At 37.9% G+C, this 72,089-nt stretch overlaps 1 long non-coding RNA gene across 1 annotated transcript; it reads right to left on the bottom strand.

The window, feature by feature from the left end:
- Nucleotides 1-36,481: 36,481 nt before the first annotated feature.
- LOC139034668 (uncharacterized) lies at nt 36,482-71,517 on the bottom strand. The gene is made up of 4 exons (XR_011487160.1): nt 70,938-71,517; nt 70,314-70,461; nt 70,171-70,236; nt 36,482-36,938 (listed from the first exon to the last, which is right to left on the bottom strand). It is a non-coding gene; the product is annotated as an uncharacterized lncRNA (long non-coding RNA).
- Between the last annotated feature and the right edge of the window lie 572 nt (nt 71,518-72,089).

Raw genomic sequence — 72,089 nt, 5'->3', positions numbered from 1 at the left:
GCTACAGTCCATAGGGTCACAAAGCCAGACATGACTGGGCAACTGAGCACCCACGCATGTGAGTGACGAGGGAATGCAGACTGTGTATAGCGGCATAATTCTTTGCGTGTAGTGGCGTATCACTGAGAGACTGGATACATAAGAAAAACCAATAAAATAAAATGTATTAGAATAATGAGAGCCTAGTTTCTCAATGTTACACAAAAGCATTATAAATAGGAAAAGGAAGAAAACTAGAATGAAATTTGTGGTGTTACGTATGAGGTGGAGATATTGATGTGAACCATTAATATTTCAGATAGTAGATATGCTATTTATGGATGTGAATGTAAATCAATACATAAATATATATTCTTACTTACCTACTATAAATATGTATATTTTTACCTACTCTGGATATATCCCCTATCTCTCTCCACTGAGAAGCTTGATTTCAGCCATCTCCAGTAGTAATGAGCATACCTTGCACTCAGATTTTGGTTTCTAAATACCACTGTCCACTTAAGGGAAATAAACTCCTTGGACAAGCAGTTCGATCTGTGACTGGGCAGGGAAATTAGGAGATGAGCCTGGGAAATCTTGTTGCATCAGAAAAAAATGAAAGTCTCAGAGTGGAGAAATATCAGGACAAAGATGGAACTTCAAAGGGGAACCAATAAAGAAATGTGGGACAATTTTAGCATTAAAATAAATATGAGAATACCGAACTTCAACGTATTAAATAAAACAAAAATCTATCAATCCATAGTGAATGAATAAATGAATAAATTAAAACTTTGGTGAGAAGTGGAATCTTTACCTAGTCTCAAAGTACCTCCCCGGCAAAATAATTAAAAAGGGGGAGAAAAGTAACTTCATGTTAAGAAGCCTGGCAGATACCACCAGTTTAAATCAAATGATGAGAAGTAGCATCACCAGTAATGGAACAAATCAAACCTATGTATCACCTGATATAATGAAAGGACAGAAGAATCAGGGTCACTTATGTGATGTGCTGCCCAAGTTGCATAACTTCAATTTAATCATAAGGAAGCATAACAACCCAATTTGAAGGACATTCTACCAAATAACAAGCTCATAATATTCAAAAATGTCATTGTTGTGAAAATCAAGGAAAGACCAAAGAACTATTGGAGACTCAAGATGTTTAAAGGATCATGACAACTAAACACCATGCATGATTCTGGAATGGATTGTTTTCTTATAAAGGACTTTACAGAGACAACTGAGAGAACTTGAATAGAAACTGAGGTGGTACAAATGTGTGGATATCAGCTTCCTGAATGGCTGTGCTGCGGATATGTGGGGGAATGTCTTTGTCCTACACTAATGTATCCAGGAGTGATGGACTTCCTGTTGGACTCTCATTCTCTAAGGGCTCAAGAAAGTGTTATTTAGATTATCCCTACAATTTTTACAAGCTTCAAGTTCTTTCAAAATAAATACATTTTTTAAAAAATCAAGTGAAAGCTATAAAGTCATATCCAATGATAACAAAATAAAACTAAGAATTATAATTAGTAATTAGAGCTGGGCAGCATCAAGAACAGAGAAGGCAATGGCACCCCACTCCAGTGCTCTTGCCTGGAAAACCCCACGGATGGAGGAGCCTGGTGGGCTGCAGTCCATGGGGTCGCTAAGAGTTGGACACAACTGAGTGACTTCCCTTTCACTTTTCACTTTCATGCATTGGGGAAGGAAATGGCAATCCACTCCAGTGTTCTTGCCTGGAGAACCCCAGGGACGGGGGAGCCTGGTGGGCTGCTGTCTCTGAGGTCGCACAGAGTCGGACACAACTGAAGCGACTCAGCAGCAGCAGCAGCAGCAAGACACTATCTCAAACCACAGAGGTCTAATACAAAGATCATCAAGGATCCAAAGTAGAAGAGCCCACAATGATAGGCTCACTCTATTATCTAGACTGGTTTAGGTTGTCCCCAGCAAGCCTTTAATCCCCAATGTGGAGAAACGAATTAATATCAGATCCTACCATGCAGATTTTGGACTTTATTATACACTGTACATTGTTCTCTAAAATATGTGGTACAGTGATTCTAAACTAAATTTATGTCTTTAAAATTCCTGAGTCCTCCATGAAACCACTCAGTATACATATTATCAGATTACATGGAAATATATATTTCAGTTGATGCTTTTGAATTGTGATGCTGAGGAAGACTCAAGAGTCCTTTGGACTGCAAAGACATCAAACCAGTCAATCCAAAAGGAAATCCACCCTGAATATTCATTGGAAGGACTGATGCTGAAACTGAAGTTCCAATACTTTGGCCACCTGATGTGAAGAGCCAACGCATTGGATAAGACCTTGATGCTGGGAAAGATTGGGGGTAGGAGGAGAAGAGGGAAACAGAGGATGACATGGTTGAATGGCATCATTGACACAATGGACATGAGTTTGAGCAAACTTCGGGTGATAGTGAAGGACAGGGAGGCCTGGTGTGCTGCAGTCCATGGGGTCACAATGAGTCAGACACAACTTAGCAACTGAACAACAACAAATATATTTCAATATAAATTCCTGGACCAGAAGTTCATACATAAACTCCAAGAGAGCAAAATTAGGAAAATGTTTTCCCATGTAAAACTCTGTATTAACACATAATAGTTCTAATTTTGCTATCTATGATATTATATTGAAAATACTTGGTTAAATTGAATGTGCTATACATACTTATACAATAAAAGTCCCAAATTAGGTCTACAAAACTTAATTATAAATGGAGATCTATTTTAAACATTCTCTGGATTTATGGCAGGAGTAATGCTTCGATGTATACTTAAGGATAAGAGGAACGTAATTAATAAATCACTCCACCCTCAAGAGTTGTAAATCTGTTTCCATTTGAAAATTGTTATTCTTCTAAAATACATCTTAATATTTCTTTTGAAAGTGGCAAACTTTACACAAAATCAGAGGATTAAGTCTCTTTGACTCAACTTTGCTCTTGTGGAAAATGGGAGTTATCAGTTTATTTGGAGGACGGACTAATTAAGGGATTAATTCTTGATTGTCTAGTCCTTTGAAAATAAAGCAACATCCAAATACAAAATTATTAAGCTTTATTCATCACTCTTAAAAGTCAAACTTATCATAAATGTAAACTACCCATAATCAACCATTCATTTACAAGTAGACATATATTCACTCTATGAACATAGATTGAAATAAAATGTGAGAGTCCAGTAACCCCCAGAAGATAGCAGCAGTTAGAATCAATGATCACGACAAACATACATAGGGACAAACTACAGTCCCCAGTAAACTGTTTTAGCTAGAAATACTGTATATACTGCAGAATATACCAAAATCTATCAGCTTAGCAGCATCCTCGTTGTATACTTATATAATATTATATTACTATTCCATAAATATAGATTGATACTTAATCTAAACCTAGCTTATTCAAGCTCCCAAAGCTTATACCAATTAATAGGATATTCCTTTTAAATTGAATTTGTGCTTTAGTTTAATTTTTTACATTTATTTGGAGACATGGGGGGAAATTATGTCTACATACTGGAATATCCAAAAATAATCTTTAAATATTGCTCCTAGGTAGTATTTTTCTTGGTCTACCATGACAATGGATAAAATTCCACATTGAATCATGAACCGTGGTTGCTCTTGGACTAGTGTTAAACACATTTGTCAAAGAAGCAGGCCAATACTATTTAAAGTAGCCATGTGATACCTCTTATTTTATTTTAGATGTTCAGAGGACTGTGTAAACTAAATGACAATTTGTTTTATTTAAGACCAAACTGAATTCTTGGCTTCTTTCAGTGGAATTACATATGATATTTGAATATATCAGCTGACTCACAAACCAGTCATACAAATGTTTATTGAATGTCTTTCATAATCTCAACTCACTGATAGATGTTGGGCTGGAGAGAAGAGAATTTTAAGCACACCATCATTTTCCAAAAAAGATTCAAAATGCTTTACACAGATAAATAAAAAGGAAGCATATTAAGATGAAATAAAAATGAATAAAAATAAGAAATATTAACAAGGTTAGAAACATAAGATGTCATATAATCAAGTGGCAAAACGTAAACTTCCTCCCCAACCTCATCCCATGGACGCATTCTCTAATTTACTCACTCCAGTCACACCAACCTCATTTCAGACTTGTCAACTTACCAACTCTTGGAACTTGCTCTTCTCTCTACTATGTTCCTCCCTCATGGAATGTTGACTGTCTCAACTACAACAGTGCTCTGCATTTATCCTATTTATTATCCTCCATTACTCTCTTCAAAGCACCTATCACTTTAGAAAATTAACAATTTGATAGCTTGTGTGTTTACTGTCTGGGGAACCCATTAAAATGTTAACTCCATAATTACAGAAACCCCACTTACTGTATGCTTAGCACGATGTCTAATACATCAAAGGTTCTTGGTAAATTTTGTTGAATGAATGCACTAAATATCCTGTCCTGTCATTCTTCTATTCAACAACCCTTAATATAAACAGCAACAAGTTCAAATCTCTTCAAAATTGCCGCCAACAATGCCTCCATAATATGATTCCATTCCACCCTCTGTATTTACCATTTGATGTTTCTTTGCCATCATTTTTCATATTTGATCAACACCACCTTTCCCCAGGTAGGGTCGGTCAACAGTTTAGTCAACACACCTTCCCAGGTAGTGCTAGTGGTAAAGAACCCTCCTGCCAATGCTAGAGACATAAGAGATGTGAGTTCGATCCCTAGGCTGGGATTGATCCCTGGAGAAGGGAATGGCTACCCACTCCAGTATTCTTGCCTGGAGAATTCCATGTGCAGAGGAACTGAACCTGGGAGGCTATAGTTCCATAGTGTCCCAGAGTCGGACATGACTGAAGTGACTTAGCATGCATGCACACACTTTTCCCCAGGAATATCCCACACACCCTGTATTTTCCCACAACAAAACGCTAGCCCACAGTTTTCCTCTTTCCATCTCTACTCACTAATATCACAGCCATTCTTCCAGGCAGGGTGACAATATGATTTTTATGAGCCTAGGTCACTTTGTCTTCAGGGGTCCCTTCCACCATAAAATATTGAAGACTATTGTGTTGGTATAAAGACATCTATAATCCTGGTTAAGTTCATTCTATGTATCTGTTACTATTACATTCAATTTTCAAATTTTAAAAGAAATTAGAATTAAACATTTTGTTTCTAGGCCCATGAAAATATCGTGGGTGTTAGGCACTATGTGTTATTGTGCCTTTCGTGTTAGTTGACCCTTCTTCCAAGCACAACTTAAATATCAACTCATCCTAGAAATCTTCTCCAAGGGCACTCACCAAGACACACACACACACACACACAATGTGTATTACTCTTTTCTCTCCTCCATCTTCATAGTACTTTCTGTGGGTAACAGGCTGAAAGTAACAGGCGGAAAGTAAAATTGTGACTAATTCATCTTTATGTGCCTCAAAGTTTCCATCATAAAGCTTGACACCTTCTAAGCAACGGAAAGTGTGTTTGATTTGATATTCATTTCATACACTAATAATGCAGATTCTAATCGTTAAGGCAGTTTTCAGTCAAAAAGATGGCTTTAGATATCCCCAGACACACGGATGTGTCAGATCCTAGGCCACACGCTATTAAATGTGTATGATAGAAGGACTTTTTGGATCACATCTGCTAGTAGTAGTAGGTGATGAAGTTGGCTAGATAAGTTGGACCCAGATTACAGACGACTGAATTTCAGGCAGAGAATCAGGGTCTTGATACTATAGGATATGTAGATCCTAAATCAGGAAGTAACATGATAACAACGGTATTTTTGGAAGGCTTATCTCTGAGTTGGTCATTAAAGGGATCAAAGCAGTTGAAGTCTGGAGATCAAGAAACCAGAATGATTATAGAAATGGACCAGTGCAGATGGACTTTATGCCAAGTTCTAGTTTTATTCTCTTTTCACTTGGTTTTACTCTTGACTCTTTCACAGTAAATACAGGCATTCTACTCAGGATATTCATTCTTCTAAGCTATTTCTAAGTTTAAAAAAAAAAAAAAAAACATGATTCTAAATATGATGATCTGTATGTTTCATCAGAAATGTTAAATATTTTTTTCTCACATGAAACAATTCTTTTTATATTTGCTTTATACTAGTCAATAAACAAGCAATTTTTGAACAGTGTACATAACATCCGTTTAGGTTTAGGTCATAGCAGATTCAAATGTAAAAGCATAATAAAAGGAAGTATTTCAGTAAAAGAATTTTTAATTGCCTTGTTTTATTTAATTATATCAACAACCTTTTGGTATTACACTAACCCCATTTTATAGAAAGGGAAACGGAAAAGTTATGACTCTAAGAATGGAATCTGGGCATCTGACTCAGCCCTTCTGCCTTCCATCACTCTCATCAAGGAAAGCAAAACCCAGCTGAACTGTAAACAAGTATCCCTAGAGTAATCTGTTACCAAAGAGAATACAGGCATCAGGGAAGCCTAGGGAAATATAGTCTTTCTTCAGAAAATGGACATTAAAGAAAGCAATCAGTTCTATAGGGAATTTGTATGTTCAAGTATATAAGATCATAAAACGACTAAAGGTTAAAACAGGGATAAGTTGCAATCATGTAAAGATATGATGCTCAGGTTTTCTTCTCCATTCGTCTTGCATAGAAAAAACAGGGCAAGATTTTAAATTTTCCTCTCAGTACTATTTATCAATATGTAACGAGAGCTGGACCATAAAGAAGGCTGACCACTGAAGAACTGACACTTTAAAATTGTGGTGCTGGTGAAGACTCTTGAGAGTCCCTTGGACTGCAAGGAGATCCAACCAGTCCATCCTAAAGGAGATCAGTCCTAAGGACTGATGTTGAAGCTGAAACTCCAATACCTTGGCCACCTGATGCAAAAAGCTGACTCATTTGTAAAGAACCTGATACTGGGAAAGAATGAAGGCAGAAGGAGAAGGGGACAACAGAGGATGAGATGGTTGTGTTAGGTAGTTAGAATAGGGAAAAAGAATCCAAAATGGCAGTGGCTAAAAGACCTGGAAGGGAAAGCCCGAGAAAATAGAACAAAGGAAGGTCCGAGGACCGGAGTGAGAACCTCAGGTAAAACAAACAACGCTCCCGCCTAAGCCTATTTACATAAGGCGGGCCCAGGGACAGAGACATATAAAAAGGGGAGACAAAGCCCTCTTCCCTCCCTTTTTGCTCCCTCCCTCTCCCCCGCGCGGTGGGGCGATCGTCTCTTCCGGTCTTTGGATCGACATGTCCTCATGCCTCAAAGATGGGTTTTCCTGCTATTATCTAAATAAACAGAGCTGTAACACTGAGCTGTAACACTGGTTTATTTAAGAGCTGTAACACGGTCTCTCCTCCGAGAGCTGTGACCCGCCAAGGGGCTTCAGTGTCCGTCACTCCAAATTTTTGTTGTGAGGAGACAAAGAACCGAGGAGCATGCACTCACGTGACAGTTGGATGGCATCACCGACTCGATGGACATGAGTTTGAGTAAACTTCGGGAGTTGGCGATGGACAGGGAGGCCTGGCGTGCTGGTCCATGGGGTCGCAAAGAGTTGGACATGACTGAGGAACAGAACTGATTGAATTTAATGCCCTCAAAAAATCATGAGGTAGGTATTGTTATTATCTTCAAATTAAACATGAGTTCATACTACTTGTTCGCTGGGTTGGAGAGCCAGGGCTCAAGACCAGATTTGCCTGACTCTAGAACATGCGCTCTTTCTTACTTCACTAAACTTCACTAAAGTGAAGTTTATTGCAAACTTCACTAAAATGAATGGCCTGTAGGAAAGCCTTGATGCTGGAGTCCAAAATGGTGACCAAACATGTTCCAAATTATAGTTTATACGTCACCACAAGGCAATAAGGGTGAGTTCCTTTCCAACTCTACCATTGCTCAGTAACAAGGAATTAGAAGTATTTAGCATATATTAAAATAATTAAATAAACCTACCCTAATATTCAGGCTTCCCTGGTGACTCAGTGGTAAAGAATCCACCTAACCTGCAAGAGATGCAGGAGCTGTGGGTTTGATCTCTGGTTTGGGAAGATCCCCTGGAGGAGGAAAGGGCAACCCACTCCAGGGTACTTGTCTGGAGAATCCCATGTACAAAGGAGCCTGGCAGGCTACGGTCCCTGAGGTAGCAAAGAGATGGACAGGACTGAATGACTGAACTCGCATGCATTCATGCACTCTAATACCATTTCTCTTTTTCTCCAAACCTTTTAGAGTATCTACACCATGCAAGGCTATGTGCCTCATGCCTAGTTCTTTTCATAAACAAGTTGAAGTGAGAAGTAAGAAATAAGTAGTAAATAAGGGACTTTATTTTTCTCTGGTTTTTCTCAGCTTCTGGTGAAACCCCATTTAAATACTTTGTGGTACACTCATTCCTTTCCTAGCTTTCAGATGGTCAGCTGTTTAGTCATCATTTTAAAAGGTCAACACATTTGTTAACTGGAGCAGTCACAGAGGGGCCAAGAGCCATAACTCTTATCATTTTATTCTGAGGGAGTGAATCTATTTTATACCATCTATGGATGCAATGTAAATCTCAGAAAGAATCAGAAGCTGGTGTATGTTTCAGTGAATTAATTTCATACTGAAGTCACCATGATAACGAGCCATTAATTAAGCTGATTTAAAAGAATTTAATAGATCATTCCAAAAGAGATTATGGAACCAAAGAAGAAACTGGGATCTTTTACTCTGAAAGGAAGTTATTTCTAATAGCATAAGCTAATAAAGTTCATAGCTTTTATTATTGGTATAGTATACTTTAGAGCTCCTGCAGTGAAAGAAAATTATATGACCATTATTAGCAAGCATACTGTAGTAATCCTCCTAAGTGAATATTATGAACTTTTTTCCCTCTTCAAAATTTCTGTGAAGAGAACTAAGTATGATCTTTTTCCCTGAAATAATAAATAGGGAAATAATATTTTTATATTAGAAAAAAGCTAGAATAATAGCACACATACTGACTTTAGGTGTTTCATCAAGGTACTGTCTCATAATTGGAATTGTATTACTCAAGTCTAATAAGTAAAAATTTTCTTATTACCTCTAACTTGGCTATACAAATATAGAAGAAATATTGATTCACAGACCTCTTAGTATGTACTTCACATACATTAACATATTTTCTTAATACAAAACCTGGGATAAATAATACCGCTAAATCTACCTGATAAAGAAACTGAGATTCAGAGGGGTCACCACTTGCTCCAGGTCATTCAGCCTGTAAGGAGCCTAGCAAGCATTTAAACCTCTTTAACTGCTCGGCAAAGTTACTGTGTTCTATGTTTTAAATTCACCTTACTTAAATATAATTTACATATGATGAATAATAGGCACTTCAAGTGCATATATGCACTTTATATATGCACTCTAAGTTCAGTATAATTTTGCTTATTTATTTGTTTCTGGCTATGGTGGGTCTTAGTTGCTGCTTGGGCTTTTCTCTATCTGGGGAGAGCGGGGGCGACTCTGGTTGCGGTGGTGGGCTTCTCATTGCAGGGGCTTCTCTTGTTGCAGAGCACAGGTTCGAGAGCCTCAGTAGTTGTGGCTGGAGGACTCATTATTTACAGCTCCCAGGCTCTGGGGCACAGGCTCAGTAGTTGTGGCGTGTGGGCTGAGTCACTCCTCAGCATGTGTGATCTCAGATCAGGAATCAAACTCCTGATCAGGGATCATGCCTCCTACACTGAAGGCAGATTCTTTACCATTAACCCACCAGGGAAGCCCGTTCAATGAGTTTTGACAAGTGGACGCATCATGACAAAAAAGATGTAGAACATTTCTACTACTCCCAAGAGTTCCATTCGGTGCTAGTATTCCACCTTTCTTCTCTGACAATCACTTGTCGGCTCTCAATCTCTAGAAGTACTTTTTTGTTTTATTGCACATGTGTTCTGTTTAACAAGAAAGTTTTACACAAAATACCAAATGTGCATTTCTTCATGTTTTATGATAGTCTGAAATGATATGATCCTTCTTTTTTTATCCTTCTTTTCATATCTGTTAATATTACCAAATCTAAGTTTCAAACAGATGTATGGCAATTGTTTAGTCACTAAGTCAGACCCAACTCTTCGCAGCCCTACAGGCTCCTCTGTCCATGGGATTTCTCAGGCAAGAATACTGGACTGGGTTAGCATTTCCTTCTCCAGGGAATTTTCCAGATGCTGGGACTGACCCACGTCTCCTACATTGGGAGGCGGATTCTTTACCACTGAGCCACCATGGGGTGTGGCAATTAAGGCTTAATAGCAACAAGGAGGGGAAGAAAAGAGCCTATACATTTATTTTGCAAGATTGACTAAATGAAACATTAATTCAAGAAATAGTAAATAAATTGAATGTGGTTTTATGTGTACCAAAGTGGTGGTACCTGACTTTAAGGAGTGATAACTAGGTCCAGATTACCTGGACTTCAGAGTTGTGAAGTCACCAGTCTTCTTTCTACCAGACATAGCATTTCCCATCTCCTTTACTCTCCTCCCTTTCTATCACATTCTCTACTGCCTTCCTCATGGGGTACCTGAGACTCAATGGACACCATTTATCTTAGGCCATGAATCACTAATTCTGACCTGTGATCCAGGCAGCAAGTGAGAAAACCAAATTGCTACAAAGCTCAATAATCCAACATGAGATTGTTTTAATCTTTTATTATATGATTGGTGTGATTTAATTGAAAGAAATACAATAATAATATAAGTGGATAAAGCACTTTAAGCAGTAAATAGAAAATTACAACATTCAGGTATTCAAAGCAAATGTTTTATTTGCTATGCTTGATCTGATTTTCCTTTGAGAACCTAATCTCTGAGCAGAAAACCAAACACTCTCTAAATTCCTGAAATAATATTTCATCACTTCTCCATTAAACTGCCTCTTCTGGTTGATTCTTTCTTAGGTAAGTCATTTAGAAACCCTTTCTTTTTCCATGCATTCTGGAGATGGTTCTGTCTCTTAGCTAGGTGGAGAGAAGGAAGCCCAAAGCCACAATGTTTTCAGGAAAGTGCCTCTCCGCAATAGATATTCTTTTCTCTTTGGATCAGGTTTTGTCTCCTCTTCCCACAGTCTAATGGAGCACTTAGATCTGGCTCTAACTCCCTCTTCTTTTCTGCATCACATCTTGCTTCTTCCCAGAGAACTTAGCCTCAAAACAGAATGTATTGCATACTGGAAAAGGAGTGCTAAGATTTAATCAGACCACTGGCTCCAGATCCTTGTGGAAGCTATAGAAATTTAGAAATTCCTTTTGTATTGCAGCAATGCTAAAATTTTAAGGCTATTGTCTTGCTAAGAACACAAAAACACAATTTTGCAATTCAAAACTTTGTACTGCTGTTCTCTCTCTCACCCTTTTGTTGTCTTATTCTCTGATGTAGCAATACTAATCTTCCTTGAGGCAGAGAGAAGCAATCAGAGGCAATATGAAGGATTAGGGTCAGGAAACATTAAAAAGAAAAAAATAATATCAATAAACATTTAAATTTATTACCGTTATTGCATCTATAAATGTCATGGAAAAAGGAGAAGAAATATTATATCTATGGTTAATATCATTTCATAGTGCCCCTTTCTTCAGGGTTGAAACTTCCCAGCCAGGCATTCAGAATTTTCCATAAAATTACCTATCTTATAACACATGTTGCTGGTGTTAGTTGCCCAGCTGTGTCTGACTCTTTGTGACCCCATGGACTAACCAGGGTCCTCTGTCCATAGGATTCTCTGGGCAAGAATACTGGAGTGGGTCACCATTCCCTTCTCCAGTGGATCTTCCCAACCCATGGATCAAACCTGGGTCTCCTGCATTGCAGGCAGATTCTTTACCATCTGAATCATCAGGGCAACCCATAACACATATTAAACACATATTGAACACATCCAAAACACATAAACATGCCCAAAACACAGCAGATTAATCATTGCTTCTCTAAACAATGTCTGTTTTTCTGTTTCTATGTCTTTGCTCAAGCCATCTTCACTGCTCAGAAAGCCCTTTTTTGATAAAAATATTTGGAAGTCTATCATTCATTTGGGTCCAACTCAAATCTCATCTGTGCCATGAAGTCAGGCAATATTGATAAATCTCTGTCTTATACTCCTGGGTAATTCTATCGTATATTATACCTTCATTATAACTATTTCTCTTTTTCTGATAAGTAATAGAAATTATTAATTGGCTGTCTCCCATACTAGAGTGGCTACAGAGAAGGAACTGTAAATTCACCCTGGCTTCACTCAGAATACCAGCAAGGCGCTTTATACCTTGTACATGATATGTGGTATGCAATCATACATATCTGTGATGTTGGTTGAATGCAACAAAGGGGGGAAAGTCTTCTAATTATTTACTTCTTATAAATTCAAATAAAGTATGTCTGGCCTTTTGAAATTAAAAAGAACTTAATATAGATGGGGCTTCCCTGGTGACTCTGAGGTTAAAGCATCTGCCTGCAATGCGGGAGACCTGGGTTTGATCCCTGGATTGGGAAGATCCCCTGGAGAAGGAAATGGCAACCCACTCCAGTATTCTTGCCTGGAAAATCCCATGGACAGAGGAGCCTGGTGAGCTATACTCCACGGGATAGCAAAGAGTCGCCCACGACTGAGCGACTTCACTTTCTTTCTTAATGTAGAAATTATACCTACAGTCTATATGACACAGAGAGCTTCAAAAAAAGACAGAGAACTTCTTATTAAAAAGATACTTTCCAAAAATAATTGGGAAAAAAAAAAGATACTTTCCACATGTACACTCATGGCGGATTCAAGTCAGTGTATGGCAAAACCAATACAATATTGTAAAGTAAAATAAATAAATAAAAATAAATTAAAAAATAAAAAGATACTTTCCTAGCAACTAATAGATTGAATGTACATCCAGAAATTTTCATTTAAAGTCTCTATATTTTTGAAGGCAGGATCAAGACGGTGGAGCAGGAAGACTCTAAGCCCACCTCCCCACATGAACACATCAAAGCTACAACTACATATAGAGCAGCTTTGGATGAGAATGACCTAAAGACTCACTGAACAACTGTTCTACAACCAAGGCTACAAGGAAAACCACATGGAGTCTGGTAGGAGGGGAAGAAGAGCAATCTAGGTGGTACCCGCCCCCAGAGTGGGTGGCCCAAAGGAGGGTGAGAGCTCACAGGCTCCAGGATCCTCCCTCAGAGTGAGGGGTTTGAGCCACATACTAGGCACTCTATCCCTGGGGTCTGATACCAGAAGACAAGCCCCTTTAGCTGATTTGAAAACCAGTGGGGCTTCCCAGATGGCTGTGGGAAACCAAGACCCCGCTCTTGAAAGCACACACGGACTTGATTGCTCCCAGTCCCAGCATAGAGGCGGCCGCAGATTGAAAGCTGCCTGGTGCTCTGCCCGGGCTGGGTAGCCTAGTGGTAAAGAACCCGCCTGCCAATGCAGGAGACGTAAGAGACACCAGTTTGATCCCTGGGTCAGGAAGATCCCTGGAGGAGGGGATGGCAACCCATTCCAGTATTCTTGCCTAGAGAATCCATGGAGAGAGGAGCCCGGAGGGCTATGGTCCAGGGGGTCGCACAGAGTCAGACACGACTGAGGGATAACACTTTCACCTAGCGACTAAAGAACAACAGGGCAATAAAAGATGCATGTAGACTAGCTTTTTGTTCCAGAAAGTAAGGAAGCGCTCAAAGAATAAAGAAGAAGTGTTAAAAAGGGCACAGTAGGGGGACTTCCCTGGTTTCCAGTGGCCACACTCCCAGTGCAGGGGCCTGGGTTCAATCCCAGATCAGGGAAGTAAGATCTCACATGCCACAACTGAGTCTGCAGGCCACTACTAAGACACGGGTGCAGGCAAATTAAAAAAAAAACCACAATGGGAACCTTGAAGGGTAATTACTGACCAAACTAAGAAAAAGTCATGCTCTTGACATAAAATTAGATATGGGTCGATGGAACAAATAGAGAGTCCAAAGCTACATTCACACGGTGAATTGTTTCTTGTGACAATGATACAAGATAATTCAGTGTGAAAAGTATAACCTGCTCAATCATGACACCAGAACAGTTTTATAAATGCAAAAAAAAAAAAAAAAAAATGAACTCAACCCTCACTTCACACACTGCATTAAAAAGAAACCAATGCAAATGTACATAGACTTAAACATAGGATCAAAACCTATCAAACTTACAGAAGAAAATATAGGACAAACTCTTAGTGAACTTTAGTGTGATGATTTTTAAAAATGAACTGCAAAGCACAGTAATCATTTAAAATTTTTGAAAAAGTTGGACTTCATAAAACATTTCTTCAACATTTTGAATAGAACTTATATCTAGAATGTATAAAGCATTCCTACAACTTAATAAGAAGTCAACCAAATGGGAAAAAAATGTGAACAAACTTTTCACCAGTGAAGATACATGGATGGGGAATGAACCATAAATAAAAAACACTATGAGATAACACTACATACTCACCAGAATAGCTAAAAATTTTAAATTTTAACTACTGACCATAAGATTGGTATATTTTTAAAAGCTAATGGGATTCAGCCATTTTACTCCTAGGTATTTACTCCCCCTACATAAAAGCATGTGTCCATACAAAGACTTATATACAGATTTTTTTTTTTCACAGCAGCTTTATTTGTAATTGCCTAAAACTGGGATAAACTCAAATATCCATCAGAAATGGAATGGATAAACAAATGGGGTACAGCCATCTAACAGAGCCCTGCTCAGCAGTAAAAAGAAGTGAATTAGCACAGTGTCTACATAGGTTCTTTCACTTGTACCATTCCATTAAATAATTTGGTACTCCCCTCCCAAAAAAGTGATGAATTACTGATATAGGCAACAAAATGGATAAACCTCAAAATTATTATGGTGAGTGAAAAAGAAAAGAATGCATAATGCATAAATTCATTCATATAAAATCCTAGAAAATACAAATGTATCAAAGAATGCAATGAGAACACAATACTATTTCAATGATATTCTTACCAAAAAATGCACAATAAAATCCAATCATGAGAAACTATCAGACAAACCCAGAAAGATTTATTCTATTAAAAAAAAAAAAAAGAAGAGCAGCCTATAGTCTCAAAAACGCCTTGAAAGGCAAAGGGAGACTTAACTGGGTATATTTTCTATAAAGGCATTTTTGAGACAATTTGTATATTTGATTGGGGTGTGAGGATTAGATTAGACTCAAGCATCTTGAAGTCTTTTAGAAGTTGAATGAAATCTGATTAGATGTAATATATCAAAAAATATTTCTTGACTTTAATCATATATTAAAAAATGTCCTGGTTGATAAGAAATGTTAAAATATTAGAGGTGATGGAGCCTTCAAATTGGCCACTTACTCTCAAATGATTCAGGGAAAATGAAATTGTTCCTTGTAACATACTTGCAGTTTTTCTATAAATTTCAACAGATGGATAGATAGATATAGATATACAATAATTGTTGGTTATTTCTATCCATTCTATTCATTTTAATTATATTCAGCAATTTTAAAAGTCCTTTCATATAAGTTTCAGATTCTCCTGGTAGAAATTTTCAGATTTCTACCACATTGCTCCTACTTGGTTTTTTTTTGTAAATTAATTTATTTTAATTGGAGACTAATTACTTTACAATATTGTAGTAGTTTCTGCCACACATTGACATGAATCAGCCATGGGTGTACATGTGTCCCCCATCCTAAGCCCCCCCACTGCTTTCCAAGACTGTACCTTGGTCTGTCAAAGAAAGAAGACTCAGGTAGTATAACCACCAAATTAAACTGTGCCCAAAAAATAAAAAATAAAAAAAAAAATAAACAGTGCCCAGACAACAAGCGTTCTGAGTCATCCTGAGAAAACAAGGGAAGATGGTCAGTTTAGGCTTGTGATGTTGGGGATTAGATATTCTCAGTTTCATTTCAGGTCCTGTCTATCTTTTGTTCTCAAAGGTAGTGACACTCTTTAGCTTGCTGTTTTGCTGGCAGTGACAACAACACCATCTACTCTCTCTGAATTCTTTGAGGGCCACGTGGTCTCTCCTTTATTTGGACCTGGCCCACTTTGGCTTTCACAAGTGTTACAGAAACTTCTGAGATCTGCTTGGCTATGACTCCCATTTGGACCAGTCTCATGAGGTTCTTCCTGCAACTACTCAGCTCTGACATTCCCCAGACAACTACCCCCCAGGGGTTATGCCCATACCACAAGAGAACATGGAGTGATCCAGAAAGCTAAATATTGAATCCTTCTCTGTTTTCTTCCTCTCACAAAATCTCTGGACTTCGCTTACATCAGTGAAGACATAGTCTCTTTGTTTTGGACTTTAGCCTCTTGGCTAAACTTTAATAACACACATGGGTACTTTCTCAGTGTTAAAGGAGATCTAAGATTTGATTTTTAGACATGGCCTTTGATGTTGTTACATATGAACTAAAGGAATTTGGAAATTACTTCTCTCTCTTAAGAAGCCTCCTTTTGTGATACTTCAAAATCCTATTTTAAATACCAGATGTTGAATATTAACCTTTGCCTTCTCATTGAAATCTTTCTGTGACAATCTTAATATAACTCTTTTCTTAAGCTAGTCTGAGTAAAGCTCATTGAAGAAAGAAAAAATAAAACACAGTAATATATTTTCTAGTGTTTCTTTCATGATACATTTAAGTTAAATAACTTGTCTTGTTTCGTGTAACTACTGGAAGTCCATTAACCTCTTTTAACTTTCCAAGGATTCCTGCTATGTGTGAGGGATGGATATGTAGTTTTGATATTTATCTCGTTTCTGAATAAAAATTTCTGTTATTGATTCAATTATCAAACTTCTCTTACCATCTTGTCTTCTAAACATTGGCTTTCTTCATACTTCAACCCAGACATTGGTCCTGAATCATTATGCAAAATATCTAATATGATTGTTGTAAAAGAGACACTTTCTGGCATCTATCTGTAGTTCCACAGTTGCTCTCCTTCTAGCTTTCCGATACTTGTTGGGAAGTCCTTAGCTCTTCTAGCCCCTTTCCCAATATATCCAAGAATTCAAAACTTTTGGGGCTCTTGTTACTTTGTTATTCAAAGAAACTCTCCTTCTTTTAGCTTAAAAAATCTTTCAATCAGGCAAGTTCTCGAACTTTCCCTTCCTAATATGTCTTAATAAGATCTCCACTCCCTGCACCATCCAATGTACAAATTTCCCCCTGGAAGAATTTTGTCACCCTCCAACAAAGATCTACAATCAGGTAGTCCAAGACTTTAATCTGACTGAGAAACATATTTTATTCATCTGCAGAGTTTTTAATCCTTATTTTCTTTTATACCTGTTTCACCATTGTATTTTGGAAGCAGATAGTTTATATAGTTTTATAGGTCCAGACACAGAAAAAAGCTTTGCTCCATGATGCATCATACCCAGAGTCATACTCATATCTGATTTTGATGATTTAGATGATGATATCTGTGATTTAAGGACTGATGAAATTTAGATGAGATCTTTGGGGCATGTTGGGATGGCATAAATGTCCATGTGGGATGCATGTGAGACTTTCAGGCCAGAAGGCAGGCTGTGGTGGTCTGAAAAATGACCTTTCCTCCTTCAAAAATAAAAATACTTACATAACAGCCGTGGGAACTATGAATGTTAACTTATTTGGAAAAAGGGTCTTGTCAGATATAATTAAATTAAGGATCTTGAAAATGAGAAGATAATCCTGAATTTTCTTGGTGGATCCCAAATCCAGTGATAAGTTTCCTTTTAAGGGAGAGGCAGAGAGATGTTTGAGACAGTCAGAAAGGAGGAGCTACCAACAGAGAGTGCAGAACGCAATGTAAAGACAGAGGCAGAGACTGGAGTGATGTGGCCACAGCCCATGGATTTCAGGATAGCCAATAGAAGCCAGAAGAGAAAGAGACAAGTTGTCCCTTAGAGCTCCCAGAGAAACTACAGCCCGAGAGATTTCAGACTTCTAGACTCCAGAGCTATGAGAGGATATAAAAATAAAAAGCAAAAAGCAAATCCTTGTTATTCCAGTTGTAAGAATATTTCTGGAGAAAGACTTTGTATTAACAAGAGAATTAGTATATGGAGTTTTAGACTCTCTTACTAGGCTACTTGAAAATATTCCCACAAAAAGAAAAAAAGCCAATTTTATCATAATATGGTTGAAATATAAGTAGAATTTATTATTGGAACTGACTCTATTACTGACCAAACTAATTCTCTAAAATTTTAGCAGTCTGCTTTTTGCTTTTCATTCAGTTTATTCTATAATACCTTTATAAGAGGTGGTTTGACCAAAATATTATCATATGTAGCTAAAATTAACCATTTTAAATCTTTGGCAGTATAAGTAGTTAAGAGGACTTCTTTTTTCCTTTTTTGGTTTGTAACATCTGGTTTTAAATCCTTACTGAATACTTACTAGCTGTGTGACCTCGGAAAAATTGCCTAATCACTATATGTCTGTATAAAATATTTGATAAATAAGCAACAAAGAAAATTTGAGGCCATTGCTAGACTTCTTGGATGTATAAAAGTGAGCATCAGAGGGAGAGCCAAACTAGTCACCTGTAACAAATATCCTCCAGGCTCTACCCAGAAGCCATGTGTGATGTCACTCTGTACTGCAGGGCAGTGATTGGCTTGCTTAATAAGGGTGTAAGGTATAATTTAATAGTTTCACTGGTCTTTTTTCTTGGGTAATTTTCACATCCTCTTGGGTTATTCTCACATTTCTTAGAACACTCAGCTACAAATAAAATTGAGGGAGTTTTTTTTTTTTTTCTTTTTTTTACAAAATAGAGGAGAATCAGGTTCTAGGAAGCTAGTTTTTAAAGAAACACTAGGCAAAGAGATTATGCCAACAGTTAAGAATGGTGCCACTTGAAATAAAAAATGGAGAATAAACTTGACATTTCCAGAAGATTCTCCAAGAAACATAAAGCTATGGAAAAGCAAGGAAGTTTTTATTGTGACTATGCATATAGAATGCAGAGTCCTAGATATAAGACATCAGAGAAGAAAACAATGTGTACTTCACACAGCAATGAAAGCTCTTAGTGAACCATCATGGATGACAGAATACACTGAAGGAAGAAGAAAGTGAATGCTTATGCCTCAAATTTTTGCATTTAAAATTTGAGGAGGTACTTTTATTTAATCCCCGTAATACCTCTTTAAATAATTAATATTACCTCTGAAGTCATGCTGATTTATCTCACTTCCAAATCTGTGATCTTTCCAGGCAATTTAAAAGGAGGGGAGGTGTCCTCCAGTCCCTAAGTATAATCTGTGAACTACACCCAGAATGTTAGGAACAAACTCCGGAAGAATTTTCAAAAGAGCATCAAGATAAAGAAAACCTTCTAACCCTACGGTTACTAGCTCTGGTCATGTCAGTTATTTGAACGCAAGGAAGGAAATATCAATTGCCTTAAGTCTCTAAAATTATCTTCCTGATTAGGATAAAACTTCATGCATGTTTGTGTGCTAAGTCGCTTCAGTCATGTCTGATTCTGTGCAACGCTATGGACTGCAGCCTGCAAGACTCCTCTGTCCATGGGATTCTCCAGGCAAGAACACTGGAGTGGACTGCCAAGCCCTCCTCCAGGGGATCTCACTGACCCAGAGACTGAACCTGTGTCTCTTGCATCTCCTGCACTGACAGATGGGTTCTTTACCACTAGCGCACCTGGTAAGCCCATAAAACTTTATAGTGTTCCACACAAAAAAGAAAATGACGTCTTACCGGATGGCTAAGTCAGTTTCGGATTCTAGAAACTGTATTAGAGAGGTCTTCTGAGTGACCATGGTAGAACCCAGGTTCTCAGCAAAGGCGAGGTGGTGAAAACTTTGAAGCCAGAGGGAGTTTCAGAGGAAATAATGATCATGAAAATACGCTCCACTTTGGTTTGGTTCTGTTTTGAAGTAAAAATACTTCAGTAGAGAATCTAGTGTAAACCACAGAAGAAACCTTAATTTTTGAATTTAGGTAGACAGTTTGCATAATATAGATAAGCATCTTGGTTTTTTGCTTGGCTTGTTTGGCTTTTACTTTTTAGTCAAAGGTATACTGCTGACATTTACAAATAATAGGTCTCTGGGATGTTTGATTGTTTAGAAATTTTAAAGTGACTATGTACTGTTATTGCTGGTTTTTTGTTTTCTGGATTTTTGTTTGTTTATTTATTTTTATTTTTTTACTATTTTTCATCACTGATAAATGCATACAGGCATATGAGTAAGATCAAGGTCTACAGCTCCTTTGGAAAAATTTCTTCCCCTGTGTCCAGTAACAGTATATTAATATCACAACTGTCATAAGTTTTATAAAAGAGAACTGAATGGTCCTAGAGAGGGGTGGGTAAGAGTACTCTGTGGCAATCAAGGAAAGGGAAAGCTTTTTTTTTTTTTTTTGAAAATGAGAACAGAGCTGAAGTCTGAAAGTAAACACTAATAAATCAGGTGAGACTTTGATGGAAAGCATTCCAAGCAAAGGAAAATCCATGCCCGATATTTTGCAAGAGTATGACACTTTGGGGGAACAGGTAGTGAGGCTGAGGTGTCAAACTTCTGCAGGTGAGAAGTGGTGACTGGATCACAGGGGGTCTGTTCAGCCACGCGCATTTGTGCACGCTCAGTCAAATCCAACCCTTTGTGACCCCGTGGGCGATAGTCCACCAGGCCCCTCTGTCCATGGGATTTTCCAGGCAAGAATACTGGAGTGAGTTGCTATTTCCTCTTCCAGGGAATCTTCCTGACCCAAGGTTCTACCCTGCATCTCCTGCATTTCCTGCATTACAGGTGGGTTCTTTACCACTGAGCCACCCGGGGAAGCCTTTGTAATCTATAGGAAGCAATTATGTCAAACAATTATAACAAGATGAGGAAGAACAATACCTGAGCTTACCTAAAGCCTTATGAAGGTTACTTAGCAGTTTCTTTTGCTATTTCTGCTGCACTTGATCTCTAGAGAGTTATTTCACTGCAACTACGTATTATACAAGTTTCATCAGTTATATATTAACCAAAGTTGTAAGAAACTACAAGAAACTTTTTCCTTAAACTCTTTTTCTGTTTCTATAGTGTGTATATGATTTTTATTACTTCTTATATATAGGAACTAGGAGAGTCGAAGCTATATAAATGCCAGAATTCTAGTATAATATTTTTGTCAATAACTCTGTCAAAGTCTTTTATATAAGGACTTGATGAATTAGTCCTTGTTTTTAAAATTTTAAGAAATTTGGGGGAGAGAGGATGGATTATAAGTACCCAAATATGCATTCTTGTATGTTGGTAATATCTACAGGTTTTTTTTTTTTCCCCATTTATTTTTATTAGTTGGAGGCTAATTACTTTACATCATTACAGTAGTTTTTGTCATACATTGAAATGAATTAGCCATGGATTTACATGTATTCCCCATCCCGGTCCCCCTTCCCACCTCCCTCTCCACCCGGTCCCTCTGGGTCTTCCCAGTGCACCAGGCCCGAGCACTTGTCTCATGCACCCAACCTGGGCTGGTGATCTGTTTCACCCTAGATAATATACATGTTTCAATGCTGTTCTCTTGAAACATCCCACCCTCGCCTTCTCCCAGAGTCCACAAGTAAGTTCTATACATCTGAGTCTCTTTTCCTGTTTTGCATATAGGGTTATCGTTACCATCTTTCTAAATTCCATATATATGTGTCAGTATACTGTAATGGTCTTTATCTTTCTGGCTTACTTCGCTCTGTATAATGGGCTCCAGTTTCATCCATCTCATTAGAACTGATTCAAATGAATTCTTTTTAATGGCTGAGTAATATTCCATGGTGTATATGTACCACAGCTTCCTCATCCATTCGTCTGCTGATGGGCATCTGGGTAGATTCCATGTCCTGGCTATATCTACAGTTTTTATGGTCCCTTCTTTTCTTCCAACAATCTTTCATTCCCCCACTCAAGAAATTTTAATTGGACTCTGATGATGTCCCTAACACCATGATAGGTATTGGACATCACACTGTGACTAGAAAGCAATGCCAGATAAAATGCAGGATTCCCAGTAAAATTTGTATATTAGATAAACAACATGTGCATGCACAGGTGCTAGGTTGCTTCAGTCATGTCTGACTCTTTGTGACCCTGTGGACGATAGACCACAGGAGAATCCCTCCGTGGGATTCTCCCAGCAAGACTATTGGAGTGGGTTGCCATTTCCTTCTCCAGGGGATTTTCCCTACCCAGGGATGGAACCCAGGTCTCCTGTCCTGCAGGCAGATTCTTTATCGCTGAGCCACCAGGGAATTCCAGATAAACAACATACACTAAAAATTATCATTCATCTGAAATTCAAATAAACGAGGATCCTGTAATCTCTTTAAAGTTTATTTGTTTATGCTTGCGTGTTAAATATGACAGCCCTAGTAAAACTAAAGACTGTTCCTCATATGTTATAATTGAAAGTCCATTGAGCGAGGCAGATACTAATCAAATAATCTTGCAGGTAAACAAAAGTGATAACTGAGATAAGTGTTCCCAAGGATAGGTCTAGGGGTATAGAAGGAGAAAGTAACCGAGAGGGCTGGCCGGGAAGGGGACACCCGGGGAGACTTCACTGTGTAAGGACAGTGGACCAGAGACGCCAGGGAAAGTGAAACAGATGCTCTAATCCTGTTGCTTTCTTAACAGTTTTGTGTTAAAGGGGAAGTGTGTCTAACTTTTACGTACAAGTAGTAGCAAGCCTGACTGCACACTGATGAAAAAACAAATCCTTGTATTTTAGGGATGACCCAGCATCTTTCCTTTTTGGCATATGACCGACGATGAAGCCAGAGGCTCCCAGTGTTAGCCCTATAAATAAAGGTGGAACAGGAGACTTTGGTTTCTAGATCCACCTCCTGAAACTCTGGGCATTTTCTGAGATCACAGAAGAGAGGTTGCGTGTCCCATCAGGCCTCTGACTCTTGCTCCTGCCAGAAGGAGGGGAAACATGCTTGGTTTGCAGTAGGAGGGGAAACTCTTCGGCACAGGCTGGTGGGAAAGAAAAACCTGTGATGCACTCACAGGGGAGCTGCCAGACCGGAGGGTTGCAAGTGACCACACCCAGCAGTGCCTCAGGCGGAATTTAGGCTCTCAGACTTTCCCAAAGGCCCAGCTTGTGACTCCTCCCTGCTTTCCAAGTTTCTCTTTGCATGCAGTGTTAAAAAAAAAATGATCTTGTATAGTTTGAATTAATGAATCTGCTTTTGAATATGATCATTGTTCATCATCATAATGAGAACAATCCTGCCTCAGGTTTATATATTTACTCCCATATGTTCAGGCACCTTTAATTATCTTATTTATCTTTATGATGTCTGCTAAATAAAAGGAGGAGTGATGCTTATTACGCCAATTTTTACAGATACGGGAACCTAGGCCTAGTCTCTCTAGGTGAGTTGCCTGATCCACAGCCGCCTCCACTGTTGACCTCTTTTCCTCACTTTGTTTGGAGCTGGATCAAGCTAGTTAGAAGTGCAAAGCACAAGTTGGCTGAAAAATAATTATCTTGAAAAAATATTAATAAATATAAATAATGTTAAATCACAATGCACCTAGTTGACTAGTTAAAACATCAATAATAAACTAGCATAAATAACAATGTCAAAAATGCTACCTGTTAAATTATAGAATGATTTGATTTCATGATTTTATTATCATCTGGAACAGCATTTTTAGTGACTGCAACATTTGAAATTTCCAAAGTAGCATATGCTCTAAATTTCTCTATTATGTGTATTAGAAAGCTGTAAATGTGGGAATATTTAAGGTTTTTCCCTAAAATCACAAAGTATTTTTGAATTATAATAGAATAGTGTATCCTTTCATAAAAACCAATGTTTATGGGGGATGGGGATTGAAGAAATCTGTGCTTTTAATATCTCAACCTCTGTATAGCAGTTCATTTTCTGAATAACAGTATTTTTCAAAATTAATCTATATCTTACCTTAATTTAATGTACATCTGACTCTAAATGGGTATAAATATCAAACATAAAGGATCTACAGGTTTTGTAGTTCTATAAAGCTTTATTTTTTAAGGCACTATTTTCCCAGGAAAATTTTAGAAATTAGAATACATGTGTTTTTTGAAAGAGCCAGCTTTTGTTTACTCAACTTTACAAAAGCTAGAAACGGCCTGCCTATAACTAGAATCTCTACTGTTGAGATCCTGGCTTTGTGTCTTGTTTTCCATCTTGTTTCTGTGAAAAATGGACAGGTAAATTTCAAAAAAGAATGATTATTTCCAGATCAGACCACAAAATGATTTTTTTCATTTTTTTTTCAAACTGCATATGTTCTATGGCACTGCCTTGGATATTGTTGAACAGAAAGGGCTCCAGATTCTCCTTCATTCCTTTCTCGGCAATCAAAGCAGTCATAGGGTTGCAAAGAGTCAGACATGACAAAAAACTTAGCAGGCACGCATACATGTGACTGATAAGAATGTGGTGTTTTATGGACCGGGGTTTTTAAAAGGAAGGAAGGAAAGAAAGAAGAGAGGAAGGGAAGAAGGAAGGAAAGAAGGGTGGAAGGAAGTATATTTATCTGCATGTGTGATATGCCCAACAGAGTTTGAAATTAATTACCTGAACTTTGAGGAAGAAATGGCAATCCACTCCGGTATTCTCACCTGGGAAATCCCATGGACAGAGGAGCCTGGCCGGCTCTAGTTCATAGGATCCCAAAGAGTCAGACACGACTGAAGCAACTTAACCCAGCCCACACACCATCTTTGCAGACAACAGAATTCCCTCCTCAGTAGTCCTGTGTGGAAGATGAAGGGCACTTCTGCCCAAATGCTGTGCCAAGCTCCAGGATGCCAGAGACTATTTCCAGTGAAACCTTACCACAGTCCTATGACAGTGGCATATTAGTTCTACTTTGCTGATGAGAAATCTAATACTCAGAGAGACACTGAAAGAAAGGGATCTTCCAACTAAACCAAAATAAAGGCTTTATAATGCTTTCCCATTGCCCACATGGGTCTGTCAGACAGATTTCACACTGAGAAACATGGAGGGGTCTTTAGAAGAACTGTGAAACGTCTTTGGAAGCAAAAATTGACCTGATGTCAGCCTTCTGGGTTGAGGTGCATGGAATGAACTTTTTTTTCCATTTATTTTTATTTAGATGAATGGTGGTGGCTAAGGAAAGTGCCAAAGGCATAAAATTTTAAAGGAATTTGAGAAATTGCTGTAAGCTTCTTCTTTTACCCAATTCAAGCCTACCCCAGTCCCCACCCACCAAATGTAGGCTTGAAAAACTATTGGTCAGTGCCTAAGCCAAAATATACCTACTTCCCAATTTCATGCAAAGCTGGTGCTGGGATGCTCTTGAACTCTGGTTTATATGGACTGAACGTCTGCACCAGTACTTGATTTCCAAACTCTGCCTAATTTCATTACTTTCATTTTTCATTTCCCAAACTTCTAAGGACTCAAAAAGTCCTTTTGTGATTTGTCCTGTTGCTATGTGTTTTCTTACTGTTGTTATTGCTTCACTTGAATATTTTCTAGGTCTTAGCAAAGTTAAACTTCCTGTTGTTCATTTGCTCAGTCATACCTGACTCTTTGCAACCCCATGGTCTGCAGCACACCAGGCTTCCCTGTCCTTCACCATCTCCCGGAGTTTGAATTTCTATTATGCTCCTTTTTGCATTGCAAGAAGGAAAGATCATTTAAATCGTATTTTAGTGCAGACTCACTGTTGACTCTTTATAATAATTACATTCTCAGCAATCAGCTGTGGTGTCACATTTCAAAAGCTTTGGAATTATTTTGCTTGTTATGATTCAGATTCACTTTTTTGGAACCTTATCTAAAGTTAAACCACTTCCATTATAGTGCAGTCTTGGAATCTGGCATAGTTAACACTATCTTCTTTCTTTTATCATTTAAACTTACTATAAAAAAACTAACAAAGAAAGTGATTAGATTCTGAATAATTTGTTTCTTATAAGACATCATTGTGGCTCAGTGGTAAAAAGAAATTTCACCTGCCAAAGCAGGAGATGTGAGTTAGATCTCTTGGTCTTGAAGATCCCCTGGAGGAAGGCATGGCAACCCACTCCAGTATTCTTATCTAGAGAATCCCGTAGACAGAGGAGTCTGGCAGGCTACAGTCTATAGGGTCATAAAAAGTCAGACACCACTGAGTGACTGAGCGCTGAACACTGAAGACATCATTACCTGTGAAGAATAATATTTTAGATGTTCTTACTAGTCCCTAATGTATTATTTCCGAATGGAAGTACTGGAGTAATAATGCTTACCAAATCCCAATTTTGTTTTACCTGAAGAAAGTAATTTTTTCTTTTAATTTTTTAATCATCCATGATTGATGTCTCTTTTTTTCCTAATGACTGTCATTATAGCACTTACATTCAGGACATTTTAATCATGCTAGGAACCATTAGAATCTAGAGGGGGGAAATTGGCTTTTAACAGAGCATCACCTGACATTCCATAAAGATGTCTTGAAACATTAATTCCTGCAATGGAACAGAACTGCTTGCAGCACTGGTGTCTGCAATAATTCTTTCCACCAGACCTGCAGGTCACTAACAGTAGAGGCCTCTCTCACACACAAGCATCTCTTTAGCTGGCTTAGTTTTTTACCTCCTTTTTTCAACTCAAACAAATTTTGTAGAAATTTGTTGTGTGTCACACTTTATCTCATAAACAAAGTGCTGTGTTTTTGGACCAAGAGCAAACAGACTATTTATTAAAACATTTGAGACAGACTCTACCAAGACATGTGCTTTGTAATTATGAGTTTTTCTGATGTATCATATGCTATAGACATCTGAACACATTCTGAAGTTGTAAGATATGCATATCTTGTCGAGTATTTGATGCTACTCTACCATATATACACACTCTAAAAACGACCCTGTAAATCTTAATACTTTTTCTCTATTGCATTGACTTTTATCATGAGTGTCTTTTCCATCTGAGAACAAAACAAATTAATGAAATAGATTTCACATTAAAAATCACAGTGTTGGGGGAGTTCTGTTTTGTCTTGTCGCAACAAAAGTTTGAAGCAACAGACGGAACAGCATTACAGCCCTCGGCTGGACCAGTGTTACAGCTCTTGGACCGGCCAGTGTTAAACTCCACGTCGCAGCTCAGTTTTATTTAAAAAGTAAAGGAAAATATATACTTGAGGCAGGAGGGAATTTCCACCCAAAAGACGGAAGAGAAGAGAGGCCCCCCAGCCCAATTTTGGCTCCACTTTTTATGTTTTCTCACCTCCCCCTGAGCCTGCCCTATGTAAATTGGGTTATCCAGGAGTGCTGTTTGTTTTACCTGAGGTCCTCACTCTGGTCCTGGGACCTTCCTTTTTTCTGTTTTTGTGGGCTTTTTCCTTCCTTATCTTTTAGCCACTGCCATTCTGGACTCCTTTTTCCAATTCTAACTACCTAACAATAGTGGTAAAGTGAATCATCATACAAAGATATTATTTATAAGACTTCTGATTTGTTCAGATGAATGGATTCCAAATAATAAGAGCAGTCATGAAAATAATTAATATTAATTAATATTCTGAAGCCCAAAGAGAATTTACTTGGGTGTTTAAAAAATTAAAACAATGTTCTGTGTTATACTTCTGTATCTGTTGGGTTTAGTTTTGGACAAAAGCATCTACCACAGTCAACTCCTGTATCTTAGTTTAGTGACTTGGAATAGGAAGAAGGTGAGAATAGTAGGAGATGAGAACAACACTGGCAAGACATTTTTAAATCTAATAGATAGAAACATTAATTTTGAAAATCATGCTCAAGATCAGAATGTTTTCATTGTGAAAGAAAAAAGCAATTTTGGTCAAGCTTTGTATAGCATTCAATATATTTCCATGATGCAGTTTGTTTCATGGCAACTTTATTGTTTGTTTTTATTTTAGTTTTTGGTTCCTGATACTTAAATTTTTGAACCTAGGGTTGTATATTGAATCTCAACAGTGGTAAACCATAAGATTTGGAGAAACCGTCAAGAGTAATCCAGTTCAGGTAGTTACTAAGATGGTTGCCTCTTTGCTGACAGACTATCCAGATGCTGAAGTTTAACGTAATTCCAATTGTGCAATTGCAGAAGGAACTGGCAACCCTCTCCAGTATTCTTGCCTGGAGATTCCCACAGACAGAGAGGAGGCTGGCAGACCACAGTCCACGGGGTTGCAAAGAGCTGGACACAACTGAGCAACTGAGCGCAGGCGTGCAATTGTGCAACTAGAAATCATTCCTCGCCTAACAATTACATCCTGATGTCATGTCATAGCAAAGGTAAGCATACAAACTACAAATTGTCAAAGAGATTGAAAAACTTTAGCTAAAAATCACCATTATACATCCCAGTGTAGAAAGATAAACTTGGACATTGAAATATTCAATAGTGGAAGAGCATCAAAAACACGTTTAATAGCCCCCTAACACAGACCATTATTTTCCATTTCTCCATTGCCCTGTCTTTGCTGCCAATATTCCACCAGTTAGCCAAGGTCATAAAATGAAGGGTTAACTCCACCCTTTGCTCAGTCTCCTAAGCAAGCAGGCACCTTTCTTTTTCATCTGTTTCCAAATTAGTCTGATCTTTAGCACTTCTTTCTAAGGGCATTTGAATAGGTTAGTTGTGTTTCTTGTGTATATTCCTTTTCACCACGGAAAAATATTACTTGCTGATGCTGCATTGATATTTCTAATGGATAGATAAGTAGATAGGTAAGTAGGTAGATAGATAGATAAACGATAGTGATGAAATTCAGAGAAGACTGCCCCAAGACATGCTGCTCTAACTTGTGAATTATTTTGAGCTGAAACAATCAAAGCCCATAAGACTCTGGAAGAAACTTTGAACTTCCTCCTTATTGCCTAAAAGAATTTAAGATAGGAGGCCTTCACCAGAAGGAGCTATCACTGGAGATAACTAAGTATGAATTAGGTGTGGTTTCAGGGAGGAACCTAGCAAAGCCCATCTGATCAAAGTTCTCTCTGTGTCCCATTGTCTTTAAATAGCCCTGAAAACATTTATTTACCAAACATTAACTTTTTATCTTCCTGTGAATTACCTTACTTCCCTTTGAAGTCTCAGAACCCTATCTTCCTTCTTGGTCCAGAATAACAAATATACCTCATTTTGCCTCATTAATAATTCATATTAATGTAGATTCCATGTGTCCATGAAATACATTTGATTTTCTCCTGTTAACCTGCATTATGTCATTTTAATTGTCAGCCAGAAGAACTACAAAGAAGAAAAGGGGAAATTTCCCTTTCACCACAATAGTTAAGAGTGAGAGAGATGATGGAGAAGTGATAAACTGATAGATAGGGAGATAGACATAGCATTTTGCACACCAATGTAAAATGTATTTTTACTATGAGGGTCATAAATATTTTTTTTAATTTACCAAAATTGCATTTATACTCATACATATGTACAGTTATTCATTTATCCAATGTGTTAAGTACAATGATGATAATTGAAAAAATAATAAAATGGTCTCTATCTTAGAGGACCTAGCATTCTCTGAAGAGAAATTGATATGTATACAATTTTAGTATGACATACATAAATTCTGGAATGTAGATTACAGATAATTTCTGGGAATGTGGAAAAGGAAGTAATAGCAGTTTTTTAAGAGTCACATTCTTTTGTTCATTTGTTGACTCACATTCTTCATTCTTCTTGTGAGAAATCATATGTTAACATTCAATTAAAATATTTTTGAGATGCTAGTCCCCTGTCTGTTTTTTCTCTTCTTTTAATAGTGCATAATTATTGGCAAATAATGGAGCTATAATATGAAATACTGTGTGGTGAGGCTGTGAAAATAGTAAATTCTTTCAAGAAGCTTGAACTATTTTCAAATGATATTTAGCCTCATACTTCAGAAAAATTGTATTTATTTTGAGGAAGAAATGGCTAGAAAAAAGTTTACCTTCATAAAGTTCTCCTTTATATGAAATGAGAAAACCTGGTCACAGTAAATCATCTGTCCTAGTCTTTTCTCATATTATTAAAATAATATGCAAACATACTGCAGCATAATATAAAACTTTAACAGTAATGTGCATAAGAAATTTCATATGGATAAATATTGATGCCTTAAAAAATGTCAATGAGTCAAAAGTATTTGGTAAATATAGCAGATTTAAAATAATAGGGACTAGAATTATATTTCAGAGAAGGCAATGACATCCCACTCCAGTACTCTTGCCTGGAGAAATCCCATGGATGGAGAAGCCTGGTAGGCTGCAGTCCATGGGGTCACTGAGAGTCGGACATGACTGAGCGACTTCACTTTCACTTTTCACTTTCATGCACTGGAGAAGGAAGTGGCAACCCACTCCAGTACTCTTGCCTGGAGAATCCCAGGGACGGGGGAGCCTGGTGGGCTGCCGCCTATGGGGTCGCACAGAGTCGGACACGACTGAAGCGACTTAGCAGCAGCAGCAGCACACAGAATTATATTTTAATTTTTCTTTCCCTGAAATGCAATGTACTTTGGGTTGATTGGATCTACATTAAGTGCCAAATAGAGAAATAGTTTTATAAGAGGATTTAAAAAACACTTGAGAGTCTCTTTGACATAGCAAAAATTAGAATTCCAGTCAGAGTAAAAAAGAAAACAGCAGAGTGTCCTGCAAATGTAGCCAAAACATGCTACCAATCTTTAAATAGAGTGCTTTCTTGAAACCTCATTAAACATATCCTGAATGAGTAACCTATCTGTTCCCTTGGATTCTTAGTGCATGCTTTTTGGAGAAGTAGTATTTATTCTTTCTCCAGCTCTAATTAATTTCTGTCATTATTCTTCATTTGGAGTCCATTAGAAGTTTCTATGTGGTCTGGCTCCAATGCACGATTGTAAAGTTAAGGAGCCCTTCTGGACAGTTAAATGCACACGCACACTCTGCTTTCCTGCACTATTGCGTCAGCTGGAGCATGTTTGCTGTATTGTGCTGCGTGAAGTTTTTGTGAAACCTATTTCCAATGGGTGAATAATGTTATAAAGTCATGGGAAACGGTTTGCTTTATTTTCGAAGTCCAAAGTCCAATCCTCTAAAGTTTATGCCCATATTAGGAGGCTGACTGAATGACCTAAAAAAAAAAAAAAAAAAAAATGGAAGAACCTTCTATTTTATTTAACTTTCTGAAACAGCTTAAAATTTTATTGCTTAACAATTTCAATGCATTACATTTATATTAATAACAATCATAAACCATGGTAATAAAATCTCCAGGTCACTAGTTTTACTAGTAAAAAGTCTAGATTTTTCTGTTGAGAAGTCTTGGGTTTCTCATTATAAATACTGTGTGTCTGTGTATGTGTGTGTATGTGAGTACATGATAAACTATAAGAATTTCTATGTGATCAACATAAACTGGCTTTATATATTGAAAATATCTTTTTCTTTCCTTGAGAATTTTTTCTTTGAAGATTATGTGGCATTTTAAAATACAATCAATTTGTCTTTACTCTTATATCTCCTCTGGTATATGATATATGGTTAATTCATTCAGACCAAGAAATGTATATAAGGATTTATACTTTCTAAGACTTATCTCATACACTAATTACATTTGATTCTCTCAATAACCATTTGAATTAAACATAGCATGAAATATTTCTGTTGTCAATTTACAGATAAGAAAAATGAAGCCTAAATCCGTGAAGATAATTTGCTTAAGAATGCTGACCTTAAAAACAAAATAGTAAATTATTTTATTAATATCAGCAAAATTATTTTGTTTAAGAATAGCAGAGAATCACAATTCATTACAAGCAAGCTATGGCAAAAACCACAGGCAAGTCCAAGAAACAAAGAGGAGGAACATTATTTTATAGAAAAAAAGGAGGAAGTTGAGAGGGGTTGTTTCAAACAGAAGCTCAGTGGAGAAAAGCAAGAATGCAGCATAATGACAGTTTCTCACTGGCCAAGTTGCTGGGGTGATTGATTTCTTATAGGAGATGCAATGTGCATCTGTTCCTCTTGAGCCCTAAAATCGATGATTCTTTCCTGATGATTCTTCTCTTGGGTCTGTAATTAACAATTCTTCCTATAATTGACTTCAAGTGGTAGTACATGAGAGCTCCCCCTTCTGGCATCCCAACTCTAATTAATGAGGTTTCCTTATTATAAATTTTCACAAGAGCATGGTAGTAACAGGCAGGGCGTAAATGCATATATCATGACTCTAAATTCTATATTTTTCGAATTACCTGAACATGAGAAAAAGCAAAATTTCAACTGTGTTAGGATTCTGCAGAGACAGAATCAGTAAGAGATGTATATATATATATATGTATATACACATATGTATAAGAAGATTTATTATAAAAAATTTCACATAATTATAGAGGCTTAGAAATCCCAAGATCTGCCATTTGCAAGCTGGAGAACCAGGAGAGATGGTGATGATGTAATTCAGTTCTTTTTGAAAGGCCTGACAATGGGTAGCTGAGGTACAAGACCAGGTCTGAGTCAGAAGACCCAAGAACAAGGAGCACCAATGTTTGAGAGCGAGAGAGGATGGTTGTTTCAGTTCAGAGAGAGAGAGAATTCACCCTTCTTTCACTTTGTTCTACCCAAGCCTTGAATGGATTGTAAGATGCCCATTTACATCGGTGAAGGCCATCTTTTTTATTCAATCTTTTGATTCAAATGCTTATCTCATCCTGAAATCTGTTCACAAGCACACCCAGGAAATCCTAACCCAGTCAAGTTGACACATAAAATTAACCATCACACCAGTATCCTTAGCATAGTCCATAACTGCTGACAATATGCTAAAATTCATTTTCTAAAAGCTTCGTAACACCATATTTCTGCCCCGATAACTTAACCCTTCCTACCCATCTACTTCTTCCCTACGCAGGCCACCTGCCCTGGTGTTTCTCTGTCCTGAGTCCAATTTCAGTAGAGTGTGGGAACACACAGGAGTGAAAAACTCTTCAAAACTCAGTGGCAAGTTAAAACCTAGGGAGAATAATTTGATCAGGGAATGTTTATCTAGAAGGGCCCACTGTTGCTAGCAGTGTGCCGGCTGCTTTCTATATTGTAATTCTCCTGTTACACATAACAGTCTATGACTTGGGCATTTGCAAGCCAACTCTAGAAACAGCTAAGATATGGAAGAGTTAAATTAGTTGCTGCTAAAATTCTCTTAGGCAGGTAGGAGCCTGGGTTCAATCCAACATCCATGTGGCCTGAAGTCTAAGATTTTTGTCTATAACAGTCTCTAAGAATATGCTTGCAAGAGTGTTTTTTTCTGAGATGTGTTTTCAGAGGAAAGTTTTTGAGTTGTTGTTATCTCATTGACCTTTGTTCAAAGATATAGGAACAGCTACTGCTTTTTAAACAAGGAGTTTGCATCAGCTATTATTTTCACTTACCTAAGAAGAAGACCTGACATATACAATGAACCTAGAACTTCCCCACTCAGATCATAGGAAAGGATTTTTTCTGAGAAGCAATGCAAAGTGTGGTTATCAAACAGGACTGGATTGAAATCAAACACAATTTTTATGAGAACTGTCAAAGAAAGTCAAGGTTAAGCTCCATAACATGATGTTGGTTTCTAGATTAGCTATACTCCATAGACAACATATTTAATTCATGACAGTTTTTGCAACCCAAGCAATAAGAAGAGAGCTTGCAAATCATGTACCGCTGGATAACGACAATCAGGAAAACAAAACAACAGCGTGAGAAATGCTTGTTAAAATTTTAAATAGATATCTGTCCCTTGAAAGAATTTGTTCAGAATTTCACACACAGCCACCAAAATAATATAGTCCAATGTCCACACTAACAGTTCATAAATCATTTTTTAAGAATGTAAATTATCTCTTCACTTCAGTAAAACTCGTTAATTCTTATACTTATTTTTATTTGTAGCACATGATACTTCAGTTAGATACACTGAATCTAAAACAATGCAGTTATTTTAGAAATAGACTAGTGAGAAGTCAGGGAGATGGACTGGTCTGTCAACCAATAGTGTTCACAAAGTAAATCAATATTCCCAAGTTTATAGGGAAATATACACAAGTTAATCTCATCGTATATATTCAATTTATAAAATAGATCAATTATGCTTTGTTTTCAGTGTAGATGGACCTATTGCAGTCTTTCTAATATAGCTGAGACAGATTTCAGTTTATCAAGACAGCAAGAATATTTATAGTCAAATTTTCTGGGTTATAGTAAGTGAAGAACATTTATATTAGACTATTAATTTCATTTTACTAATTGCTATAAAAGAATCCCCTTTCACCCCTCTCTCCCAAAATGTCATTCTCCTGTCTAAATTTCTAAGTAAATTTGAAATATGTTTCTATATATGCAGTATTAAATTGTATACTGATAAAACTAAGTATCAGAGAAAATGTTTTCTTCCACAGTGAACTGGCTCAAAAAAAACAGGCTAGGTTGAGTACCAGTCTTCAGAATGCTTGGAACTTTTATAGGACCCTGGAGGAGTTGCCCTGGGTCAGATAATTCCCCCTGTTTAGTTAATTCCCTGGGAATTATGAACCTTCTTTTTCTATAGAAGGAAATATTAACCTTCAATGGGATGCTCTTAAGTCAAGGAATAAAACTGTGTGTTTTGTGATTAACCTTCATTTTCAAATGGCTAAAGGATTGAATAAATCTTTGAGATAAAGTAGTTTCCATCAAACATCTTAATCCACTGACAGATGGAAACTAAAAATAACTCTGGCATAAAAGTTTTAGTGGAAAAGCCAAATAGAGATGCATGTTCACCAACCACTTGAGAATCCCCCAAAGGCAATATTTACCTCCCATAGGGGAGCAACCCTAATGTTAAAACCACTGGTAAAACAGAATTTTTCCATAAACTAAAGAAAGAGTACAAATATTTTAACAATAAACCATCAAAACATGTTTTCCAACCTAAGTTTTATAATAAATGAAGTATGATTGTAATGTTTTGGTGTAAAAAATCCTGTAATAAAAGACTATAAAAAGTGCTTTATGTAAACAAAAAAGTTATTCTTATATATTTTTTAAAAAGGCATGGACTTGACAATTTCAAAAATGCTGGAAAAAAAAACACTTAAAAGTTTGTAAAAATTTAAATTTCTACCTCACACAATACATATAAGAAAAATTGCAGATTTTAAAAGACAAAATCTTTTATAGGGGGAATAAAAGAGCTAAGTATTAAACTTACCTAAGAACCACATACTGGCAACCATAAAAGCAAAATGAACTAACAGGTATACATATCTACAACTTGGGGAAGATTTTTCTAAGATAACATAAATGCACGTATTTATCATAAAAAATTAAATATTTTTTAAGAAATGATTCCTTAAACAAACTTAAGAGAAATTATAAGTTGGACAGCAAAAGTAAAGCAAATATAAGGATTAATACAAGGATTAGTACTCAGAATATATAAAGAGCTCTTATAATCAATATGAAAAGTCACCAAAATAGAAAAATGAATGAAAGAACAAAAAATACATATGATAAATGAATGTATAGAAAGATTCTTTACTTCCTGGATGATAAGGGAGATAAATATTTTAAAAGATATGTGTATTTTTAATCCATTAGATTAGCAAAATATAATTTATAAGATTGTTAACATCCAGCATTGGAGAGAAAATGGATACATAAACTGTTTGTGGGAGTATTATTTGGGAATGCCTTTTTAGAAGGCAATTTAACTAGAATATTCTTATTTTAAACATTAATATGAACATAGATTCCAGTGGTGATGATCAGAGGAATCTATTCTGAAAACCCACTTACTCATATGCATAGAAGTATATGTGCTAAGAATTCAATTATGGTATTATGCATGTATGTGTGTGTGTGTTAGTCACTCAGTCATATCTGACTCTTTGCGACCCCACAGACTGCAGCCTGCCAGGCTCCTGTGTCCATGGAATTCTCCAGGCAAGAATACTGGAGTGGACTGCCATTCCCTTCTTCAGGTATTATGCATAATAGCAAGCAAAATGTTGAGATATTTTAGACTCCTAGGTTCTACAGTCAGACAGTCTGTGATCCAATCAGGGTGCTTTGTGCAGTAATATATGGCCTTTTATTTGACTCCTTGATTTAGACAATATTTCAGAGTTGTTATAAAGATTAAATAAGATTATTTAAGTAAAGGGTTTAGAATTCAGTAACAGAGACTATCCATGACCTATTATATCTTCTTCATTTATTAATAGCATCAGAATCCTGGTTTTTATAGGGACAGCAATATATTCAACTATAAAATGTATATATGTATGTATATATATTTCCTAGTCTTCCTTACATCTAAGGATATTCAAGTGACATACTTCTAATCAGTGTGATGTAAGCAAAAACATCATGGAGTACATGTGTTCATTTCCTAGGGTGTCGTAGCAAATTACAAACTGGGCGGCTTACAACAATGCAAATTTATTTTCTCACAATTTCTAGAGGATAAAAGTCCACAATCGAGCTGTTGGCAGAGTCAGTTTCTTCTGAGGCCTCTTTCTTGGGCTGGTAGATGGTTACTTTCTCTTTGTATCTTCACATGGTCTTTTTCTGCGTGTGTGTGTGTCCTAATCTGCTCTTTGTATAAAGATACCAGTCACATCAGGTTAGAGTCCATTAAAATAACCTTATTTTGATCTAATTACCTCTTCAAAGACCTGATCTCCAACTACTGTCACATTCTGAGATACTAGGAATTAGGAATACAAAATACAAATTAGGAGGGCGTAACACAATTCAGCGCATAACAGTTTGCAAGAAAGCACTTTAACAGGGGCATAAGCTTTATTTGCATGTTGTATTTTTTTCCTTCCTTTGACCAGGAATGTGGATGAGAAGCTGAGCTGGTAGCCATTTTGTGATCTGGAAGGGAAAACCAGGAGAATCTCAGAATCCTTGACCCTGATCTACTAAGAATTCAGTAACATCATCAACTCACCCCACCTCTGAGCATCTTGATAAGTGTATGGTAAAGAGGAAAGTTAAAGCTTATTATTTAGAATTTCTGTTACATGTAACTGAACCCAAATCCACTTTGGTGAGTAATGTTCAATGAATTCCAATTCCAAATAATTATAATTAAAATTCAAGAAAAAGGAAACCTAAATGTTCACCAATAGGGGAGTGTTTTGATAAAATAAAGTGATCCACATTATGAAATATTTTGCAATCACTGAAGAAACATATGAAGAAGATAGATACCAACTAACAAGTAAAACTTTCTAAGAGCTGCTATGAAGTGAAAAAATGAAGTTGCAGAAAATAGATGCATTTGTTTTTAAATTATATATAAGCATGTATGTATACAAATGCATTAAACTTCTATGGGATATAGAACTGTTTATTTAAACCTTTCATAAGAAATACATTGATACATTATTGATACATTATAAATAAAATAGAAAGGAAAATATGCTTTGTGAAAGGAGTCAGATTACTACCTTTCCTTGCAAATGTGTACAGTTTACACACAATGCTTCAATCAAATTTTTTGAATTACAAAAATCAAACCATATCTTAAGTCACTAATTGATCCAAAAAAGACATAAAATTTACTAGAAATATCCAAAACTTTGACACTGTTGGGGAAGATGCCACACACCAATTTATAACAAGTATTTTGTGAATAAATTTATAATTCAAATTGGTTTTCTGTGAAGGACAAATCCGCTTTCTGAAGAGTTTAACAAGTTATAAATTTTGTATTAAATTATGTTGAGAATTCCACTAATAGCATGACAGTATTAGGAGCATTGCTGACACATTCACCGAAGAACCTGGTAAAAAAACTTTTTAAAGAAACAACTATTTAAAGTCTTTGGAAATGACCCTAAAGGTATATAGCAAATGAAGAAACACTCATTCAAGAGCATCTACTACTAAACTCACTAAGAACAGTGAGAATCTATAGCATTTGAAACAAGATGGGTTTCCTCTTCCCATCTCAGGTCAGTGAAAGAGAAACACCCTTGAGAACAGAAGGTTTCCCTCTCTTCCCAACTTCTAGGTAGAATTTATATTCCTAACGGGGCAAGGTGTCAGCATTTCACATCCTGCCTCCAGTTACCTGTTGATGAGGCAATCCCTATCAAAACCCCAATGCCTTTTTTTTTGTTGCAGAAATGGACAAATGCTAATATTCACATGGACTTTCAAGGGAACCCTGAATAGCAATAATATCTTTGAAAAAGAACAAAGCTGAAGGACTCACACTTCCTGATTTCAAAATGCATTAAAAAGCTAAGGTAATCAAAATTTGTGGTTCTGACATAAGAATAGACAAACAGAAGAATAGAATAGAATTGAGAACATAAAAAGAAACTCAACTCTGTGCTCAACTGATTTTTGACAAGGATGAGGAAACTATTCACAATAGGGAAAAAACGGTCCTTGAAGAAAGTTTCCCAGAAAACTTGTAAGTTTTCCAGAAAACATCAACATGCAAAAGAATGAAATTGGACCTTTACCATGCACATATACAAAAAAAATTTTTAAGAGAAAACAGAAATTAGGCTTGATTAGAAGTTCATCAAAGAACATCAAAGGAGCACTATCAAGAGAGTGAAAAGACAGTAAGTTCAACAAATGGTGCTGGAATAACTGGACAGCCACATGCAAAAAAAAATGAATCTAGACAAAGGCCTTACACCCTTCACAAAACCTAACTCAGAATGGATCACAAGCCTAAATGTAAAATGCAGAACTATATAAAACTGCTAGAAGATAATGTGGAAGAAAATCTAGATGACTTTTATTATGGCAATGTTTAAGTACAGCACCAATGGTACAATCCATGAAAAAAAAAATTGACAAGCCAAACTTCATTAAAACTAAAAATTTCTGCTCTTCAGAAGACGATGTCAAGTGAATGAGAAGACAAGATAAAATGGGAGAGACTATTTGCGAAAATGCAGCTGATAAAGGACTGTTATCAAAAATATACAAAACTCTTAAAACTCAGCAATAATCAAATTCAATAATAAGCAAGCAAACAACTTGATTTAAAAATGGACCTTAACAGACCCAAGAAGAAATGCAGATTTCATATAAGCTTGTGAAAAGATGGTCCACATTGTATGCCAATAGGGAAATGCAAATTAAAACAGTGATATATCACTACACATCTATTAGGATGGTCAAAATCCAGAACACTCACTATAACAAATGCTAGCAAGCATGTAGAGCATAGGAATGCTCATTCATTACTCTTGTGAATGCAAAAATAGTACAGCCACTTGGGAAGACTATTTGGTTGTTTCTCACGGAATGAAACATACTCTTACCAAATTACCCAACAATCCACTCCTAGGCACTATCCAAAGAAGTTGAAAACTTCTGTCTGCACAGAACCTGCACACAGATGCTTACAGTAGCCTTATTCATAACTGACAAAATTTCAAAGCAACTGTAAGTCCTCCAGTAGGTGAGTGTATAGACAAACAGTGGTCCATCCAGACAGTGCGACATTCTTCAGCACTGCAAATAAGTGGGCCATTAAGTCAGGAAAAACATGGAGGAAACTTGAAGTCAATCTGAAAAGGCTACATACTACATGATTCCAACTATATGACACCCTGGGAAAGGCAAGACTATGGGCACAATAAAAAGATCAGTGGTTGCCAAAGGTTGTGGGGAGGGTGGGAGGAATCCGTAGAGCACATGGAAGTTTTAGGACAGTGAAAATACTTCGTATGATACCAAAGTGGCAGATATGTGTTGGTACAGACTTGTCCATATACATAGAATGCACAAGGAGAACAGTGAATTGCAGAAAAAGCTGTGATGTTTATGTGATGATGATGTAATAGTAATGTAGATTTATCCATTGTCACTAATGTACCACTCTCATGGGGGATACTGATGATGAGGGAGACTGTGCCATGTGGGGGCAGGAAATATATGGAAAATCTCTGTATCTTCCCCTCAGTTTTACTGTCAATCTAAAACTGCTCTAAAAAAATTAAGTCTAAATTTAAAAAAAGAGACAGAGAGAGCCCACAGAATGGGAGAAAATATTTGTAAGTCATACATCTAATACACAATTGGGGGTACAGAATCCGCTTGCCAATGCAAAAGACACGGGTTCGATTCCTGATCGGGGAAGATCCCACATGCCTCAGAGCCATAAGCCTGTGCATCACAGCTGCTGAGCATGGGCTCCAGAGCCCCAGAGCCGCAACTGCCAAGCCCAGGAGCCACAGCTCCTGAGACCCATGCACCCTAGAGCTTCTGCTTTGCACAAGAGAAACCACCACAAAGAGAAGCCTGCACACGCAGCTAGAGAATAGCCCCCCACTAACTGCACTAGAGAAAAGCCTGAGCAGCAGCAAAGACCCAGCACAGCCATAAATAAATAAATAAGCAATATGGAGTGAATATCCAAGAGATGTGACAGCTGTGACAACACAAAGACCCAAAGAAGTAAAAGTAGTTTGAGGGTTTGAATAAGATGGTTTCCAAAGAGATATACCAACGCATTAGTGACTAATAACCACATGAAAACAGGTTCAACATAGTCTTAAGAAAAGCATGAGTCAAAACTACAATGAGATATATCTCACACACATTTAAATGGCTACTATTCTTAAAAAGCTAACAGAAAATAGCAAGTGTTGTGAGAATGTGGGGAAACTGGAACCATCAAGTGCTGCTGGGAGGAATAAATAATGAATGGTAAGTCATTGTGGAAAAGTTTGGTTTCTTCTCAAAAAGCTAAACATAGAATCGCCCTTGTTCTTTAGTCACTAAGTTGTTTGGGACTTTCTGTGACCCCAGGATGGAGAAGGCGATGGCGCCCCGCTCAGTGCTCTTACCTGGAAAACCCCACGGACGGAGGAGCCTGGTGGGCTGCAGTCCATGGGGTCGCTGAGAGTCAGACATGACTGAGCGACTTCACTCTCACTCTTCACTTTCATGCATTGGAGAAGGAAGTGGCAGCCCACTCCAGTTTTCTTGCCTGGAGAATCCCAGGGACGGGGAGCCTGGTGGGCTGCTGTCTGTGGGGTCGCACAGAGTCAGACACGACTGAAGCGACTTAGCAGCAGTAGCAGTGACCCCATGAACTCAGAATTACCATGAAAGTGAAAGTGTTAGTCGTTCAGTGGTGTCCCATGGACTGTAGCCCACCAGGCTCCTCTGTTCATGGAATTCTCCAAGCAGGAACACTGGAGTAGGTTGCCATTCCCTTCTCTAGGGGATCTTCCTGACCCAGGGATTGAACCTGGGTCTCCTGAATTTCAGGTAGATTCATCACTGTCTGAGCCACCAGGATATTCCCCAGAATTATTATATGACCTAGTAATTGCACCTCCAGGTATATATCCAAAAGAATTGAAAAAAAGGTACTCAAAAAACTTTTAGGCCAGTACTCATAGCAATACTATTCACAAAAGCCAAAAGATGAAAACTACATGGTGCCCATCAACCAATGAATGGATAAACAAAATATAATATGTAGGTATATCAGAATATTCAGTTCAATTCAGTTCAGTCACTCAGCCGTGTCTGACTCTTTGCAACCCCATGAACTGTAGCATGCCAGGCCTCCCTGTCCATCACCAACTCCAGGAGTTCATCCAAACTATGTCCATTGAGTCGGTGATGCCATCCAACCATCTCATCCTCTGTCATCCCTTTCTCCTCCTGCCCTCAGTCTTTCCCAGCATCAGGGTCTTTTCAAATGAGTCAGCTCTTTGCATCAGCTGGCCAAAGTATTGGAGTCTCAGCTTCCACATCAGTCAAATATTCAGTTCAGTTCAGTTCAGTTCAGTCGCTCAGTCAAATATTACTCACCCATTAAAAGAAATTATGTTCTGATACATGCAATAAAAGGGATGACCCTTGGAAACATGCTAAATTAAATAAGATAGACACAAAAGGACAAATATTTCATTTGTATGATCCCACTTATAAGAAATATCTCAAATAGACAAATTTAGAGAGACAGAAAAGGTATTAGGAGTTCGGGTTAGGCCAGTTGGGAGGTCTTACTTAATGTGTACAACATTGCTGTTTGCAGTGATGAAAATTTTGGAAATTAAGTGGAGATGGTTACACTATGTTGAGGATGTAATTCATGCCACTGACTTGCACCTCAAAAGTGGCTAAAACGGAAAATTTTGTTATAGATATTTTAGCATAATAAAAGTAGTTTAAAAAATCAAAAGCTATGTTATAGAAAACACTATTTAAAGAATGGAAAGACAACCCACAGGCTGGGAAAAATTATTTGCAAAACATATATCTGATAATTAATGGATATATATCCAAAATGCATAAGTAACACTTAAAACTCAACCAAATGAAAGTAAATAGCCCAATTTAAAAAATAGACAAAATATCTGAACAGGTTCTTCAACAAAGAAAATATGCAAATGGAAAATAAGTATGTAAAAAGATGCTCAGCATTTATTTATCACTAAAGAATTACAAATTAAAGCAATAATTAAATATCACTACACACTTCTTGGGCTTCCCAGGGAGCTCTAGTGGTAAAGAACCCACCTGCCAATGCAAGAGACATAGAAGATGCAGGTTCGATCCCTGGGTTGGGAAGACCCGCTGGAGGAGGGCATCTCAACCCACTCTAGGATTTTTGCCGGGAGAATCCCAGGGACAGAAGAGCCTGGCGGACTACAGTCCTTAGGGTCTCCAAAGAGTCAGACACGCCTGAAACAACTTGGCATGCACGCACACACACACTTATTAAAATGGAGAAAGTCCAAGACACCGACAACATGGAATGTTTGTCATGATGTGGAGCAACAGAAACTCAGTCATTGCTAGAACTGTACAGCCAGTTCAAAAGATACTTTGACAGTTTCTTGCAAAGCTAAACATAGGTTTACCATAAGATCCAGCATTACTCTCCTAGGTATTTCCTTAAATAAGTTGAAAACTTATATTCATATAAAAATATACACACAAACATTTAAAAGGAATTTATGATCATCAAAAATTGAGCACAACCAAGATTTCCTTCGATTGGTGACAGAATAAACACACTTGGCACATCATTAAATAGGATATTATCTAGCTATGAAATGAAATGATCTAATAAACCCTGGAAGACATGGAGGAACCTTAAATGAAAGAAGCCAGTTTGAAAAAGCTTCATACTTTATGCCTCCATAAGAATATGATATTTGGAAAATGCAAAACTATCATGACTATAAGCAGATCATTATGTTGCCAGGAGTTCTGGGGGTGGCAGAGGAAAGCTGGTTGATAGGCCAAACAAAGGAATTTTCAGGGCAGTAAAACTGTTTTATATGATACGGCAGTGGAGAACACAAGATGTTCAGCATCTGTCCAAATTCACAGAGTCATATAGCACGAAGAATATATCTTAATGTATACAAATGTTAAAACTAATTTAGGAGTTTAGGGGACTCCCCCATGGAATGCAGAAACTGACAAAAGAATTTAAATGTATGACAATTCCAACTGTGGGACATTCTGCAAAATGTCTGACCAACAGTATGCAAAACTATCAAGGTCATTGAAAACAAGAGAAGTCTGAGAAAGTGTTAAAACCAAGAGAAACAGAAGGAGACATGACTATTAAATTTGATGTGACATCACTAATGAGACCCTAGAACAGAAGAAGGAAATTAGAACACAGTCAAGAGAAAGAGAAACAGACCATGAATTGGGAGAAAATATCTGCAAAATATTTCTGATATAGAACTTCTATCTAAAATTATACAAATAACTCTTAAAATTCAACAACAACAAGCAAGAACTGAACTTAAAAACTTGGCAGGTATATGTTAAAACTCTCTGTACTATATTTGTAATAAATGTATAAATCTAAAACTGGTGGGATACATGTACACCCAATGGCTGATTCATGTCAATGTACAGCAAAAACCACCACAATATTGTAAAGTTATTAGCCTCCAATTAAATTAATTAATTTTTAAAAATTCTTAATAGTTTCATATCCACGTAAAAACAATCCAAGTATAAGATTTCATTTCATCTTAGAACAGACAAATTGGGACAAAGCAATGAAGTTCATTTCTGTTGCCTTAATCCTGAAGAATGAGTGATAGACAACTGCTTGTTTTATTTTTCCATAAAGCCAAGGGATGTGTGTGTGTGTTTGGGGATGGAGAGAGAACAGTAGAGGAGATCATATAAAATATTTTTTTCCATTTTATTATGCTGATGTTTTAGGTTTTTTTTACTTTTTGAATTTCTAAAGCCAAAATGTATTCTACAATTGATGTGAAGATTTAATATGGTTGAGTTTAGTTTGCCCTGGTTTCCTTTCTGTAAAGTGGCTAATATATCAGTTGTGCATCTTCCAAACCATGCTATTTTATAATTGAAGGAAGATGGTATAGGAACTCCATACAAAAGTAAAAAATAATGTCCTTCCTGAAAGATTCTTTTGGCTCCTACTTCAGTTCATTTGACAGGCTGGCTTTTCCCTGAGAAGGAAGTTTCATTTGTCTACTTTTACACTATAATGGTACTTTGTTAGTGCCCAGGTCAAGGCTTGCTGAACCCAGTTCTCCACTTTGCCTGTAGGTACTGTTTTCCACGTATGTGCCCAAGGCTTTCTCACCAACTTGCCACCAGCCAAGTGAAGAAATACTTCAAGCTGTTGGTAGCTGAATGCTGTATACTTTTTGGCTTCACATCAAGCCCCTAGAGAACTGAGTGTGATATTTGGATAATATCAATACTGAAACCTGCCCCAGACCTCAGCAAAAATGCAAAATGGGTGAAATTTGCATTGGTTGCTAGGCACACTCTTACAGAAAAAGGCAACTATCCATTCTCTCCTCCTTAAAGCCCTTAGCTGTCCCTGCAGCTCCTTGAAGTGGGTAGCTATCTTCTCCCCTCAGGGAAAGATTTTAATCTTCAAATTTCCTGAGTTCTCTCATCTATAATTACTCCTTTAGAGACTCTTCCGAACTTTCAGACCTTACAAATATGACCACTGACAATGTGTTAACACTAATATATTAATACAGGGGTCAGCAAACTACGGCTGTGGGACAAACCAGCTTGCTGCTTGTCTTTGTAAATAAAGTTTTATTGGAATGCACCCACACCCATTTGTTTAGTATCATCCATGATTGCTTTGGGCCTGCTGTGGCAAGCAGAGTTGAGTATTTGCTACAGAGACCACATAGCCCAAAAAGTCTGAAAGATTAACTATCTGGCCTTTTATATAAAGGTTTCCTGACTAGTGTTTTAATTATCTTTTGTGGTGGGGTATAGGAATAACTGAAGAGATAATTGATGGATGGGTCCTACTGCATAACAAAGGTGGCTTCTGTATTCTACCTCACTCTTGTTTACAAAGGCCTTGTAGAAACAACCCATTAAGCAAAAATTGTGATAATAATGTTGAGATACAGCTTATGAAATAGAAAATGCTGAAAGCAAAGGCAGCCAGTATATCACCAAGACACCTTACCCATATCATGCTATACTTAGGACTGAGATTGAGAAATATCAGTCACATTGTAGCAAGATTAGGTGAATTTCATAAATGTTACTTTCTAAATAGTTTATGCATACCCAGATAATGATCATCTAGTGGTGTACTTCTTTCTTTCTTTCACTTTTTTCATTTTCAATAACATTTATTGTTTTCTTCCTAACTTTACAAAAGATACATGTTCATTGCAGACAACTAGAAATACATAAACTTGTGAAGCAAAAATTAACCATCATCCTTTACCCGCACCCTCCGGAGATAACTGTCATTGGTGTTTTGCTGTATTTCCTCCCAATGTTTGTGTATTTTTTAACTGAAGTGGAATTGATTTATCTAGTTACTATATGTCACCATACAAAGATATTGCAATATAATCGACTGTATCCCCCGCGCTGTATATTGTATCCCCATGACTCCTTTATTTTGTAACTGCAAGTTTATAGCAGTTAATCTCCCTCACCTATTTCACTCATCCCACCAATTCTCTTTCCTCTGGCAACCACCTGTTCTTTGCATCTCTAAGTCTGTTCTGTTCTGTTCATTAATTTGTTTCTCAGATTCAACATACAAGTGAAATCATATGGTGTTGATTTTCCTCCATTTGACTTATTTCACTTAGCATAATACCCTCTAAGCCCAGCCACGTTGTCAAAAATGGCTAGATTTTGTCCTCTTGTGTGGCAGTCCATTCTATGCACGCCTCAGCTTTGTTCACCCACCTCCTGATGGGCACTTGGCTTGTTTCCACATCTTGGCTATTGTGAATAATACTGCAGTGGACATAACGGTTGATCTATCTTTTTGAATTAATGTTTTTATTTTCTTCAAATACTTATCCAGAAGTGGAACTGATGAGTCATATGGTAATTCTATTTCTCATTTTTTGAGGAACCTCCATACTGATTTCCATATTGACTTCACTAATTTACATTCACACCAACAGTGCACAAGTATTCCCTTTTCTCCACGTCCTCACCAGCATTTGCTGCTCTTTGTTATTTTGATACTAGTCATCCTGACAGATGTGAACAGTTGTCTCATTGTGGTTTTGATTTGCATTTCCCTGATAGTTATGTTGAGCATCTTTTCATGTGTCTGTTGGCCATCTCTATGACTTCTTTGGGAAAATGTCTATTCCAAAGAAGACAAAATGAGTGGTCCTTTGCCCAATTTCTGATTCCGTTGCTCTTTTTTTTTATGTTGAGTTGTATGACTCCTTTGTATATTTTGATTATTGACCTCTATCAGATAGATCATTTGCAAATATTTTATCCCATTCAATAGGCTGCTGTTTCATCTTATTGATAATTTCCTTCACTGTGCAAAAGCTTTTTAGCTTGATATGGTTCTATTTGTTTATTTTTTATTTTGTTTCCCTTGCCTAGTGAGACACATCTTAAAAAATATGGCTAAGGCCAATGTCAAAGAACCTACTGCCTGTTTTCTTCTATGAGTTTTATGATTTTAGATCTTACATCTAGATTTTAATCATCTTAAGTTTATTTTTGTATGTGATATGACAAAGTATAAGATGATATACTTTAGAATTCCACTTTATTCATTTTATCAAAGACAACTGTAAAAGGTTTGATGCCTGCTGATTATACCTGCAGATGAAAATTTTTATAGCAGATAATATAGCAGATAATATGCTGACTGAAAAAAGAGTGATTTTAGCAAGGGGTTGAAACAAGGGGCTAACTCTATCCAGATGTCGTCAAATAAGAATTTAATGAAAAGCCCTAACTGTGATACACAAAACTGTTTGCACAGCTATACAATATGGCTTAGTTGTCTGGGTAGGAAATGTATTAGGTTTTCGCTGACAGTAAACTTGATATGATTTTGCTTTGTATAGCGATTGCCGAGGAGATTCAATTATATTATCATACATTAATCAGAAAACACGTCTAGAAGAAGGATAGATGTCTGTATACAACATCCACACAGTGTGTCGTACTATCTTGCGTTGAACACTAAACTTTCAGAGAAACTCAAAAATTGGAGTGTGTCTAAAGGAAGCCAGCTAGAATGGTGAGAAGCCTGAAACTGTCACAAAATTAAGAAAGAGACTATTTAATCAGGTGTCTTCAAATGTTTGAGGGATGACCTAAAGTTTAACTTTGCTGTAGCACTGATCTTTGGTTCAAGATTAAATAAACACACAAACAAAAGAATAAAGAAACAAACCATTAGAGTGGACTCAAAAGATAATTAGTGGAATTAGGTGTACCTTCGTTACCATCAGGATGATAAAAGCAAGTCAGTGAACAAGTCATTCAAGGGTTGGAAGTTAAACTAAGTTTTACCTAAGATCCCTTCCCTAGAAAATTCTAAGATTCTTAATTTTTTAGATTTCAAATGCTGTGCTGTTGATGAGGTTTAAAAGAAATGCCTCACTATAAGCACCTTGCCATGACATTTCCAACTCCTTCATAAACTGGCTCCCACCCACATATCCACCCTTGTCTTCTAGTACGCCAGACCTGCAGGCTTCCTCGGTGGCTCAGTGATGCCTGCAAGGCAGAAGACGCGGATTCGATCCCCGGGTCTGGAAGATCCCTGGAGGATCCACTCCAGTATTCTTGCCTGGAAAATCCCGTGGACAGAGGACCCTGGCTACAGTCCACAGAGTCACGAAGAGTCAGAAATAACTGAAGTGACGTGCGTGCCAGACCTGCATCTTACAAAGCTGAGGACACGTCATCATTTCTAACCTACAAAACCAGCAACTTCATATTGTTCAATCCAGTCATATACATTTTCTTCAAGCATGCTTTAAATATTTCAGCATCTAGGCCTATATGGTTCCATTTCTTCAACACAAGATAATTTTCCAAGACATCCTCTCTCCACTTCTGCTTATGTAAAGACTACCTTTCTTTTAAAGTTCCATTTGTCCATTCACCCATGAAACCTTCTTTAGTGATTCCAAAAATCTGATTTTACCTAATTCTTCACATCTGTAGGGTTTTTTCACCCAAGACAAATGATCCTGTTTTATATGGCTATTTGCCTTCTCATATATAAACCGTTGTTCTTGTAAATGTCATACCCAGGTTACTCCTAGCTACTGTGTACTTTTCTACACGTTAGAAGCTCAACATATAGCTGCTGCTAAAACCCCAGAAAGTCCCAACCACAATGCTTCTGTATCAAACTGCTTCTGAATGAAACAACATAATGAGAGAATTCTTCACAGATTCTCTGACCCATGACTCACTATGAGATGTGATTATTATACAGTTCTCATACTTTGCAGTTAGCAGAGACAAAGCTGAGCATTTGTAGGTGCATGCATATTAGGAAGGCTTTTGGCAGTTCTGTTACTAGGGTTGTTTGTGCAGAATTACGAATTAAGCAGTCTGCCAAGGCAGATCTAATATTCTTTTCTGTGCAATGAAGTAAATCTTCAGTTTCTACATTCACTTCCTTTTTCATCCCTTTCTCTCTCCAATATTTGTTTCACAGGAACATTTTAATGCATTTATCTTTTCCCCTCAGCTTGTGAAATTACTCATCCCTAGGATGTGTAATTGAGAGGTGTCCTATTACACCCATGGGATTATAGGCTTTATGAATCACTCTGACATGAGAAAAATGTTTGTGTAAGAAGCACTAGATTTATGTGAAAAGGGTACAAAGACTTTTAATAACACTGGCTCTTGGTTTGGGCAGGTCTTCAATGGAGCATTTCTATACATGCAGCTTGCAAATTACACATGACTGGCAATATTTAACTGTGAAAACACTTTTGTACGGGCAGGTGCTTTTTAAATGAGAATTTATAGTGTACATTTTCATTGATTTCTCCTCCTCAGAAATCTAAGATTTTGACATGTTGGAAGGGAATGTCTTTAAAGCTCAGATCAGTGCATAGAGAACTTAAAAGCTGGAATTATGATTTCTGCAAGCATAGGGACATATGTGGTCTAGGAAAGAAATAATTTTCTTTAAAGAAAAACTACTAGGATGAGCTGCCTGAGAGTGAATATGAAGTGCTCTGCACATCTTTCAGAAAGCCACAGCAACTTTTTAAAACTTGGATGGTTAGCTATATTCTACTTGAAATCAGGGGTTTTATTAGCCAGAAGTTCTAGAGTCCTAAACTCATTTTGGTCGAGACACTGAGTATGTGTGTTTGTCTGTGTGTGTGGTCTTCATAATTTAGTTTATATTCACTAAAATTAGTTTTAGACTATTAAGAAAAATTTTTGAGAACACTGGCGGACGCTTATTAGTCAAGAACCACTGGAATTTCACTAAATGATTTGTAGTCTAATGTACTTTCTTAAATGAAATGGCTAATACTGGTGACTTGGAGTTTGGGGCCTAACAAAAGTGTGGTTTGTGGTTAAAAACCCTAAGACTTCTGGTTTTCTAAAAGGTCTTCCTTTTTCTATCTTGTTTTTGAAGTGTTCTGACATATTGCGTTTACTTTTCTTGAAAATATTTGTATTTTCATGAAAATATCTGAAGTTCTTTCACATAAATGGAAAGGAATCATTGAATAAAATATCTGAGCTGCCATGGGGACTTGAGTCCCATTAAATCCAACTCCTTTATAATTCTAGAGAAATGAGACATAGTCCAAAGAAGTTGCATGCAACCAAATTATTGAAAAGCTAGGCTCCTGGGCTGGTGATCTGTTTCACCCTAGATAATATACATGTTTCGATGCTGTTCTCTTGAAACATCCCACCCTCGCCTTCTCCCAGAGTCCACAAGTCTGTTCTATACATCTGAGTCTCTTTTTCTGTTTTGCATATAGGGTTATCGTTACCATCTTTCTAAATTCCATATATATGTGTTAGTATACTGTAATGGTCTTTATCTTTCTGGCTTACTTCGCTCTGTTGGGTGCATGAGACAAGTGCTCGGGCCTGGTGCACTGGGAAGACCTAGAGGGATCAAGTGGAGAGGGAGGTGGGAGGGGGGACCGGGATGGGGAATACATGTAAATCCATGGCTAATTCATTTCAATGTATGACAAAAACCACTGCAATGATATAAAGTAATTAGCCTCCAACTAATAAAAATAAATGGAAAAAAAAAAAAAGAAAAGAAAAGCTAGGCTCCTGAAAAGTATGTCCATGCCTTCTTACCACTGTCCTTTTCAGTCTGTTATATCAAATACTTCTTTCCTGTTCTGGGGTGAAGTCTTAGGCTGAAAGTATTGCTTTTCCAACTACTGTTAGATTTTAATGAATAGTGTGAATGCTTCCCAAGTGGCACAAGTGGTAAAGAACTTGCCTGCCAATGCGGGAAACATAGGAGATGCGGGTTCAATCCCCGGGTCAGGAAGATCCCCGGAGGAAGGCATGGCAACCCACTCCAGCATTCTTGCCTGGGAAATCCCGTGGACAGAGGAGCCTGGTTGGCTACAGTCCATGGGGTCACACAGAGTTATCCACGACTGGAAAGACTCAGCATGCATGCATTTCTAATTTTTCATGGAATCAGGGTGCTGGGCAGCTTGGCTCCTAGGTAGCTTCTCTTCCTGGATTACAGGTGGTAATCTTCTTGGTGTGTCTACACAAGGCAGAGACACAGAAAGGAACCTCTTGCTCTCTTCTTCTAAGATCACCAATCCTATTGAATTAAGTCCCCCCTTATGACTGCGTTTAACCTGAATTACCTCCTAAAACTCCTATGTTCCAATAAGCCACATTGTCACTTTGGGGGTTACAGCTTCAACAGGTAAATTTGCAGGCACAGTGGGGATGGGAGGCATAATGTTGTTCAGATCAATCCCGAAGCTTCACTCTTTTGTCTAATTCATAGCTAAAGTTTTGGGAAGGGATCAGCTTTTCTCAGGTCTTTTTGATTACTCTTCCTGGCTTTCGTATTCCTCTCCCATCACACAGCTGCTCCTCTTATGTGGGGAAGGGGGCACGGATACAGAAAAAAAGGGGGAGGGAAGTGATATCATGCAATTCTCACTTAGCTGTTCATGCACATGGGCAGATCTTTGAAAGTTTATTTTTAGGGTGTATTTGAGGGTTCTTCAAAGATGTCTTCCATTATCAGGGATCCCAGCACAGACTCCACATGGCATGATGTCTCCTCTAGTTGACTATGGATGACACCTTTCTCAGTCCCTGCTTCCACATGTCCCAAAAAGACTCTTCCCGCTGTGTCACTTGCCCCTCTGATGACTTTCTTATTCCTCCTCCCTCTTCAGATAACGCAAACCCAATTTTCTCTGTGGATCCTTGGAAATAAGTGAGAAAGAAATAAGAATCCCATTCCAAGCCCTTAATAAACTTCAATTTATTTTATCCTCACAACACTTCTTTGAGTTATTTCCACAGAACCACAGAAAAAAATTAGTTACACAACCATGAACACTCAGATAGTAAGTGGTAGAAGTGAGATTTGAACTAAAGCAGGAGCATCTTCAGAATCTACATGCCTCACCACTATACCTCACTGAGGGAGCCACGAGGGCTTTCTCCTTCCCTCTTAAGTCTGTCTCCACTCTGTCATCTGAGGCAGCCCTAGTCTCAGTTACCTTTCCAGGTATAAGTCAGGAAACGCAACCCTGGGAGCAGGTGCTAGGCTCTGTGAGGATTCCCTAGGTGCCCACTTCACTGTATTTATGTGGAAAATACCACTTGCTCTCCCCTATGAGAAAGAGGAGAAACCCAGGATCCCAGTGTCTCTTAAGAAATTCTCCTTGATGAACTCTCATGGTTTTGCTAGGCTGAAGGTCAAGGAACATATCTGGGGGCCCCTTACTTGTCAATCCTATTAGAATGGCCTTGAACCTGCCATTAGCACATAGGGGTCCTTGGTACCTGGTGCTTTCAGTTTTGAGATCTCAGCTGAAACTTCCAAGAAAGAAAACGTCCCATTTTAACACTCTCTGGAGAAGGAAATGGCAACCCACTGCAGTATTCTTGCCTGAAAAATCCCATGGATGGAGAAGCCTGGTAGGCTACAGTCCATGGGGTCGCAAAGAGTCAGATACGACTAAGCGACTCCACTTGAGCAAATTGCTCAGTATCACACAAACAGCTGTTGCAAAGCCAGAAAGTTATCATCTGGCTTGAAAGAAATCAAATTATTAAATCTTTTTTTAATAGAAAAAAATATTTTTCAGAGTTCAAACTTAACGGGTAAAATGGCAATGTATGTGACTATATTTCTGTGGGGTGTGTATATTTGATTAATGTCTGTTATCCTTTCTCCCTTCTTCTAACAACAACAACCTGATTTTCTTCTAAGGAATTTCCCTGCACATACTTGGGCTATGTGATTCAGGCAAGGTTTTTGCAGTTCCCATAGTCCAAGGGAAGGGCATATGAACTCAATCCAGCCAATCATCAAATTTTATTTCTCTGACAGCAATAACTGGCAGAGGGATTTACAAGTGCCAAGATTTAATACAGTGAGAACTTTCTTAGACTTATTCTGGAATTTTTGTCAAAACAAGTGCTTTATTTATTCTGGGCTTACTAAACTGGTTGAACCTAATTGGTAGTCAATTTTGCACTAATAGCTGATAACCTATGTAAGTAAGAAGCCAAAACATAGAAAGTACAAAAAGAGAGAAGAACCACGATGGCATAATCAGAAACACGGGATCCAGTCATGTCCGATGCCAAAGACCTGAAATTTTCAATTGTATTGAGTTAATACATTTACCAATCCCCATGGACTGTAGCCCACCAGGCTCCTCTGTCCATGAAATTCTCCAGGCAAAAATATTGGAGTGTGTTGCCATTCCCTTCACCAAGGGAGCTTCCTGACCCAGGAATCGAACCCAGAGTTCCTGCATTGCAGGCAGATTCTTTACCATCTGGGCCACCAAGAAGCCTATTTACCGTTAAACTTGCAACTAAGAAATTAGAGTCAAGTATTGTTTTCAACATTAGTGAAAGATAAACAGTTTTCACAGGGGCTGTCATAGTGTTGATTGATCTTTCTGACCCTCCTGAAATCATATTTCACATACAGTTGATTTCCCTGTGTCTATGCCCCAGACATCATCAAGGTCGTATCTACATCTCTTTGGGAATTACATTTGTACGGAACACTGGCTTCCATCTTCAAGGACCTGAGACCCTTTGCTTGAAGATTTCAGACCATGGAATATGTTTCTGACCATTTGCTGAGAGGTCAGAATTTCTTGGCTGTTTATGCCTCCAGGGATCAGTCTATTTCAAATGACCGTCAGGAGTTAGTAGATAAATACCATAGTTCTTCCACAACTTATTTGAAATGCCACACAACCTACCAGAGGTCCCTAGCTAGACTGAGCCACAGAGGTAGCCTGCTCAATAAGAGACTATTATCACTGGCTTCCTTTCTCATCCTAACTCACCAGCTTCCACTTCCCTGTTGGTTTCTTGAGATTGAAAGTGAAAGTCAAAGTCCCTCAGTCATGTCCAGCTCTTTGTGACCCCATGGACTGTACAGTCCATGGAATTATTCAGGCCAGGATACTGGATAGGGTAGCCTTTCCCTTCTCCAGGGGATCTTCCCAACCCAGGAATCAAACACAGTTCTCCTGCATTGCAGGCAGATTCTTTACCAGCTGAGCCACCAGGGAAGCCCTTCTTGAGATTACTTCCCAAATAAACGACTTCCACTTGGGATCTGTTTGGAGGAAATTCAGTCTAAGATATTTGCCTTGACTCTATGTCCTCCAATACACATACATGTAAGGTGGGTGTGATTGTTCATACCATCACTATACGTAGATGGATATCACTATTCTTGTCTCTTAAAAACACCGCAAGCACCACTTCACCCCTGATCTATCTCACTGGGGCAGGTAAAAGGCAGAGAGGCCCTCTTTAGCTGTATTCTCTTCATTTTGGAGGCTCTTAACTACGCTATATGTTTGCTGTTGTTCAGTCTTTAAGTTGTATCCGACTCTTTGCGACTCCATGGACTGCGGTGCACTAAACTCCTCTGTCCTCGACTGTCTCCCAGAGTTTACTCAAACTCATGTCCATTGAGACAGTATAGATAGCAGGACCTTATCCCAAGACAAGATCTTGCCCCAACCTAGAAAGACATCAGGACAGAGAAGTGAGACAGGTATCCCTCTTAAGGAAAGAAATCACAGACTGAATCTCTGAAAATCAGGAAGAGATTTTCTGTAAAATTTAGAATGCATTCTGGGACTATTTTTCCTAATTCTCCAGTTCTTTTTTTTTTTTAACTGAGATGTAACTGATGTGTATAACACTATACATTTAAGATGTGCAGTGTATGAATTTGATGCATTTGTATATTATAATATGATTACCACCATAGCATTAGTTAACATATCTCATAATCATCATTTCCTTTCCATGGTGAGAACAATTAAGATCTATCTTCCTAGGCATTTTGAAATTTACAATTCAGTGTTGTTGACTATAATCCCCATGCTGTGCATTAGATCTCTAGGACTTATTCATCTACTAATTCCAAGTATGTACCTTTTAGATTTTTTAAGCTTTATCCTACTATTCAATTACCAGAGAGCAAGTTATCTTAAGTCCTGAATAGATCCTATGATTGAGGACAATTATGAAACTCTGGGACAATTTTGAAAGTAAAAGAATTGTTCCAGAACAGCTGGTATGAGCTGAGATTGTTGCATGTAGCCCGGGCTGTATACTTACTGCAGGTAAGATCCAAGGTGAAAAACAAGGAAGCAGACCTCTCCACAAGTGCAAAGGTTTCAGAAGTTTCCCCAAATACCTCTGCTAATCAGGACTTGAATGTTTCCCATGTGATCTGGCCCTTCCTTGCTGGGTCTTACTTTCCAGAATTATCTTTTCAATACCAACATGATTCCCATACTCCTCTCTTCTTTCTGTTTTCTTCAAACAAAATTTATGTTCCCTAAGAACATAACCATATTACCTGCCCTCAGGAACATTTTCATTTTAAAGATAATGTTTGTTCAGTTATAGAATCACTATTTAAAAAAAAAATACAGATGATGTGGCCAGTAGAAAATTTTAAATAATATGGAACCAATATGTGGGGACAGAGGAATTTACAGATATTCTGCTAAAGGAGCAATTGAGCTTATAGGTTTGGGTTTCAGATACGGAAATTTTCAGTGAAGTTTCAGAAAGCTCCCTCCCCTCCTGTGTGAAGGGTGCCTTCTGGAGCTCCACGAGAAGGGCCTGCCCAGGGTCCTCGCCTCCAGCACTCAGAGGGCAGACATATGTACAGTCTGTCTACACAGATAGTTAATGTGCTGGGACCAGGCAACCCATTCCTCCCCACGTTATTATCTATGTTCTAAAATGGTCATGTTTCAGACTCATGGAGTGCCTTTTTTTCCCTCCTTGACCATGGTGCTACTATCTGAGCATTTTTCATAAATTATATGCAGCAATTCTATCTTGGGCTTCCCAGGTGACTCAAGTAGTAAAGAATCATTCCCTGGAGAAGGAAATGGCAACCCACTACAGTCTTCTTGCCTGAGGAATCCCATATAGAGAGGAGCCTGGTGGGCTACAATCCGTGGGGGCGCAAAGACTCAGCAAGCACTGAGCACGCACATACATGCTGCAATTCCACCTCCACACTCGTCATATCGCCATCATCTCCCCTAGTTGTTGTTTTTCTTTTTCCTATTCAGCCAAGAAAACAGAAGCACATATCAATGTATATATATGCACCTGATCTCTATGCCCTTTCGGCATAGGTTTTACAAAACAAAGACAAATAACTTTGACTTTCAGTCCTGCACAATCACTCAGGTAACATTTTAAAAATTCCTAATGTGTTCTTTTGCGTTTCTGAAAAAAATAACCTTTGCCCTGTGTACACAATGTATGTCTTGGGGGAAATGATAAATTCTTCGCAGAAGAAATTCAAAGAGGAAAAAACATGCTAATTGTTTCAGCTAGGAATTGAGTTCTGCTGGCTGCTAGTGATAGAGAACTGACTCTAGTGATATAAATCTGGAAGTTTTATTCTTTGATTAAAGCAAGTGCAAAAGAGGAGACTCCAGGATAGGTATGACAGCTCCATGAAGTAATTAAGAGCCCAGGCTCTTAGCTTTTTCCTCACTGTATGGCTTAAATTTTCCCAGGTGGCGCAGGCAGTAAAGAATCCGTCTGCAATACAGGAGACCCAGGTTCAATCCCTGGGTCAGGAAGATCCCCTGCAGAAGGGACTGGCAACCCACTTCAGTATTCGTGCCTGGAGAATCCCCATGGATAGAGGAACCTGGCGGGCTACAGTCCACGGGGTCACAAAGAGTCGGACTAAACTGAGCCACTAACACTTTCACTCTAAGTTCTCAGAGTCAAAAGACGGCTCGTGGAATGCCACCATCTTGTTGGCATTCCAGAATGAACTAGAAGGTGGGGCCTTTTTTGAGTCTGAGATTCTTCTGATGAGCAGAGTATGATATGGTTAAGTAAACAACCAATCTCTCCTAAGCCTTTGTCTAGCATGACTGGTTTCATGGTGGGCTTCTGCTGACATGCATAGGTCTGCCATGCCCAGTCCCCGACGTCCTGAGACTTAGATGTCTAGCTGGATCCCAGGGCCAAAGCTTGTAGCTTCTGAGCTCCTGTGCAGGTTTTTTTTAGCTACAGCGAGGCACCTTCTTGATTCCGTTTCCCCTCAGCTCCTGCTAGATACAGAACAGTGTACCACCGCTCCGTCTTAAACATAGCCCCATCCTTGCCAACAGCCCACCAACATCCTATGCTCTCAACTCACAGTCCACACTGCAGGGAAATGAAAGAGGCTCTGGAATTCTATGAGTCTGACCATGCCACTCTCCCCTCCCAAAGGAACCAGGCAGCCCCCACGGTGGTGTGGACATCCCACAGAGCAACCTCTTCATGGGTACACAGCTACCAAGAAGCAGGGTAGGGCAGAAAAACACTGCCCTTGGTATTACCATCATTTACCAAACATACGGCCTTTCTCCAGGTCAGGGCTGGAAGAGGAAAGTCTGGAAATACCATCTGACCTCTTGGAAATATTAATATATTTTCCACTTTTGCCTTTCTAAATACATGAACTCATAAACCTGGCACAGGTAAACCTAAAGTATCTATCTGCTGAAGGAAGATGAAAATTTATTACAAAAGGAAATCACTTATTACATTGAGAGTAAAAGAAAAAAGGAGATATTCTGCTTCTCACATGTAAATTAGATAATGCAGTAGGAAAAGTGCCTTATAAGCCAGGATATTTTCTTGAAAAATGATCTCCTAAACTTTTTTTCATCTGTTTTCTTCACAGTTTTGCATTTCAATAACCAAACCTGAAGGATCAGAGTTTCCATTCGGTGTAGAGAAAATACTCTCTGTCTCTACTAAGATTTGAGAGCTCAAAGACACAAGAAAGGGTGAAGCACAGAGGAAAGCTCCCAGCTGATGGCAGAAGAAGGGGAGGAGGAAAGATAACAGAAGAGGAGAGAAAAGAGATATTGATCAACGAGAGCAAGGCTGTCAGACATGTTCCCAAGCCTTTTTCAAGTCTTGAGCCTTGACCATCCATACCAACCCATGGTCTTACCAGGCAGAGGGGGCCCTGAGATTAAGCTATTCACATCACCTTGGTTTCTTTGTGGCATAAAGAGGACTTGGACATGACTGAGAATCTGATGTGTAGTCTGGCAGTAGCTATGGCTTAGACAGAGACAGATGGCTTTATAGAAAGAGCTACAGAACAGCCCACCAGATGGAGCCCAAGTGAGCATTGCAACTTGAATTCAGAGGCGTCTATAGTACCGTCAGGGACTGAGGTGGGCTGGGCCCCCTTTCTTTATCCCACCTACTGGACTTTTTCCAAGTTCTCAGAAAGATCAGAGTGTGTACCACCCCTCCCCAGCCACAACTGGTATAGATTGATAAGTGGACAAGCAGCAAGGAGAAAGACGGCACAGCCCCAGAGAAAGGGTACGGACGTGAGGAGGCCGGGAGCCGAGGTAGCTGTGCCCAAGGGGAGCCGTGCTTCCCTGTCTCACCCTTTATCCCAGATAACTTCATCATCACTTCAGGAAAAAAGCAAAGGAAAAGTGGGGGGCCTCCCTGGTAGTCCAGTGACTAAGCTCCACACTCCCAAAGCAGGAGCCCAGGTTTGAATCCTGGTCAGGGAACTAGATCCCAAATGTTGCAGCTAAGAGTTCACACGCTGCAATTGAAGAAGAAGAAGAAAAAAAAAAGAGAGATGACTCAAATTGAGCTTTTCTTTTTTCCAGAAAAAACTGAGTATTAATTACCTAAAGGGATTATATATATTATATAATTGGGATAAGTTTTTAATTAGACTGGATATTTAGCCATTTCTTTTCCCAGTCACTGGTGGGTGGGGGTTATCTTTGCCCATCTGAAATAAAATTTTGAATCCTATTACATTAGGATTCTCTCTCATATATATTAGACTCAAAATCCCATCCAGTCACTTGCTCCTCCAGTTCAGCATCCTAGATTAAGATATAAAGCAGGACTTATGCTATAATAAGTCTTATTTGGGCTGACTTTCAGGAAAAAAATCATGCAGCGGCTCAGGTTTGATCCCTGGTCAGGGAACTAGATCCCACGTCACAACTCGTCCACATGCCTCTCTTGAAAAAAATTCTGCCTCCAAATCCTCATGAGTTGCTTGATGAAATGAAGCAAGCAACAAGGAAATCTTCACAGTTAGACATTTAGCCTGAGGCTCTCCGGACCAAGTCCTTCTTCCTTCCTTTTGTCCTGAGAGCATCCTCTTCTCTTAACGTATTGACATCCCTCAGTAGCAGGATATATATGACTTAATAAGATGCACAGAACAGGCCAACCCCTGTGTTAGAGGGGAGCAGAGAGAGGCGCTCATATATATGTAATTGTGCCGCACTCTGCTCAGTCGCTCAGTCATGTCCACCCCTTTGGGGCCCTGTGGACTGCAGCCCACCAGGCTCCTCTGTCCCCGGGGTTCAAGAATACTAGAGTGGGTTGCCATGACCTTTTTCAGGGGATCTTCCCAATCCAGGGATTGATTGCAGTCTCTTTATTGCTCTTAATAAAACTCAGTCGATTTTGGCCCCCAAGTCCTCACAGGCAGTAAGGGCATGACCTGTACATTAGATAGCAGTGGCTCCACCCCCGTCCTCTCCTTCCAACTTTTTCTTTAAGACAAAACCAGGAGCCTTCCCTGAAGATTTTCATCGCTAGAGCAGTGTGGGAACACAGTCCTCTGCTCACTGCCTAAGAATATTTGCCGGAAAGTTGCATAGATGTTGGGTCTTGCGTGTGATTTTTCTTCAGTCATGAAAGACTTTCCATGGAGCAAACTTGGGGCGCACTTTTTTCCACACTTCTCAACTGGGGTATGAGTGTTTGCATATGTGGGAGTGGGCCAGCAAGTGTGAGAAATCACTGGCTGACATTTTCCCAAAGAATCAGTTATACTTAAAGACTTGAATAAAAATTGTTATTAAATTCACACAAATTTATGCTGAAGCAGGACTTCAAAGCAATGTTAACACTTGAAGTGGGCAACTTCAGGCTCAAGTCCCAAACCACCCCACAATGCCTCCCAGGGCTCCCTCCCCATCACAGCCCTCCATTCCTTAGAAACAGATGCCAAGTCCATCCACTGTCGGACCTCCTCGTATCTTCATATCGCAGAGATTAAACATTTTGGGTTTCTTTGCATAGGCCCATGCTCAAGCGTGAACATATTTAGAAGTGGAGATGCTTTAGGGAAACTTCCTAACAATATAGAGGAGTAGTAAAGCTGAGTCAGAATTTGGGGCAGCATATCACTATAGTATACATTCAAGACAATCTGACATGCAAGTTCATGGAACAGATTCTCAGAGGCAGACTTCTTGAATATTCAGATATAAATTATCCATAGTCAGTGAACTAAGTAATACCAATTAGGTTTTGAAAGAAAGATTAGAAATTATACTCGAATAAATTATGCTATTATTTGGGCTTGATTATATATATGGGTGGGTATGAGTGTGCCCATTTTCTGCTTCAGAGTGGAGTTTGTTCTGCAGGCTACCAGTTTGGTTAAAAAGTTTTGGAAACATGAGTGCAGTTCCAGTCATAACATTTAGACCTTCATTTCAATCCCATAATAGTTAGCTTAAGTAACGTCTAAATATTTCTTTAAGCCACAATATCCTATTTTCAGCAACGGACTGTAAATCATAATGCACTATATTTGCTTCTTTCTGACTTGGAATAAATCCCTATGTGGAATAGTTGTGAGCTCCTTTGAGATCTGTCAGCTCCACCAAGGTATAAAGAAAGACTAGCAAAAGGAAATATGTTTGAATCCCTTTTCTGATGGAATAATTTAGAAAAAAAGAATGTTATCCATATGCTCTGCATCTGATCTCTCTTCATATCTGCTTCACAATGAGCAGAAGCACCTCTGTGCCTATTAAAAGGCCAAGAGCTGTCTTTGAGATTCCACTGATGTGCAATTAAGGAGAAGTTATTTCAGTTATCAACATACAGTTACTCAACTGGCCATAGTGAAGAAAGTATAAATTCCAAAGACATTCAAAACATCTGGCTTTGGATGCTTCTCCCTTCCCATAATTGATGTGTTACTGTTCATGGGTGAAAGTACACACAGCTCATCTTCATGACATCTGTTTCAAGTTAGGTTAATTGATTTCCATTTGTGTGTGTGTGTGTCTATATTTTTTCCAAAATACATTAGAAGATACAGATCAGGGGGAAAAAGCATATTTGCAGGCAAGATTTTTAATACCTTTTCATGCTTTAAAAGAGAGATATACAATTAAGATGAAACTTTCTGGAATTTTCCACTGTACAATGTATCAGTTGTGAAAATTGTCTCTGAATTCATAACTGAGGCTTACTGAGTGATTAGTGTGTTCTAATCACTCTAAGTAATTTATGCTCATTATCTTTATTAATCACAACAACCCCATAGAGTAAGCCTTTTCATAGATGTGATTTTCAAATGTGAAAATCACTTGCCTGAGGGCACAACTCTCATCTAAAGAGTAGCCAGGATTCTCATGTAAGTGGTTGATACAAAAGGCCTCCTTGTATAGTTGTATTCATGGATTATAAAATGCCACAGTGCCCAAGTTAGCATATGGCATTGACATTGCTGTGTGAAGGGTCTTATTTAAGGTAGTTACAGAATTAGAGAAAACATAAAAAAACTGGTCACTACACAGTCCAAACACTGCCTCACAACTTTGAACAATTTACTGAAACTGAATTTTTATTCCAATAGTCTATGTGACTTTTCACAAGTCTCTAAATCTCTCTGGATCTCGGTGTCCTAAGGCAAACAGGTTATATCTGGCTGATGTATCCAGTAGGACTGTTACAAAAGTCCAGGGAGTTAATCTGTATTGAAGTGTTTTGCATACTCTAAAGAATAACTTTGCAAAGTGTTAAGTCAAAAATTTGCTTCCCAGAAATGGTAACAGATGTTCTGAGTGGAAATGGTTCCCAGGCAAATTAGTTTGGGAAACTCTGCATCCTGCTGCAAATATCCCCTGTGTAGAAGATATGTGTTGTCTTATTTAGAATCTCTGCCATTCTTTGCTGGTAATGGGACCTATGCTACTGGCGAATTACTCCCTTCTCGCATTTCACATGGTGCTGGTTGCTATTCACCCGGGGAAAACAGCAGGGCACACAACCTTCTGCTCTGACAACATTTTAGTCTCTGCAAGGATTGTGGATTTGCAAGGTCTTAAGGATGGGAACCCAGAGCTGGCAGGCCCGCGCTAGGTGGTAGAATGAACCTTCAGTACAGACAACACCATTCAGCGGCCTTTTAAGCTGCATCTATTTGGAATTCTGTTTAATGCACTGCTCATAGAGATTCACTATAAGAAATACTAGAAAATACAAGCAGATTTCAATGAAGCATGGCTTGAAAAATCAAAATATGAAATGGATTTTTTCTGTCTATCAACTTAAGTCATAGTCAACAACAAGCCACAAAAATTCCACTTACATACTAATATTGTGATACTAAATAGGAGAATTACTGGACTGAAATTACTTACAGTGATATTGAAGAGAAGAATTAATCATCAATAAGTAAACTGACAAAGTAGAATATTTCTTTTAATTTTGATACTTTCTCCAAAATGCTCTAGTCATGAGTTCTCTTGTTGGTTCTCATGGCAATATTCTTAGGAAATTATTGATACGTGACTACCAACTGCATTTTCTGAATATTCAGGACCTAATAAAATGATCAGAATTGTGTCAAGTTCCCTAAAACTCTATGTCATGTTGATAAATTTTTCAGTTGTCACATCTTGATGATTTTGATGTTTCAGTATGATAATGGATCAAAATGTTTCAGATTCACTTTGAATCTGAAGGGAGAGGAAGAAAAAGTAAGTTTTCAAAATGTAAATGGCATTCTAAAGGCAAGACTACAGCAGCTTAATTCTGTACCTATATAGTTTAAATGTCAAAATATTTTTTAAAATATAGATATTTGGAACTACAGAATTTTAGCTTAAGCTTAACTTCGTCTTCATCTAATATCCTAAGGATCAAATTATAGACCTTAATTGGCTGAGTCTGCACATTCAATAAAAAATATTGAATTCAATGATAACTTCTGGTATGAAATCATAGCACCACTCTCAGCGGAAGCCACGAGTCTCCAAAAACAGCGCTGTATCTGTTAACATTTTTCAATGAATAAAAGAGGATGCTACTTAAATTGGCTTAAAACTTAAGATAATTTATTAACTCACAAAGATTTTTAAATTGATTCAGGATCTGTTCATCTTTTCTTTCTAATTCCTTAGCTTTGCCCTACAGGCATCCTTATCTCTTCCACATAACTCTAAGTTGGCTGCAGTAGTTGCAAATATTGCATTGTCACCCAAAAAATGTTACAAGAGGCCATATATTTTCTTTGTGCCTCTTATTAATGAAACTAACAATTTTCCTAGTTGCTTCCAGCAGGCCTTCCCCTGGCGTGAATTATATCATGTGACCATTTCCATTACATTATTGAAAAGATGAATAATTGTCTTAAACTAACCAATATTTCCTTCCTAAGGTAGAAGGAATGGTCTCCTGATACTTCAAAATAAAATAAAATAAAAATCATGCTTCTGTGTGAGCATAGAAGGGTTGGAAAGAGGGACAGCAGTGTTTACAGAAGTCCCTTGAGAGTAAAATTTTCTTGTACACATTTTAAAAAAAGAAAATAACAAAAAGAAAAAATGTACCTTTAAGATGATTTGGGGAAAATTAAAATAAAATGGGTATTACTTACCTTTTAAATTGTCAATAAATAATAGTGCATTTTATGCTGTAATTGGAAATTATATTGAGAAAAAAAATAGTGGAGGCAAAAATCAAAAGGGAAAACTTATTTGGAAAAAAATATCTTTCTACCAAATTAAGGGAAAAGAGAGCTATAAAAACTACTACAATTTTGTTAACATTCTTTTATCCTGTCCTATGAAATGGGTCTCCCATTGGCATCTAGACAATATTCTTAATCAGATTTTCAGATTAAAGTTTTCTACTACAATTAGTTTGACTGCTTTATAAGTAAGCTTTTTAATATATGTGAATATATACTCTTTTTTTTTTAAGAACTGATACAGGTTCTGTAGAAGGAGAGAAGCAGAACCCAATCTAGATTGCTCCTGTTTACAAAAAGCATTCTTTACAAGATGTCTTTTATATACACCTGTGAAATATTTATCTCTCTGTAAATGAACGCATTGGCACTCTGCCCTACAGAATTTAACAAATTTGAAATGTAAGTGTAGAAATGAATCCTTCCTAATTTCTTTCATTAAATCAGATGTTTCTATCATCTGACCAAAAAAAAAAATGTTTGCTAGGGGCTTTAATTATACTTCTCCATCTTCCCACTAGAGCCTGTATTTGGGGGGCGAAAGTTAAAAAGGAGTGCTTCCTTTCAGATGTTAGAGCAGAAGCCAGGCCCTTCAGAGACTAACTCACTCTGAGGGTGAGGATGTGGTTTATTGTGAGCAGACCCATCAAAGCAGGCCCCGTGCTGTTCGCTCTCTTCTGAAACACTGCCTGCCCCTGCCACTTGAGCTAGATAGTCTTGCCTCTCGGATAGAAAACACTCTGCCTTCCAGAGCTCATCACACATGGGCACTTTCTCAAAGGTCCTTACAACTTCTGGGCCTGGTGTAAATTTCCTGTTGCATCAGACTACCTTTCATAGACTTGATGGGTTATTTAAGTGGCTGGACTAAGGAGATACAGATACCTACGATACAATTTAAAAGAAGAATCATTTACATGATTTTTTTCATTATTTATTTAATAAGCATTTATTACTTTCCAGGAAACTGTGGATAAAGATTTCAAAAATATCCCTGCCCTCGAAGAGTGGTCCCTACATGCAAGGAGCTTTCAGATAGAGAGAGATAAAATGATAACAATGAATACATTCAGGAAGATTAAGAAGTGCCAGGAAAAATGTACAATGTACAAGTAGGCTACCAAAGAGGAATCCTTCCTGAGGGATTTAGAAAAAAAAAATCCACAGGATGATATTTGTTCATAAATAATACTGATTCATGATATTCCACCATTGCAAAATGAATGTACTCGCTTGGCAAGAGTATAACTCCATGTCTCTAAATAATCACCAAGGTGACAAAGCTAGATTTACGCAGTCTTGCTTGATTGCATAGGTTTAAATTTCACCTTCTCTCAAAACAATATTTGTAGTCACTAATTTTACAATATGTTCTTAGCTCCTCTGAAAGATGATGAAGTATGGCAATCACTACTAATGGAAATATTCACCGTCATTATTTAACAGAGTGATTACAACCTAAGCTTAAACTCAGTATGTACATGAGATCGCCCACTGGGATCCTTAAAAGTCTTACATGAAATAGACTTGGAATCTGTACACTGTGTCAGCAGGCAATGAATCGAATGAAAGGAACATTGTTGACCTCTACAGTTACTTTTTCGACTCACTGCTGCAAGTAACTGTAAAAACTCCTCATGAGGTAAGATAGTTTAAGTTGTCAACCTCACGAAAGAGGCCATAATCCATGGACCATTGGCCAGACAGATAGAGCGAGATAGCCTGTCATATCAAAACTTCGTTATAACGTTGATTATAGCTTGGTGAACTGGAGGATGAAAAAATCCTTCAGTATTCTCCAAGTGGCTTCTCAAATAAAAAGAGCAATTCAGTCAACAACTCAATATTTATTCCAGGTTCTCACAACTGTGCTTGTTCTCACAACTTTCCAGCATTGTACTCATCTCAACTAAGAAATAAACTAGTTTCTTCAGAGCCCCAAAATCACAAGCCTTCAGCTTCAAAATGTCCAGTCTCAGTCACTGCCAGGCACAAATAATGTGATTATTCCTTTCTAATTGAAGGTCTTTGTTGCTTCTGCTTTTTTTTTTTTTAAACAAGCTTCTGCAGACTCGTCAGCAGGGGCCTGAATGACATAATGTTTCCACATTTGCACTTGTGATAGGGGACAGAAAATTTACCTAATGCAAAGAGATGAATGACCTCATAAATAATGTCTGGGACTTAGACTAATTCCTAGTGTAGATTCTGAAAAGTGTTCATGAAAGAAAATGTTTCAACTGAGTGGGTTCTAGGAAGACCAAAATAAGTCACAGTGGCCAAGTGAATAAGAAGTTCAACTCAGTGTTTAAGGAATAGCACTCTGAAGGACTAGGGACTTCCCTTAAAGAACACTGTCCATTTCTAAGCTATCCATCATATAATCAAGAATCATATGGTGTTCCTGGAATAAGGTTGACCCTAAAAGAAAAAATACCCTACAGAATACTCTAATTCGATTCCTTTAACCTTTGAGCCCCTCATTCACTTGGAGCCTTTGTATTCACTCAAGTCTAACTAAGTAATTTGGGGGTTTCAGTGAAAAATGAAAATGCAGGCCCTTTATTCCCAAAGTATTGAGAAATGGAAGATGGTGACAGTGGAGAATTAAAGCAACCACGGGCCTCTCTCAGCACCTCACTTAGGAAGTCAGCCTTGTTGTCACTACCCATGGGTCATTATGCAAGATACAGAGGACAAAAATAGGAATAAGAAATAATTCTTGCCATCAAGGAGCTTACAGTCTAATAGGGGAGATAGTGAAAGTGAAACTCTTTGCCACCCCATGGACTATACAGTCCATGGAATTCTCCAGGCCATAATGGATTGGGTAGCCTTTCGCTTCTCCAGGGATCTACCCAAACCGGGGATCTAACCCAGGTCTCCCACATCCAGGCAGATTCTTCACCAGCTAAGCCACAAGGAAAACCCAAGAACACTGGAGTGGGTAGCCTATCCCTTCTACAGGGGATCTTCTCAATCCAGGAATCTAACCGGGGTCTCCTGCATTGCAGGTGGATTCTTTACCAACTGAGCTATGAGGGGATATAAGATATTTATCAAATTTGTAAGTCAAGGATGGATAATTACATAAAAATCATTCAGTACTCAGGTTAGAAGAAGGAATGGATAAGCACATTTTCTTTCACAGCCTGGGACAGGTGTTCCATATAGATGCAATTCCTTCTCTCATGTTATTCAATGGTCACACTTAATCTTCTTCAGGAAGTTCTTTAATGCATATGAAAATGCTGTTCCTTCTGACTGAATGGATTTCCACCTAATCTTTGCTCAGCTAATCCTGTCTGTACTTTGATCTCACAGTATTGCTAACTGAGAGGTTCCTCCATTTAAATTGAGTCTCTATTTTGCTCTCATGGTTCTCTGGATCTTTTCTTCCAAGTGTTTGTTTTAGAACTTATTTTAATTTTTTGTTTTTTAATTTTTACAATGTTGTGTTGATTTCTGCTGCACAACAACACAGATCAGCCATAATTATACATATATCCTCCCTCCCTCCCCTACCTACATCCCACCCCATCACAGAGCTCCAGAGTGGGCTTCCTGTGTTACACAGCAACGTCCTACCAGCTATCCATTTTACACATGATAGTGTTTGTGTGTATATAGATAGATAGATAGATAGATAGATAGATAGATAGATGCTACTTCTCAGCTATAAAAAAAAAAATGGGATCAGTTCTAGTGAGGTGTATATACCTAGAGCCTGCTATACGAGTGAAGTAAGTCAGAAAGAAAGAAACAAATATACGTTAATGCATATATATGAAATCTAGAAAAATGATGTTGATTAACCTCTTTACAAGGTAGGAATGGAGACACAGATGTAGAGAATGTACTTGTGGATACAGTGGGGGGGTGGGGGGGGCGGTGCTGGGTAGAGAGAGTGGGACCAATGGAGAAAGTACCTTACAAGTGTTTTTAAGTAAATTTTTTTTTTTTAATTTGGTGATTTTGGTTTTATTTACTGTAAACTCTATATGTGCAGGGACCATGCTTCAATTGTTCACTTCCATCTCTCCATTTTCTACCTTGGGGCCAGGGACATGGTGGCACTTAGTAGGAATTTATTATTATTTATTACACTTAGTGGGGTCATGGATCCAGAGAACCAAGAGAGCATAGCACTTAGTAGATATTTATGTATTAAATGTTCGTCCTGAAGGAGGGAGATGTAGATTATAAGAAGGAGGGAGATAATTTAAATTAAAAGATTGAACAAACCTACAAGTTACAACTGGAAGACAATAAAGTGGAGTTTGACTTAAGGTAGGGAGTAGAAGGAATCAAAGTGCTTGAGGACATGAATGGGACCACAGTGTAGAAATGCTTAAGACAATAAATGAGGAATTTATATGTAAGAGTAGAAGGTGGGGAAAAGCTAATGGTTATTGTTGGATTTCTTTTTTAACCCAATAACTCTTTTTATTAAGCAGAATGTAAGAAAATGCAAAATAGAGTAATATTTTAAATACAAGTGATCCTAAGCAAGTTAAGGAGTTTTCTGGAAAGGTGATTACATAAAGAGTAGATTTAAAGAAAATTAAGGCATGAATCTAAACAGAGTGAAAGGCTTTGAAGAGGATAAATGGAAACAAATATGAAGATGGAAACAAATATGAAGTTTTTAAGCAAGAAAAAATACTTAGCATTTTGTTAATAGAGTGAATTTAGTCATCTCACTTATCAATCTTGGGAAACACTTTTTTAAAAAACATTCTCCTTTTTTCTAATCCCTTGTTGAATTAATAAAGAAAGTATTAACAACAGTATATTTGCCTAAAATAAGGAAGTTAAGTTGAGAAACATGAGTAAGTTCAGTCTAAACTAACCACATACAAAGTTTCATTTTCAGTCATTTTAACTTACAGAACTGCCAAGAGACACTGAATCTTCAACACTGTTGTTTTTCTCAGAGTGATTCTTAAATGGATTGTGAAAAAATTGCCATCCACTAGAATTCATACTACTCAGAAGCATCTGAAGATATCCTGAAATTTAAGTGTTTAAGTGAAAAAAAAAATTCTTCCCCCCAATTCTAGAACTAACAAAAAAAATTACAAAAATAAAATATGCCCACCCTTGGAAAAGACTTTTATGTAAATGAGACTATGAAACAGATAACAAATAAACATTTGTACAATAAATACAAATAAACCATTTGTACAATACACAAAAAATGCCAATTATAAGCATGTTTATTTTAATAAACATGTTTTCAAGTGTTGATATAAGGCAAAAGTTCAACTCCCATCTCCACTAAAAGAAAACAAAATGACAAAATGTAGATGAAAACAGAAGAGGAAATCTATATTTTCACTCTCCATGATAAGATGGTCATTTCACATCTTGACATATTGCTACTGAACATGGCATGGGAAGTTGGAGGATAGTGAAAGAATGATTGAAATTAAGTGATTGCAACACATGCTTTAAAACTCAAGGCTTCTATTACTGGGTTTATGACTCAGATGTCATTCCTAATAGGGTTTTTTTGTTGTTGCTGTTCAGTTTTTAAACTCCTACTAGTTAACCTATGATGATGAATCATAGCCTGCTTCATTCCTTCATCCATTTTAAGACTTTTTTTAACCTACCCAAATTATTAATCAAGCCAGTGAATATTAGTAATTATACACTCTTAATTTTAACATGCATTGTCTATAATGTATCAGGAACTGTGCCAAATGCTGATGATTCAAAGAATAATAAGATAATGTACCCCCCAAATAATAATTTTCAGTGCTCTATGTTCTACTCTGTTAATTGTCCACAAGAATACTAAACATATATATGACTGGTGTCACTATGTAAAGTGGGGTTTCCAGGTGGCGCTAGTGATAAAGAATCCACCCGCCAAAGCAGGAGACATGAGTTCAATCCCTGGGTCAGGATTGACCCCCTGGAGGAGGGCGTGGCAACCCACTCCAGTGTTCTTGCCTGGAGAATGCCATGGACAGAGGAGCCTGGTGGGCTACAGTCCATAGGGCTGAAAAGAGTCAGACGTGACTGAAGCAACTTAGCACTCGCTCACTATGTAAAGTAACAGTGATACAAAAATATTTTTGTTTCTCATACCAAGAAGTTCATAGATTTTATTCCTGAGATTTGAATAAAGCAAAATATATACACAGATAAGGTAAACAGTATTCCTGAATATCTTTTCATAGCTCTGGAGGGATAGCTATTGAGGAGAGAAATGAAGAGTAAATCTTTTCTGCAAAAAGATTCTCTGTTAGTAATTGCATTGCATTCACTGTTTTGCACTTAATTTTTGTTCTTTATATAAAAAATACTTACAAAGTGTCCCAGAATTCCCCCCTCGTTTTCTGACAAAAGCATTCATAGGTATACGGTCTGTTTGGCCTGAAGAGAAATATACATGGTTAGATAAAGGAGAAGGTCCATTGAAAGGGATTTCATTGTGGGGAGTAAGCACTTACAAATTGTAGCTGGCACCAGCAATAGCATCATCAAACTGTAGACAAGGTTAGACCAGTGAGGTTTCCACTGCCTGGTCCATGATTTGACTACTGTTTCCCACATCTTAAAGAAGCAGTAATGTTAACAGCTTCCCTGACTTGGAAAAAACTTATGGAAGAGAAACAAAATCAAGTGAAACAAAACAATATTTAGCAATATAAATAGAAATGAAACTTAGCTCTCTTTTCACTTTCCATTATTTTATAAGCATATTCTTATTTATTTCACATTGACATGTATCAGAAGTTGAAGAAGCTCAGGTTCCACTTTGTGTTTATGTTGATGATATAGCTAGGTGGAGGAGACCAAACTCTGCTCTGCAAACCCAAAAGTGGCTGACAAAACAGCCTGTGCAGTATAACGGTGACCCTCAACCATCTTAATTAGATATCTACTGCTTAAGTTTTCTGTTACTTTAAGGACTTGGTCTGGGGGGGTTCTGTTCGGTTTGATTATTTTGGTTATGTTTCTGCTTTTGTTTTGCTTTCAGTTTTGAATCTACAGAGTGAATCTCAACTTCCTAGGAAAAGAAGATCAAATTGTTAATGTTTAAAAAGAACACTGAAGTTACATACTCTGCTCACCTCCATGGAAGTCTTCACGGTGTGGTAAACAGGAAATGGATTGGGAGAAGGTCATAGAGGCATGAAGACTGTGCTTTGGATGCCACTTTGTGAGACTGTTGTAAAAGTGAACACTCCCTGTAGAGGCTGACGTGAGACATTGCAAGGTCAGCGATACTGAAAATGTCCCCGAGGAAAGCAAAGGTGTCAAACAGGCCGGAACCAAGAACTGAGTCTGGTGGGGCTGGAGGCCCAGTTACTGTCACGAGTGTTAGTAGTGATTCAGCTGTAACCATCAAAAACACAGGTTTTCAACATGGAGCAAGTATTCCCAGATGTGACATTGAAACATAGACTGCTGGGCCATATCTGTGGAGTCTCTGATTCAGCAGTCTGCACTGAGGCCCAAGAATTTCTAATGGATCTTCAAGTGATGCCATTGTTCCTTTTCTTTTTAAAAAAGTTAATGTCTATTGGAATGTGATTGGTTTAGAGTGCTGTGTTAGCTTCTGCAGTTCAGCGAAGTAAATCAGTTAGATGCATACACAGATCCCATCTTTTGTAGGCTTCCTTTCCGTTTAGTACACTGCAGAGCCGTGGGTAGAGTTCCCTGTGCGGTACAGTAGGTTCTCATCAGTTATGATTTTTATACATAGTAGTCCTCTTGCCTGGGTCACTAAGAGTCGGACACGACTGAGCAACTTCACTTTCACTTTTCTCTTTCATGCATTGGAGAAGGAAATGGCAACCCACTCCAGTGTTCTTGCCTGGAGAATCCCAGGGACGGCAGAGCCTGGTGGGCTGCCATCTATGGGGTCGCACAGAATCAGACACGACTGAAGCGACTTCGCAGCAGCAGCAGCCTACCTTAGTGTATATATGTCAGTGTTTCTGATGGGACATTGAAAGAGGGGTATGAATCCAATCCAGGACCACATAAAGAAAGTAAAGGTGAGAAGCGGTCACCAAAGAAAGTGACAGAACTTGTAGGAGACAGATTTGCTATCTGTAACATTCAAGTTGGAAAGAAAACAATGACAATAGTTACAGTAATAGAAGCTGTTCTAGCTCAGGCTGAAAGAATATGATCCCGATTTATCCTGTTCACTTCTTGAACTTAAAGATCCTTAGGGTCCTTCTGTATCATACTGAGATTCTACATACTCTAAATAC

This window comes from Odocoileus virginianus, chromosome 4 (assembly GCF_023699985.2).
Source record: "Odocoileus virginianus isolate 20LAN1187 ecotype Illinois chromosome 4, Ovbor_1.2, whole genome shotgun sequence".
Lineage (NCBI taxonomy): Eukaryota > Metazoa > Chordata > Mammalia > Artiodactyla > Cervidae > Odocoileus > Odocoileus virginianus.
This window is presented reverse-complemented; position numbering and strand designations above follow the sequence as displayed.